Genomic DNA, 72089 nt, shown 5'->3' with positions numbered 1-72089 from the left:
TCAATAAATATTTCATGATTCAACACTATAATTCTTATGAGACATTTTACAGAAATACGATGGATAGGGAACTTAAAAATTGCTGTTGAATTAATATCTCAGTGTTTAAATATTCAGCCAGAGCTTATTAAAATAGGATTGTTTCTCTATATATTTGTTAACCAAATAGTAAATTTACAAAAGACAGATCATACCCCTATCTTCTCCCTTCCCCATCAAATAAATGTGTAATAAGCATTCATGACTCTTCTTCTAAAACTGGGCGAGTCAGTATAGCTGCCTATGTCATAGCATGAGAGCAAAGTTTGGATGACAGTACATGTCTGTGAACGAAAGTAATCTAACAAATTCTAATCTTTAATCTAAGATATGAAAAAAATGATCTATTTTAATCTCACAGAAAGTTTCACGAAACTTTTTATTTCTGTGGTACAAAGAAGTGGTTTCACTTCTAGAGAAGTGGAAATTCAGGCACAGAGAGACAGTGTGCGTTTGATGATAGCCCATAACTCTGAGCTCCTGCATTTCAGTCTCTTCACTCACGGGCTCAAGTTTGAATGACAAGGTATGTTGAAGATTTCCAAGTTTCACAGGTAGTCAAATGGAAAGCCCAGAAAAACTCCAATAGTTTTGATATTTCTGTGACTTGTGATCCATAACTAACAAACCAACTAGTAGAGGATGTAACTCAGTCAATTAGACATGTTATAGCTTGGTGTCATTCTTTGACAGGTTCTAGGATGCACACCTAAAATGTACATTAACTCCTGCCTTTGTTTCAACACCGTAACATTTGTACGTGTGCCAAAGATACAGCTTTTGGTTGAACACGTGACAATATTTTTAGAGGATCAGGCTCTTACCTCATACCTACATATGTATTTCCCACAGTGACCAGGTTAATGGGATTCCCAACCTCCAATTATAATGATAACCATAAGAAAATGTTTCTATACTTTGAGACTCGTAATGGAAGGAGGCAACTTTTAAACTTCACTGTTTAATGTACTAAAGAGTGGTGGGTCCAGTCCAAAACCAAGTAATTCAGCAGAAAGACTCCCACTGAGTTCAATAGTCTTTGAACCAGGGAAAGGTCTCTAAAATGTTCCGTGCCTCCTGCTCAAATATGAGAAGCACAAAATGAAGGGAGAGAGTTTTCATTCCTCTATTGCCTAGTGTTTGTGATGACTCAGATACAGCAGACTGCTAGGAAATTGTACTTATACCACAAGGACAACACTTATTGCAACTCCTTAGTCATCAGAGAGAGAAGCTAAATTCAGTTGTAAAGTTTGGTACAGGGTCACAGTCTGTAGCTTTTGGATTATTAATTTACTTGTTTAACCTACTGCTTTTTAAGATTAAGCTTACCTAGGATTTGAAAATTAAGGTGTTTCTAAGATTTATTTAGTCCAGAATTTTGTGGAATAGCAGGTTATTTCAGGAGCACCCATTGTTTCCAAAAGCTGATGAAACGAATCATACGAATGAATCTGGCATCACACTGTTACCAAATATCACCACATCAAATACTTAGCAAGCATCAGGGATAAGAAACTGCCTCCTTCCTACAATTGCCTAACACAGGAACTATCCTCCTTTTTAATCTTGATTTTCAATCTGTTTGGGTCCAGTTACTCAGAAAGAAAAGCTGCTACATTTTCGTCTGTCTTCAGCACTTTTACTGCTGCCCATCACTTTGGTACCCACATTCACATCTCCCCAGATGGATGCACTACAAATCTTTGCACATTCAAACCCTTTAATTTAGTGGAGTGAGCTCAGCTTTTGGGCTGTGTGCAGCCTCTGGGATTTCTTAAAAAAAGAATTATCCAAACTTTAATACCTATTTGATATTCACAAAGAGCATTTTGACTGTGTCATGCTGTGCTAGTAGGCTGAAGGATTTCTTGGTCGATTTGACATTCTGCTGCCCCTAGGTAGCAAAATGCTGCGGTCTCCAAGGACAACCCTCAAAACTCAAAAGAGCTGGGTACCGACTCCCAGTGGGGCTTCCTTTATGTGAACTCAGCCAACCAACAACTCCATGACTCCAGCAGATGTTTTTGGCCATCAGACCAATGGATGAATTTATCCATCTTCCCTCATTCTCTCAGTCATCCCTCTGGCTGAAGCCAGCATGGTTAAACCTGGATCCCTGCCTAGGACAATCAGGAACGAAGCACTGGCCCAGTGAGGTTTTCCAGCATGTACCAAGCAGATTGTATTCGGGGGCAAAGGGTCCATGCTATATAAATGCTGTAGAGCCTGTACCAGTGTTCTTGGCTCCTTGTTGTGCTCTCTTTGATTGCAGGTTTTAAACATGTCATATATTTCCAGATGCATTATTTATGTTTGCTTGTGTTGTTGTGCAATTTGTGGCAGATTGAGGGGTCTACTGGAAAGCAGCCCTTGGTTTAGTGGCCAGCCTTGTAGTGAAATATTAGTAATATAGAAATCTGCTGCTCTAAGTGAAATTTGATTTAAACGTAAATGACAGAAAGCATTCAAAAGTGATTAACTAAAACTGTAGCTATTTTTAATTTTTCTCTTTTCTTTCTTGTCTTGCCTCATCTTTTCTCTTCTTTCTTGCTTTTTCCTCTTCCCCTTCCCTTTTCCCTTTCCCTTCTTCTTCCCCTTCCTCTTCTCCTTCCCTTTCATTATGCTTCATGGTAGAAGTGAGGATACAAGCTCTGGCTTGATCTGGTGATGCCCGAGCACGATCAGATGGGTGGAAGCTGGTGGTGACTGGTCACCCCTGTAGCAGTGGTTCAAATGACTTTTTTTTCAACCAGTGTGGGTAGGAGGCTGTGTCTGCTTCAGAGTCTAGACTTAAATACCATGAGCTATGCACACATCAGCTGGACTTTAGGCAGTACTCCTGCCGTAAAACCATACCTTCACCCCTTCCAGAAACTGAAGCTAGCACAGTTGACACGTGGTGTAATTCAGTGCCAACTTCTGACACTGGTGTTTCACAGTCAGTCAACCCAGAGCTTATGGTTTCCAACACAATTTAGCTCTATTTGCTTTCCGGTTTGATTTACTTGGTTAAAAGAAACGGACTCTTGCTTCATGTCCATACTGCCTTGCAATCAGTGGAAGCATTCAACCAGGACTGTGCCGACTTTAAACAAATGTAGCTTCCAGAAGTACATCTTTCATTATGTATTCTAAAAGAGAGCTTTTTCTTTCCCATCCAAATAATTTTAGGGTAAATATGTATTTATATATATGTGTATAAATCCCAGGAGTTTGGAAGCAAATGTGTACTTGAGGCCAGATAATATGTGGTAGTACATGGTAGCTAGCCTTAATTTTACTATTTCCTTGGCTATTCCAAGCACAATTTCATTCCTGGTGCAATTTAATTTCTGGTGTTCCCTAAAATGATTTGTTTCCTCCCCCCTTGTGTATTGTCACTATAAACAAAAATTAGGAGGCAAAAACAAGTTACAGGAGTGATAAGTGATCATTGCATGATTGTGACAATCTTTTTTTTACTTGGATGACCATTAATCTGTGTAAACTACCAACTTTGTGATCATCCTGCTGTGAACGTTACGTATTGTATATTGACATTTAGCCTACTCCTCTATGTGACCACAAAAGGAATCCCCAGGGTCATATTTAATTTCACAGTCAAATGCACTACTTGACTAGCAGCCTTGAAAACAGAGTGTGTCCTATAGTTTGGATCTCCTCTGGGAACAGTACTGTGCAGTTAATGTAGCTATTTTGCTTTGTACACAAATCCCAGCAGGAAGATTCGGGGGGCAGGGATTGGGGAAAAATATATGTGCAAGTTAAAAAAAAAGTAAAAGAAGAAGACACAGCAGAACCCTTAATGTTTTTCTGAACAAGATGTAATCAGTTGCCATAATACTGTACTGTTTGTTTGACTTTTTTTTTTCATTGTGGTTACTGTTACTTCATCCCTGAAATGTTTCCAAGAGAAACGAGGGATTATCCACAAGATAATCACCACTGTGTCTGACTCTTCTGCATGTAGTATGGTGTGTCACTAAGATGGAGATATTATCTATATGCAGCTTGTGGACAAAAATCAAGACTACTAACTGGGTAATGTAATTTTGAGTACACATCGTTCTGCGAATGGATGGTTTCTCCAAGAAAAGCTTCTTGCTGCTAGGTAAAAGTAGTACTCTGTCTTTTTCAGTGTCAATATTTCAGTGTCCGATCTGTTTGAATGTGATGGCACCTTTAATACCTTCAAAGATAATTTAAAAGAAGGCCAATTAATGATTCCTGAATTGACTTGCCTGCACATAAGGTACCAAGTCCACTCATGAGCTGGAGCTGACGTCAGCTCAATCCAAGGGACATGGATGATTATATGTGCCCACGATCCTATGCTCTCAGAGGCTGCTAGCTATAGCTGTGGTCCCTGCTGTGAGCTGGATTGTCCCCACGGCTGATTTAATCCTTGCCCTGCCTGCAGTAACCCGCATGGGTAAATTCCCCGTCCCACAAAAAGAGTTCACCAACACATTGTTCTTGTTCCGACATTTACCATCTTCTCATCCCACGTAAATCCACGTTATGAAAGTGGCTGTTATGAAACTGTCAGTTTTGAGATGGGCCTGTCCCTTGGCTCAGGGGTGTCATCTGGCAGGGGCTTCTCTCGCTAAAAGATACTGAGCATCTCGCCCAAGCTACGAGGGCCACCAGGGCCAGCTTTCAGGTGGGCATGCTTAGGCCTCAGCACTGCACCCAGAGAATAAATTTACATGAGTAAACAGCTTTTTAATGCCCATTTTGCATATTTACAGTGGGATCTATCCTGCCTAGCTTGGCAGGCACCTCAATTTGACATGCTTGATAAAGTATTCCTTCCTAAGAGAGTTTTAAAATTCCCTCTATAGTCACCAAGGAGAGGAAAATGCCTCTCAGGGCATTCAGGAGAAAAAAGCTATCACCCAATGTGGTTTCAAAAGGGCAGGCAGGGTCCCAACCTGAATCAGTACATAAGCATTAGTTCAGGGGATTTTTTTTTTATTGCAGTTCTCATTAACTAAATAAAACTGAATCATTCTAGGCACTTTGTGCTTAAAAGTCCTTCCCTTCACATCAACAGAGTTTACTTCACTGTCAAATAAATTATACTTCCAGAATTGGTCCATTAGAAATCTCGTGTATTCTGTTATCATTTTGCCATGATTTATTTATGTTTCAACATCATAGAGGAGCTTGCTTTTATAACCATAATAGAAATCAGTGTAATGAGAGATGAGTGGCTGATGGGTCTTCTAGTAAAATCTACAGCTATTCAATTTTAGAGTGATAATTTTTCAAAAGCTGAAATGTTGGTATTAGAAAAACAGTACGGTTTTGATATTTTTAATGCTTACTGGTTGGACAGTGTTTGAGGTCTAGCAAATAACAGGATAACATTTATGCCCAGTGCCAGGTCTTTATACCTTTACTAGCTTGAGTAGGTTTTCCCTTTGCAGATGAGCCCATCAAAGCAAATTTCTGCTTGTTGTGCATCAGCTGGCAAGGTCTGAAGAGTGATGGCTGTTGGCCACTAATGTAAAATCTGACATGAATTAGTTGTAATCAGTTCATAGGTAATCAACTAGCTGTGATCAATCCATATGAATGATGAAATCCAGTCTTCTGATGTTAGAACACCTTGCTAAAAAGTTTTCCATGCCACTTGGTTTTATTAGATTTTCTATGGACCAGTGAAGAATGTAATATGTTTGATGCATTTTATGTATGTCAGCACTTTTTGGCTAAAGTTGCAGCATTAAATACCCTGTTAGAAAAAAATTTCTTCTATGTTTTGAAAATGTCCTCACAAATTGTTAAGCCTGTGCAAAAATTGAGTGATGATAATTAGCAAAATTGATTAAAAAATAGCAAAAAGCAATTATGCAAATTAGCAAAAATGCTTATAAAAATGCTGCGTAGGTGCAGTTTGGAAAGAAAGCCTTGACTTTGTTATTTCTTTTCTGTCTCATGACTTAAAATACAAGCCATCGCTCCTACGTTGATGGGAAAAGTCAAAACATATGCTTTTCAGCTAACAAAAAAATAACATGCAAAGCATAATGTTATTGCAAGTGTAAAACTAAATGGAACTTTTCCATAAGCCATATTCAGAGCAGCATCGATGGCCACAAGGCCAGCTTCAGCTTGCTTCTGGGGGTGTTGGAGCCCACATGGGCTATAATCCAAACACAGTAGAAATACAATATAACAATGTTTTCCTCTCCCAATGCTTTTCACGAAACCACCAAAAGTCATGCATTGGGATCACAATATATCAGTTTAGCTCAGAAATTCAGACTTGGGAAAACAGCTGGTAAAACTGCATCATGCATCATGCCTTACAAAACTTAACTGCTTTACATTTGAAGAGGCATAATTATCTGTACTAAATATCGGTGGTTAGAAGCCACACTGAAAAAGAAGTGATGTTTTGATGGGTTGTTAGGGCAGGGAGAAGACGAATAGTTTTTGGTACTTTGACAAATAATAATTGTGTAATTAAATACCTTAAATGACATTCTTTAGAGTCACTATGTGAAAATGGCACTTCATACCCGATCTACCTATTCTCGTTGTGAATTTAGCCATTGCTGCCTTTATTAATCAAAATAACTGTTTAACAGTTTTAACATGTAGTAACTCTGCTAAAACAGCAGCGAATGGGGAAGGAGAGATGGAGGCTTTTGGATTCAGTGGTTATCAATAGCACTGTTAAAAAAGCAATGACTGACAGTGTCTCAGCCCTTCATCTGCATGCAGACTATGCACATCTTCACGTGAAATCCTGTGGAATAGGATGGAAAGCAATGGCAAGGAGCATTTGGCCTGTAACATGCAACATTTGCCGCTGCTGGTGTTAATCCAGGCAAAACATGGCTTGGCTTTTGACTCCTCAGATGTGTTGACAGAGCTGAAAGTTAGAAATACTCTCTTTTTTTAACTTGTGAAATGAATGCGTTTTACCTGGAATCACTGAGTCACAATAAATATGGAAAAACCACTCCCATGCCATTTCCCAGAGTAGAGCGGTCATTTAATAATAGCATGTTTATACAATATTTCTTTCCACTGTCCATGTTAGGGCCTCAAAGTGCTTTGCAAATGTTAATAAGACTACTCGTAATCCTTCCTAGCTAAGAAACTTATTTTCACTTTGTTGAACAAAGCCATGAAGAGACTGTTAATAGTTTTTAGCTGTTACATGCAGCACTTCTAAGCTGTGGTTTTCAATGTTCTCTGAAAAAACCCCACATTATTATTAAGTCCATTTTACAGATGGAGAAATAAGGCTTTAAAGAGCACCAAGACTAACTAATGACTGTATAACCAATCTGTTGCCATACTAAATACCATCCCCCTCTACATGTCCTGATACCTATACACTAGCATGCGCATCATGTAAATTGTTCTCACCAGTCATGAGGGGTTTCTGGGGCAATGGGAAGAACTGAAGGGTCAAAGGAGAAGAAGCAGCCATCCTGTGGTCATGTCGGTGTGCTTTTTTAGGTTGCTTCCAAGAACGTGTTCAACAAGCACATCCCAAACTGGGAATTCCTGTGTATGTCCACATGGCGGGCTGTTGCCACCATTCACTTTGCACTGGAAGCCCACAGGCACTGCACAATTATGCTATAGGCCCTGTGGTACTGATGAAGCCCTGTAGCAATTTCTTTGGGGCTGATTTACTTGCAATATATATTTTTAAAAAATACATGTACATATAACTCAACCATATGAATCTTCTCTTTTTCCAGAGACTTTGGGAGCAGGATTTCTTGATGGACATGGTGAGGTCTCTCAACCTTCCTACTTTTTGGCTAAAGGCTGAATGTCTTGTCCTTGGAGATGGCCCATAGAGCTGGTTTGGGGTCTGTAATATTCACCACAAGCCTAAGCACAGCCCTACAAATGGTGGAGGGCAGGCGCAAGGGCACAATTCTTGGATTGAGGGATTGTAAGCAGGGGACTTTGATCACTGAAGCTTTTACCTCAGGCATTGAGTCAGAGAAAAAGTCCCTTGTCACCAAGTGACACGCACATAATTCCTGGCAAGAGGCAAGAAATGTTGATGTCTTGGACAATACCATTACTATTCCAGGCTGTGGGCAATGAGCAGGTTTTTGAGCCAATGGCCTTGTGATGGTCTAGACATCACCTGAAGCATCAGTCAGAGATGGCTCTGTCTCCCCATTTTGAATTGCTCTCAGCCCACGTCTCGCTGCTATGGAAATGTGTGCTGTACTGCAGCTTCTTGGCTTCCAGTGATTTGGGCTGAAGCTGTCCCTTGAGCCACTGGAGAGGAGTGGCTGGGGGCTGCAAGGTGCTGGGTGGCACTCTGCTTCTTGCCAGCCCTTACCCAGGGCTCACCCAGGCAGCTTCAGGAAGTGGCTGCAGTTGGCTGTGGAAGCTCTTAAACTTCCTTCCATGGTATTCCAGCTGGGTTACTCTCATGGTGGCCCTTAATATACTGCAAAGCCAAAAAAATGTGGTAGATAAGGAATTTGCCCTTGATGGCTTTGCTAAGTTGGCACTGCTAATGATGCCAAACCGAAGCCATTTAGGGCAGCTTAAGTTCCCAGTTGTTCTGTATTTTTTCAGTTTAAAGGGCATTTCTGTGATACATTACTGAATTACCCAGCATTTCTTTATGTTACGCTGAAGTGGGCTCTCACCAATACTCTTTGTTGACATACTTTTACCTACATCACTGTAGATATACTTACATTGTCAATTCCTCCTGGAGAAAAGAAACTCCAATGCATGTGTATGGTTGGTTTTCTTGATAGCCTATAATGTACTTTGACTTCTCTAACAGCATTGATGTGTAGGTATGCCTTGATCCTCTTACATTGACAATTCTCCTTAAGTGTTTCCCTAAATTCATTAGAGAACAGGAGCCTGCAAAGCAGACAGGTCTTCTTCTTTCTCTCTTTGTAAGTTTATATTTTACTGAAATTATTTTCATAAAGAGAGGCTGTATTAGCATCTCTCCCTTTACTGGAGAACCATGCTAAGCAGTCCCGAGAGTGAAGTATTTTGGGCTCCTGGATTCACCTTGCAGTGTTTCAAATGATGCTTTCTTATAGTCATTGCCTAAAACAGAATTCAAAGACCAGTCCTTTGATTAATACCTGTCAGAAAGAGCTGTTAGGTTTGGGTCCAGGATATCTTCACAGAATCACCTTTTCACTACCTAGTCACAAATAATAAAATAATTACTAGATTTTGAGCTCAGGGTCTATGAAAGTGGTCTCAGAATTGTGCAGCGAAATGTAGAGGCCCCAGCTCGTGAAGTTCATGATACTGTTAAGTCTCCATCTGAAAAAAATGTAGGAAGAACAGTTAAAATCTGAATATATATCAAAGCTATACAGATTAGCTTTTACAATTATATTACACTTTTAATTTAGCTTCACTCATTGCATTTTTAGGTTCATACACCCAAAGATCCCAGATATAAACAGAGGCATTGTAATGGAGGTGACAAGTAATCCTCTGGCAAGTTCTTCACGGATACCTTTTATTCCTGCCCTTCGAAGTATTTTAAAAAATAATTGTGCTTGCTAAAAAATCCCACAAGATGGCAGTGCTCAGTTCATTAACAAACTAAAACAGAGCAACTATTTTGCTGTACAGTGAAAATGAAATAGAGAAAAAATATTATCAGACACAACAGCAGTGGGTTCTTAACCCTTTCTGTCCATCCCACGCTAAGACAGTTTCCCCCTAAAGCGTACAGGGATGTGTCAGTAAAAGCCAGAGCGAACACCCACAGCCCTGAAGAACAGCCAAATTCTGCTTTGTTACCTGGACATACAGAAGTGTTTTGCTTAGCCAGCTAATCTTCAGACCAGCAACAGAAAGTGAAAATGACACCTGAATTTTTCCCAGATTGTAATTTTTATATATATATCTTGTCTATGCTTGAGGCTTAGAGCTTCTGAGATTACACGTACCCAAACTGCAACTTTGTTTTCTTTTTCCCCAAAAATATGTAAGATAACAAATAGATGGGGTTTAGCCTCCTCTACACTTGTCTTTCCACTTGTTGGGTAATACAGTAAATGTAAGGATTTCCTGCATCATTGCAGTGCAGCATTGTATTATGGTATTTTTAAAGAGACTGTTTTTTTCTTAATGAATTTTCCCTCTGAGTGCACAACATCTCTATTAAGACACCTTCATTATTTAGCTTGGGAGCAGTTCAGAGCACGCCAAGTTAAATACCTAAAAATAGATAGCATGAATTCTCCCTGTTTAGAGCATCATTTCATAGGTGCAGCTAACTGCTGAGAAAACAAAACCCAATCAAGGCACTTAGGCGTCCAGGTCTCAGTACCCAAAGATCAACCCTTGGCTTTGAACCCAGTTCCCCACTTCTTCGGTTATACTCTGTGGCAGGTAAAGGAGTGGGGAAGACAACAACCCTTCATCCTGCCTTTGTGCTGAAGGGACGCAGGTTCCCCCCTGCCTGGCTGAAATTACGCTGTCCTATAAAGTCATGTCTTTCACCATACCCCATCCCCTGCCTATGGTACACTCAGTAGGATGGGCCAGCCCTTACTTGTAGGGACACCTGCAAGGTTAGTCAGGCAGTTGGAATATCTGAAGCCTTTGGTCAGGGCCAGTGTGAAGCCACCAAGGCACCACAGCAGCCTCTCCTGAAGAGAATGGGACAAAGTTTTTGGAAAAAAAAAAAAAAGAAAGGAAAAAGAAAAAAAGGCAGTGTATAATGGTTATAGATAGTCAGAGATTTCTGCCTGGTGTAGGGGGAAAAAGGTGGCAAAAACATATGACAAGGTCCCAAAAGGGATCTGAGTCCTCTGAGTGAGCATGCCCAAGTGTGTGGGCATCCTCACCCTCTAGAAGGGAGAGGGCAAGATATTCGTGGGCCCCCAGGATACTTCCAGAGACATTAAACATCTAGCTACTGAATGACGACTTCCCTTAACTGGAAACACAGTACTGGGAAGTGGGAAAATGCACATCTCCAGTATCATCCCTCCCCTCATAGCTGTCCCCACCTGGCAATGGGCGGCAGACGGCAGGGCATTTTAGTGGTACTCTTCACCTGGCAATGAGCTACCGCTCCCAAAGCCATCAGCTTTTTCCGGCCTTTTCTTCCTGGTAGCAAGCCATGGCTTTCAATCTTCAGGGGGACATGACAGCCAGACCTCCTCGCAGGCAGAGCTTCCTGGTCTCAGCCCCATCCCTGCAAGGTGAAAATGTCCCCTCTGTCTTTGACAGCCTCTGCTCAGTGCCAGAGCAGAGTTGGGGCATGTGTTGAGCCAGCATCCCGGTGGACGCTCTCTCCAAATGATTTAACTTCTGTGCTACCTGGCTTTGCAGCAAATCCCAACTTTTCACAGGTGCAGAAAGAGGCCTGAAACGTGCTGTTCCTCTTTGCTGCACAATAGTTTGGAGCCAGGAGTAGACAGGCACCCATCTAATACCCTGGAAGTGGGATTGAGAACAAAAACCTTGCATCTTTGGGTAAATAAAATAATCCTTTTTTACGCTGGAGCAGGGCGAATGGTGCATCCGGAATAACAGGAAAATATTTGTTTGTCCTTTTTGTTTTGCTGTGCTAACTAAAATGGTTAAAATAAAAATAGCTCCTATAACAAAAATATATTGTTTAAAAACCTGCCAGGCCTTTAACTTGTTTCTAAGTTTTATCAAATAAATTTTCCTCACTTTATATATAGATATTTCTTGTTCTATTCATCTGCACTCAGAATTATCATGTTATTTCACTTTACTAAAAAGAGAAAGGAAAAAGAATAAATAAGGAGAATCCAGTCACCTGGCATACCTGAGAACACTGGCAAAGTGGTAACATATTCTAAAACTGAAAAGACAATGGTTCCAAAGTCAGCACCTGCTGCTTTGAGTTTGGTGTTATTGGTTTTGCTAGTACCCCCATTTCTCATGGTTTGTAGAAGCAGATGTTGCCATTTGAAAATGGCTCTATTTAACAAGACCACTTGAAATCAATCACAACATTTTTCCAACAGATTTATTCCTTATGGTAAAATACGCACTTTGCACAGAAAACCAGAAAATTTACTATGCCCAGGATCTGAGCTGAATGAGTGTAACACAGTTGCCCAACCCTTCAAGCAATAATAACAAATGACACAGTTAATGCAGTTCCTCGTTAAGGGAATGCAGAGACTGATTAGCACTTCGCTCCTTCACATCTGAGACCAAGACATCCTCATTCCCACAGGACATCAGAATGTTTTCCTTTATCCTTGTCAAAACTGTACAGTCAGAGGGTAATATGGCAGTGTCCCACAGGCTATTCAGCTACACTGGTAATGTTTTTACAAGAGAAGCCGTGCTACGATGACTCAGTCTGCAGTACTTGTCTGTTCGTATTGTGGGATTATGCTGCTCGTTTTTGCATGGGCAAAGCAAGCTGGAGTACTCGCTTACTGTTTACAAACAACACACCAAATAGATGCTGGTACAAATGGAAGCTGAATTTGGGGGAGCTCACAATGTCAATCACTGCTGTGGGATTTTAGGACTGCTTGAATGGGCTGCAGACAAAGGTGCTGAGCTTGTCTGGAAAATCCATGACCACACGGAGGAAATGAAAACCAGAGAGTTATTTGTGGTTCTTACCACTGTAGCTAAGCGTGACATGAAATTAATTGCTTAAAAATTGTGTCTTGCCCTAATAATTGCTATTCAGGCATGACATTCATCAGACTAGATTCAGGGCCAGATAAAGTACTTGGAGATGGTGATGCAGGTGTGTGCCTTGCTCTAAGCCTTCTCCCACAGCCACAGATCTTACACTGTGGTTTTGTAATAGCTGAAGCTCACATAAGTTGAAGATGACGTGGTCCAGCTCTTCTTCCCTGCCCCTGAATGTCTGTTCCCATCCATTTCCAGTGCTGGTATTAGTGAGTGTGAACATGTGGCAAGTCAGTTCAGGAAGCTGATATAGCTAAAATCTGAGCCGTCAAAAAAAAAAAAAAACAAAACAAAAACTCAAACCAAACTTATTTGTCTCAGCTGGATTCATTTCATGAACCAGCACACACTGTGATCACAGAGATCACAGCTTGGGACACAGCAGGGAAAGCTGGTGGGGAGTCAGTCCCAGAATGTAATCCCCAAAACGAGATGGAGAGGGAATTGCCCATGAGTGTATTCAATGGGAACTGTTGGGATACACTGATTTACTCTAGTTGTGATTCCAGCTATTTCCAGTATAGCAGGATGGGCCTGATTTTCAATGTAGGCAGAGAAGGCAACTGCCTGGGGCAGTTTTCTCCCTACTTTTGTCTCTGATAGAGTCCTGGAAAGGTAGACATGCTGCTGAGGCATGTTGTGTGGCAACTTCTGCTGGTGCTGAACCCCTTACAAGTTGCTACTTTATGGATTGTTTCTCCTAAGCAGTAGCACAAGCCACAAACATAGCTATGCAAGACTTTGCCCACCTCTGCCCCTTTCGTACCAGTGCTCTTTGCCCTTGGGGTGACCAGACTCTCACGACACTGACCTGGTGCTAGTTTTAGCCTTACTATCAGCTCACAACCCCCAAAACTTGATTCTCCCTACTGTACTGAAAGACACAGAAGTAAATCTGTGGTTATCCTGAAAAGGAGCATAAAAAGAAGAAAACAAAAATGATCTTAATGAATGCAAGGACATGTGAGACACTAGTAAGTTGTCTGTCTGAGGATGCGCTAACTTTTAATATCAGATTAATTTCTTCTTACTGAACCCATCCATTTCAGATTATTCTTCTCTGTATGGTGGTAGGAAATCCCCACTTTTCCCATTGATCCTAACTTTTCACAGCCACTCTTTGTTCTTTTTTTTAATGTCATTTTTTTCACGACAACACTTATCATTCTAAAGCTAACGTTAAATTCAAATGTTCCAAAACAGCTTCTTACCTTTGGCCATGCTTCAGCAGAAATTAATATGGCCTATTTGTAGAACAAGGAATAACTCTTCACTGAGAGGGTGGTCAGTTACTGGAACAGGCTGCCCAGGGAAGTGGTCGTGGCACCAAGCCTGTCACAGTTCAAGGAGCATCTGGATGACACTTAGTCATATGGTTTAGTTTTAGGTGGGGCTCGATGATCCTTACGGGTCCTTTCCAACTAGATATATTCTATGATTCTATGAACACTGGTTCAGGCTTTTGTGGACAAAGTTGGAAAGGAGAAAAAAACAGACAATCAAATCCAGTTTTAAATAACTAAGCGATAGCCAGATATTATGCTGATAGGGAACAAATTGCCCCCGTGGCCAGAGAAAATCACTCTGCCACCTTGTATTGACAGGACCGCTGGGCTGGATCAACATTTTTTTCTGTTGAAAGGATGCATTCTCCGCCCCTCCCCACATTTTGTTACCTGAAAACTTTGCAACCTCAGCCCTGGATAAAAAAAGTCAGACTGTCCTTTTCTAGCTTATGCATTCCCATCAAGACTGAAGATTGCATGCCTGGGACTTGGCAATAACAGCATCCAGCAAGAGGAGAAGCAATAAACTTATTACATGTGTCAATAAAGTCAGCAAGTAAGACTTGGAACACACACATGGAGCAAAACTGCAGAGTAAGGGAGAGTGACTTTTCCAATTATAAAAACACATTAACATGCAGGTCAGAGGTTGAAATATTAAAAAGCAGTTAACAGGTCTCTTGAGAAGCACTGGTAATGCACAGCAGCTCTGCATACTTGCAGACAATGTAAAAAGCCACAACATTATCCCTTAAAACCAAACACTTATGTGCAGAGCTCAACCAGTAAAAGCTGTTCAGGAACTGAAATGTTAGTTCTGCTGGGAGACGCCCTGCCTGGCAGCAGAAGTAACAGCACTGTGATACCCTCCAGGACCCAAAGTTGTACTGCAAGGCAAGGAGCCTGCTGAAGGCTGAAGTAAAAGCTGACAGAAAGCCATCAGCTGGAGAAAAAATTAATGTTGATGGTGCTTTTTAACATAAACAAATGACCTTTCTCATGAATGGCCTTGGGTTTTTTATTGCCACAACTGCCTGAAGTAGTGGCACTTTGGTCTTGGTAATCTTGAACTCAATTTCAAACACATTGTGCATCTCCAATTTGAGCTAGATTTTTTTATAGAGAGCTCCACTCCCATTTAGTTATTAAAACGGAGTATCTTTTATGACTGTTATGCAATTAATCACTCTCTTCCAACATACAGACAGTTGGACTGAGTGTCATTGGGGAACACAGTATGTTCTTCACAACCTCTATCTGAAGGGTTCCTATCAAATATATTTTCCAACGTGGATGGTTTGGTGTAATGGGGTGCAGGAGCTGTCAAGAATCCCATGCATGATCAGCCTGAGCTCAAGTGTCCCACCTATCTCACAGCTCCATGCTGTGGATGAGCCCATAACTACCTTCTCAGCCCTATATTGTTTTATGATACTGACATCTGCCCTATGGGACATATGCTGATGCACTAAAGTCAGTATGGAAGTCCATGGTTGTTACCAGTTTATCTGAACTGCTGTACATACAGAGGAAGAGAGAGTTCAAATGTTGTGTGGTGCTCTGAAGTTGTGTGAGCAGGAGCTTAATTTCAGTCAGTTTGAACATATACTGAATTTGAGATCACTGTTGGACTGCATCCATGCTTGGCCTGCAGTTAGGCAGACATGAGAAGTGAGAGTCTTCCTAGATATTCCCTGGTTTAGGGGAGAATCTAAGTCCCTGATAAACCATATTTGCTTTCTTGGTACTATACTGTAACTGCATCTAAGCCACTGAAGGAAAGGCTTTAGTTTGTCTGTAAACTCCATGGCTTTTGTGGTTTTGTTACAATGATTTCATGCCCTGAATTTAAATAAATAGCAAAATAAGGGACTGTTCCAGAGCCCACCCAAAAGATTGGTGGTCTTCCCAGTGCACTGATCGGGCAATATGATAGGAATGCAAAACCTACATCTGACCAAAACAATATGTAACCAAAATTTCTGCATGCTCTGTGCCAAACAAACAAATGCTGAGCCTAGCAACTTTTACAGTCAATATGCTCCATCATCTATATGGTAACTTGGTAGATGAACTTAGATCAAAGGTTTCCTTTCAGTTCCAAAGCAGAGGATGTTCTATGGTGAAATTTTGACAGTCGTTTCTGCTAAGCAAAGTACCGCCTGGCTCTATCTGAGATAAAGCTCTGTCTGTTGGGAGGAAAATCTCAGTCACTTCGTGGCTGTGTCGTCCTTGCTCTGGGTGGAAGCTGTTTTGATGAGTAACATCTGCTATTTTCATTGAAATCTGAAAGATACATGTACATGTTTTGGTGGTTTTTTCTTTCTTGGTATAGTATGTGAGGGAGGGAAAAATAACTAAATTGACCTTTCAGTTAACTGAGATGCAGTGTAAAAAGACTCAAAGAAATGAATATCCTTACAATTATGCATCGTAAGGCATTCTTACTCAGTTTTTCTCATGTAAAGAAAACCAAGAAAAACAGAGCTATTATGACTTTACCCACCTACAGACAAAGCCTGAGAAGATCCTATTTCTCAAAATTTCAGTCTATCTAGTGGGAATTCTTTTTCCTCCCTTAAAAGATAAATACGTTAAGTAGTCTCAAAGGGCAATAGCTTTTCATCTGAGAAAACAAATCTCATCAATCTCTCTCATTCTCCAATCTTGTCTTCCTTCCCCTTCTCCATGATTTATCCTTATCCATCTGGCCACAGGAATATATATTCTCCTTTGCCATTAATCTCTCTTTTTCTTGGATCTTATAACATTTGGGGACAATATATACTGAGACAAAAACTGCCCTTTAGGAAAATTGGTAAGACTATAACCTATCTTTCTATTTTAAGTAAAATGTACTAGAAAAGATAAAGAGAATGAGAGACTCACAGCCATTTAAATAAAGAAGTAAGCCACTGATAATGAAAAAATATTTGACCTTGTCATTGTCTGAATCTGCCAACAAATTCACATTTGACCCTGAACTGGGAAGGGAAGGGAAAGGAAAGGAAAGGAAAGGAAAGGAAAGGAAAGGAAAGGAAAGGAAAGGAAAGGAAAGGAAAGGAAAGGAAAGGAAAGGAAAGGAAAGGGAAAAGTGATGTTGAAAATTATGAAAATTCATATTACAAAACCATATTTCTGCTCATGGAAATTGTACAGCAGGTAGTAAATTCAGCCCCTGGCATGGGAGCTAGTTCTGCCTTTATGATTCTGCTATTAGTACCAGAAACAATCTTACAGTCCTTTAGACATAAGCATTCCCATTTACTGGATCACTGCCTCCTGCTTTTGATGACCCATGGCAGGGCTGGGTCATGAGTCTTGTGCTGGAGCCTTAGGCCATGAGATCAGCATGTGCTGTTATGTTGGCTGCTGGTAATCCAAACCTCCACCTTTGGGGAAAAATCAAGCTGGCAGGGGCTGGTATTGGTGGATGGTCATCTTGTTTCAAGGGTGCAGCCCTAGCCATTTGCAATTCATACTTTGTGGCTCTTGTGCATATGGAGATGTTGGTGCACGGCAGATAAAGTCAGACACATTGGCCAGTTTGCTTGGTTCTGTGCACCATATGAATAGCTCCTCCAGCTCATTTGCAAGCTGATGAGCTTGCCATCTACACAAGCAAATGCTGGGGCAGCAGCATAAAAGTGTGAAAGTTTCTACTGTAACCAGCTGTGTTGCAAAAACGTGGCAGTGGGCTGTCCTTGACTGCTCTGCTGCTGTAGCCACACAAGCATTATGGCAAGAATTGCTAATGCTCTTGACCCTATGCAGAGCCACACAGCAAATATTCATCAGGTTGATAGCCACGGAAGGTTCACCACAGACCTTGGAGCAATAGATAGGACAGCACCTCTAGGAGTTCACAGCCAGGAGGTATTCAGGGATCTCCCATCTCACTATGAAATGGGCTGGGTGCACAGCTGATCCCTAGCACACCCCACTGGTTTTGGGCTAAAAAAATGTGTGGAAGCACATTTCTGCCCACTTCCATGGGGTCACAAAACATACTTTCATTGTGGGAGCCAGTCTTGTATTGCTTGAGAGAAAGGCTGGCCAGTTCTGCACAATGCTCTATCATTTGATGCCTTCCCCAAAAGATTTATATCTCCAAATAAGGCTTGCCAAAAAATAAGCAATAAAAAATACTCTAATGATGAAAATTGTATATGATTCTGATATATACAGAAAGTGCTATAATCTATAGGCATTTTGCATGCTTCCAAATTTCCTTAACAATCTTTTTTATGCCCTTACCAGGTTTGTGTGTCTCCCTCCCTGATTTTTAAAAAAAGAAACAGAAAGGATAGAAATCCCAGTGCTCAGCAGCATTATGCAATGTGAATTTGAGGGACTGGAACATTTCGATCCAGTATTCGGGCTTCTGCCATTTGAACTAAGGGAGAAACTGAGTTTGTCAGTAATTTAACATAATTGCAGGGAAAATCCCTCTAAACCAGATACCAAAACATCTGTAGTGCAAAAAGACTTCTTGTCTACCAGCTGCTAATATTTCACTAGCCATGTCCAAAATACGTGATTTTGACGAGAGTTTTTTTTTTTAAAGTTACCCTTAAGTTGGTGTATCCAACATCAACAATTTAAACCTGGAGAATGAAAGATCTACTGACTGATAAGAAGCTAAATCAGAACGTTGTAATAAAAAATGTTGAGCAAGACTACAGACAGGCAGAACTGCCTTTGGCATCCACCTAGGTGAGAAAAGAAACCCAAATACACTTCCAATTTGGGATTAAGTCACAAGGATTTTGCTTTATGCAAAATCTCAGTGAGCCTGTTTATTTTTTCTCTCTTGACTTTTCTCAATTCTCTTCCCTTGGATTCACTAATATTCATTGCAACACACCTAAAGCTGGATTTGAAAGCTGGTGCTGGTGAGGCCTGATTGTATTCAGATCTCTTGATATAGCTGCTTTACTTTGGTGTTGCAACTACCATAGTTTATGACTTTGAGAGAATGAGATTTGATTAGGGCTACCTGTTACCTAAGAAAGCCAAACTATGACATCATATTCAAGAAACACAGAGAAGGTGTTAATGGTGCACAGACTCCTAGTGCAGGTACCTAACTTGGCATTGACTCCACACTGAGAGCCAGAAAACTGCAGCCTAGACTTCATGTATTACTCTTTGGATCTTTGCCTGTGATTGCACGGTCTACTTTAGACAAAGTTGATTTCTCCTTGCTGCCTTATGAACGTGCAAGCACAAGGTGTGATCTAGAAGAAAAGCTATGTATGAGCATTTTAGGTAATCAGCTGTCTTCCCACCAGCCCTGCTTTGCCCTCTGGCTTGTGCTCGGAAAATGGGAGCTTTCCACCACACAACTCCTCCCTGCCGACAGCTATCTTTAAACTGACTCCTGCAGCTGTATTGCGAGATATGCTGGGTTGTAGGCTCATCGATACTATGCAAATTTACCCTGTAAGTAGATTACCTGTTACTGTGGGAACAGACTAACCTGCATCTGCCACATTGCTTTCACTTTTACTGGACAAGGTTAATGATGAAAATAAGGTTAATCTAGTAAAAGGTTAAGCAATTGATTACAGAACAGGAAATGGAGTTACAAAGATCTAAAGCAATAAAACATGACACTAATACCTTAATTTGTGTGGTTCCTTCAGGTTTTTCTTTCAGCATTTTGAATTTGGCTACAACCTGGGGTTTGGGAAAGTAATTTTTTTCTCAAATTTAAGTAATACTTCCTTATATTGGCAGGTCGATCTTTGATACTAGTAAAAAGGTCTGGGTTCATTTTTATGACAAATGCTTTTATTTTTAACATGCAAAAATACATATTTTCTAAAAGCAGACATTTAGTATCTAACCCCACGTATTCTTGGCCAGACTCATTGACTTTTTCTTTTTTAAATTGGAACTGAATTGGACCTTTAGCTGTACCAGTATTTTCAAGACTAACAAAAGGGTGGCAAGCACACATTCGACACTGTAAACTAGCTGTACATATGAAATTACAAATATCAGAAGGCAAATCCTGCATCAAAGGTATTTTCCTTTTTAGCTTTCAAGCTTGGCTGGCCTGAAGAGTTCTAAAATGTCTGCTGGGGACTACCAATATTCTGATGATTAAAAATGTATCAGAGACTGTGAATTGCCCACTCTTTCTTTGGTTTTTGGTTTTTTTTGTTGTTGTTGTTGTTTTTTTGGTTTTTTTATGCAATGACTGACTCTTGCAGAAACTACTTTCAGGTTAATTTTAGGCTTCATTCACCTATTCTCTACCCAAAATTCAACCAATAGTGACACCCCTACAGACCATATAATGCAATTTCTAAAAACCATACCTGAAATGTAAATTTTAACACGGTTTTAGAGTGAACAACACTTGACCTTTGGGAAACTCTTACCAGAATGGAGAGCTACACTTGTTTTGTGATAACTACCTCCCCAGGTATTGAGGTCTAATACTGAAAAAAGTGTATTGCAAGTAAGCGAAAAGAGCAAATGGAAACTGCACAAACCAATTTGCTGTTTTCACTTATGCTTCAGAGCTCTGAATGTCATCTTGGGTGGAAAATGTCTTAGCAGTTCTCTCTAGCCGTCTGAAACCATTCTAATATATTGAAAAATGGCAGTGACATTTCCCCAAGATATTTTTATGCGCCGTACTTGGTCAATCCTAAGTGATAAGAGGAGAAAGGGCTCCGATTATAAACAACTGAAGCAGTGTCCTCGGTAGAACTGCTCTTTTTCCCCCCATGACATATAGTATTTTTCCTAGAAGAATCTTAATTTTCATAAAAATGCTGTACTTTTAATCCAGATATATAAATCTGAAGAAATATAGCCTCTCCTCTGCTCTCTACTTTTTTTCATCTCCTCTTTTTTCTTATGAAAGATAGACAAAACAGCAGCCGAGTTATAATCCATTCAATTGCCATTCTCTGGTCAGGCTGAGCAAAGCCTCCAAGTACAAGTTCTTCAATATCAGCAAAGGCATTTGGTCTGGCAGGTAAAGAGTCTAATGACTTTTAAATGGATATTTTCTCTCTCCCCACATGGTAGTGACTGGGCTGCAAACAAGCTAGTGCACTTCAGGTGAATTATAAATTTTAGTTGCACATAGAAACTAGGAAATAGAAGCCAGCTCTGAAGTAGCAGTTTCCACATATGCCAGGTTTTATAATATCTTAGGTGTGTTGCCTTGTGGGAAGTGTGGAAGAATCTTTTACCCAGAACCAGATTGACTAAGAAAACCTCCTTTAACAGGTTTTGGCTTCTCCTGGAGTAGCCGGAGCAATGCTGGATATATCAGGATATGCTGCTCGTGTTGTCACAGTTAAAGAGGCAACAGGTAGTGACACAAGGTGCTGTAAATATTTTTCAAGCTATAAAGATCCACCCACATCCCCTAAAATCAAGGTGGCTTTAGAGTAAAACACGTCCTGGAGGAGCTGGAGTCATACATGCACATCTTCTGGGAAAGCAAGATGACTCCACAGTCCCACTGTCATCAGGTGCCAAGTCCCTTACTTCTGAAGACAGAAATGATTTAGGATGCAACCTCAACCACCTCTGTAAGAATTATTGTCACGACTTCTCAGGTGATGTAAGCTAATACATTTCTTGCTGAAATAAACTACAACCCTTGTGCCTTTTTCTGTGCATATATTCTAAGACAATAAAGGAATAATTTCTACTGTTAAAAAGAGTCTTAAAGAATTATCTTCCAAGTGATATTTTATTTTGGACTGGGACCAAGTAGGAGTTACTATTATTTGTGCATTTCTCACATAAAATCAGAGACAGGCTTGGACCTTTACTGAACAACCCAGAGGATTTATTATACAGCCAGGAAAGCCTGTGATCTAAAACCAGCGGTGCTGCTCATGGATGTACAATTTTTCATGTGTTTATGAATTCTACTCTGTAAAGGGCAGAAAAGCAGGTGTGAGAGGAGTGGGATGAGGACAAAGCTTCAGAGGGCAAATTAATTAATATTTGTATAAATATTCTTGACGCGTTGTATTGAGGTAGCATTGGCTTTGCTCTCAAACAATTACACGGGCTGAGGGCAGACAGCACTGCCAAATGGGATGTCTATGGGATTTGGCAGTGGAAACCTCTTTTTGTTTCTTTTCCCAGCTTCTTGAAAGAGTTGAACTGGTCTCCAGACCACCCCCAAGTGATCATGCCTCAATTTCCCTGTCTGTTAGATGAGCACAATGATACTGATGTTGGAGATTTGTGGAAGAGATAGGAGCACCAGCTGAGAAACAGGCACCAACATCTTCAGTGTTGCTATTACCTCTATTACCTTATATACATAATGTCTTGGCACCTTAACGTCTGTAGTGTGATGTGATCATGGATACAAAGTGAGGAGGGAGAATGCATCTACACCTGTAAAAAAAACCAGTTCAGGCACAGAAGTGCCCAAATGTAAGTAATGTGCAGTCTTGTCTGAAGGTAGCAGCGAGAGCTGTGAGGCCAAGTAGCCCACTTGGAAAATCTCAGGTGAGAGGTTGCTGCTTTTTTGTTGTTTGTTTGTTTTTTTCCTTCAGAGATGTGCATGATGATGGGTGTTTATTCAGATAATCAATTTCACAAACAATATTGGGTGTGTGAGGTAGAGTTTAGCCCGGCCAGCACGTTTTCAAGAGCATCACTAAAGTGATTGGAAGAAAGCACTGAAAACACGGTTCCTGGAAGTAATTCCCAGCTGTCATGTTGAATTATAGAGAGACTTAGAGCTGCTAAGTTTTCCATGTCTCTGTTTAATCCTCTGTAAAGTGGGTAAAGTAAAACATATCTCAGAAGGATGTAGTGAGTTACCAAAATGATATTGTGAAAGATTTCCTGTCTCTTTGGAGGAGGTGAGCTGTCCAGTTCAAGGTATTAGTGTTCTGCTGTGATGAAGCAATTCTCTCTCCTAGATAAAACAAGGCAAAATCCTGGAACTTGGTGCTTCACTACTGATGACTGACAGCTCACTTTGAATTCATAATTATAGTCAAAACCCACATCCATTTCTTCATAATAAGTGTTTGGATTTGTGTAATTGTGATGTAAGAAGAAAATGTTTAGACCGCTTCTTTAATTTCTGTAAAGAGGAATAAGGGAACAGCATGAGATAATGCTCTGGTTTCAAATAAACACCATAAAAAAAGAAATATTGTATTTTGCTTTCCTATATGTTACACATTTTCCAGGTTATGTTAGAAATACATATTCACTTCATATGTAATGTATTTGTTATTTTCTGGTTTTCCTCCAAGACATTTTGCCATTATCCTGCCAGGACTGTATGTTGTCTGACCACTTCCCCATTGCAATTAAGGATTGAAACCACTTGCTTACGCACAACGGAGACCATCATACCTAACCCCAAAGGAGGCCAGAAACTCCTAGCACACTGCATTTCCCAGACCAACCAGGAGGCCCAGGGCACAGAAGGACAGCACGCTATTTGCAACAAGGGCTGGCACACTGACAATCCGCATGAGTGGAGCACTTCAAAATAAAGGGAAAAAAAAATTCATAACAAAATTAGATAAACTACTTGAAAATCAGTTGTTAAGATCACGCTACCGAAGAACCAGCCTGAAGGAGTGATGTTTAACCAGAAGCCTTTCTTCAAATCATGCAGTATATATTTGGCAGTTAGTGTGCAGAATCACAGGCTGGATCTGAACAGACATCAGAACATGAAGCCTGCACAAGTGACACAGCCTTCCCCAGGAATTTCACTGTGTCCCTCCTCCCCCTTCCCCACTTTTCCTCCCTTCTTTCTCCAGTGCCAAAGCCAAAAAGGAGGAGGAGAGACAATGCTTGGGGGTGCTGGAGGTAGGGTGTAAAAGAGATGGAGGCAGACTCTGACTCTAAATAGAAATATTTCATCTACCTCACTGTGTTTTGAATCAGGCCTCAACAAACTCAACAAACTTAAAAGTAACCAGCATGCAATAAAGTAAGATTCAGAATCATACCGCTGGGAACATGAAAGTGATTGCTGAGTCCAGACTACAATTTTCATATGTGTGTGTGTGTGTGCGCGCGCATGTGTTTGGGGGCTGGGGGAAGTACTAATCAATTCTGTTTATCAAGCCACTGAATTTATCTTTAGTTTCTCATAAAGCAAATCTTGTCATACTACAGAGCTGCAGTGATGTGTATGTGAATCTGGTAATCTGCACTGAAAATAATCTTTGCAGCCATTTGTTCCACCTCTTCCTCAAGGCTGATGTTCAAGGACTTTAAAATGAAAATTGGTTTGGATCGCCAGAGAATACAAAAAAACCGAGCAGATCAAATTGTGTTGGATATTTAAGTCCACGTGGCAACATTTCTGAAACGTTCTTACACAGTTATAGTATGAGGACATTATGTTTTCTTAGGATAAGGAAAAACTGGGAGAGGAAGAAGCCTCTCAGATGACATACTGGCACAGACGTGCATACATAGATACAGGGACCTTAGGTGTGGGGAGTGCTCTGTCTATGTGCATATTTAGAGTGAAAGTGGTTCTGTCAGAAAGATCCAGTTCAATGGTTACGAGGAAAGAAATGTCTAGGTTACCTTTTTTCCCCTCTAAACTTTCATATTAATCTGAAGTGAGACACAGTTTGAAAATAAGCAGCTGTTCGGATTTATTGTGTTCTGGAGCCATTAATTACAGTGTGTTCCATTTCTGTTTATTTGTCTTAGTTCTTCTTGGTGTTGAAAGACTGACCCTCATGGACATAAAAAAGATTATCTAGCTTCATCTGTCTCACCATCCTCTGTGGCTCAAGTCCTTGTGGTAGGGCACTTCCCCAGACTACATGACACAGCCAGATGTAGCAATTGGATACTGGGCTATGAAATAGCACTAATTTCAGATGTCAGCCTTCACATTTCATAAAACAGGGAACATATTACAGTGTATGTTAAATTCTAGAGCAAATAATACCAAACATCTATGTGGATGTAGTGTAGATTTTAATAATCTGGCAGACTGTATTTGGAAATATTCTTTAAATTTCCTCTGTCCCTGCCCTGAGACTGCGGTAAGTAGCACAGAGACCAGCTGTCCAGGCTTGTTTTTCTAAGCCATTGACTAAACAGTGAGTTCATGTTCAAGATAACTGTGGGGAACCGGTTCATGAACTTCTTGAACTCTGCTGTCCATAAGTGCAGCGATAGGATTGAAAAACTGCCATTTAATTAATGGTGAGTCTTGTAACGAGAAATGAACTTTGGACCTTAAAAGATGTCTGGAGAGCAAAAATAAGTAAAAGTGTTAAGCTGGCTAAGTGTTGACTTTTTGCCAGGCAAAGACATTGTTCGTAAAAGGGAGATAAATATGTTCAAAACTCACCTGGATACGTTCCTGTGCCCCCTGCTCTGGGTGTCCCTGCTCAAGCAGGGGGGTTGGACAACATGATCTCCAGAGGTCCCTTCCAACTCCTGCCATTCTGTGATTCTGTGACTTGTGGTGCATGTTGGCTCCAATGCCAGAGCATTTGCACGAAGCAGAATTCTCCCTGTGCTCCTTTCCAGATTCACTTCCTAATTTGCAAAATGATTAACCTGGAGGTTTTTCCGCCACTGGTGTCTCTTTTACTGCAAGAGTTTGAAACTTCCACTTTTCTTTGTGGGATTCAGTTCTGTGCCAATTACAGGCAGAATAGGGATTGGTCTCTGAGGGAAGAAAGCTGCATAGAGCTTAAAGCTGAAATCTTATATTGCAGTTTCAGCCTTTAAACCTCTCCATTCATGTTGATAATAATGCCTAGATGTTGAGCATTTGTCCAGTACAAACTCTTTCCTATTATGCTTTTTAAAATTGCATGTACCACAGCTGTGTTGTATAGATCTACATACTCTGCTCCCCTAAGCTAGAAGCCACATAATTCCACTGTGCTTCTAGGTATATGCACCTTGCACAATCAGAGCAGCATCTTCCCTTTAGGATTAGAAAGTGCTTGATATCCATAGGCAGAAGCCAACACAGAAGAAGGGCTGGAAAAGACCTTCTGAGATAGACCCCTGCTATTGCAAGACTTATAAAATACTTAAATAATCCCTTTCACAGATAGAGTAAAGCCTATCTAGTGAGGTTTCTAGGGAGGTTCCCTGCCCCCTCTAACTGGTGTGCTATTCCAGAACATCACTCCTTAAATGGGTAAAAAAAGAGCAATGAAGCTGGTGAAGGGTCTAGAGAACAAAGTCTTATGAGGCTGAGGGAACTGGGGTTCTAAGGAGGCTGAGGGGAGACCTTATTGGTCTCCACAACTACCTGAAAGGAGATTGTAATGAGGTGGGTGTTGGTCTCTTCTCCCAAGTAACAAGTGATAGGACAAGAGGAAATGGCCTCAAGTTGTGCAAGGGGAGGTTTAGATTGGATATTAGAAAAAATGTCTTCACCAAAAGGGTTGTCAGCAATTGGCACAGGCTGCCCAGGGAGGTTGAGTCACCATCCTTGGACATATTTAAAAGACATGTAGATGTGGTGCTTAGGGACATGGTTTAGTGATGGACTTGGCAGTGCTGGGTCAACGGTTAGACTCAATGATCTTAAGGGTCTTTTCCAACCTAAACGATTCTATGATTCTATGAAAGCTGCCTTCTGATTTCCTGCTTAAATATATTCCTTGCCAGTTTATATTAATTTTTTGTCAGTAGGCCTTCATTTTAAATAAGCTTTTTTTCTTCTCCCCTATCCCTAATTTATTTATGGATAGCAATTATACACCTTCAGCCTTGGCTTTGAAAGCTCTCCACTCCTCTGATATTCTGGTAGAATTTCTCTTTTCTGCTTCCAGTTTGAAATCATCTTTCTTGAATGTAGGTACCAGATTGGGACAGATTGTGGGATCTCACTGGGGCCTTAACCCTGCCCACCATGGAAACAGAACTGGAACAAGAGCATTGTATTTGCAGTTTCACCCAACTTCACCAGCTTGGTGATAATTGCTTTTGAGTAAATAAAGCAAATGTAAACTTTTCAAACTATATACATATGTAAGAGAAACGTGCTCATCTTTAAAAAGGGTAGAAAGGAAGACCCAGGGAACTACAATCCTGTCAGCCTCACCTCTGTTCCCAGGAAGATCGTGGAACAGATCCTCCTAGAAGCTATGCTAAGGTACATGGAGGACAGGGACAGGGAGGTGATTCGAGGCAGCCAGCATGGCTTCACTAAGGGCAAGTCCTGCCTGACCAACCTAGTGGCCTTCTATGACGGAGTGACTACATCAGTGGACAAGCGAAGAGCTATGGACGTCATCTGTCTCGACTCCTGTAAGGCCTTTGACACGGTCCCCCACAGCACCCTTCTCTAAACCGAGGTGATATGGATTTGATGGGTGGACTGTTTGGTGGATACAGAATTGGTTGGATGGTTGCATCCAGAGGGTAGTGGTCCATGGCTCGATGTCCAGACAGAGACTGGTGACCAGTGGTGTCCGTCAAGGGTCCATACTGGGACCAGTACTGTTTAATATCTTCATCAATGACATAGACAGTGGTATTGAGTGCATCCTCAGCAAGTTTGCAGATGACACCAAGCTGAGAGGTGCAGTTGACATGCCAGAAGGATGGGATGTCTTCCAAAGAGACCTGGACAAGCTGGAGAGGTGGGCTTGTGAGAACCTCATGAGGTTCAACAAGGCCAAGTGCAAGGTCCTGCACACGGGTCAGGGCAACCCCCAGTATCAATACAGGCTGGGGGATGAAGGGACTGAGAGCATCCCTGCGGAGAAGGACTTGGGGGTACTGGTGAACAAAAAGCTGGACATGAGCCAACAATGTGGTCTTGCAGCCCAGAAGGCCAACCGTATCCTGGGCTGCATCAAAAGCAGCGTGGCCAGCAGGTCGAGGGGGATGATTCTGCCCCTCTACTCCACTTTGGTGAGACCCCACCTGGAGTCCTGTGTCCAGCTCTGGAGCCCTCAAGAAGGACATGGAACTGTTGGAGCGGGTCCAGAGGAGGGCTACAAAAATGATCCAAGGGCTGGAGCACCTCTCTTATGGGGACAGGCTGAGAGAGTGGGATTGTTCAGCCTGGAGAACAGAAGACTTTTGGGAGACCTTATTGCAGCCTTTCAGTTCTTAAAGGGGGACTATAGGAAAGATGGGGGCAATTTCTTTAGCAAGGCCTGTTGTGACAGGACAAGGGATAACGGTTTTAAACTACAGGAGGGTAGATTTAGACTGGATATAAGGAAAAAATTTTTTACAATGAGGGTGGTGAAACACTGGCACAGGTTTCCCAGAGAGGCAGTGGAGGCCCCATCCCTAGAAACATTCAAGGTCAGGTGGGATGGGGCTCTGAGCAACTTGATCTGGTTGAAGATGTCTCTGTTCACTGCAAGGGGTTGGACTAGATGACCTCTAAAGGTCCCTTCCAACCTAAACCATTTTATGATTCTGTGATTGGTAGGAAGTTCTCAACTAGCAAAGTATTATTTTTACACTTTGCCTTTATATGAGGCATCAAAGTATTGTTTTGATTTTTTTTTAGGATCCAGATCTTCAAAAGCATGGTAGAACAAACAGCAAGTGTTGCCTGTTTCAGTTCGTTCTTTTATTGTGCTTTTGTATGATGAAGCAGAATAGGGTGTAATCATCTGCAAGTAGTTATTCATGAAGAAACTGATTCCTCAGGCTTTGTGCTGGTTTTGGCTGGGATAGAGTTAATTTTCTTCATAGTAGCTAGTATGGGGCTAGTGTTTTGCATTAGTGCTGGACACAGTGTTGATAATACAGGGATGTTTTCTTTATTGCTGAGCAATAATGAATTGACTCTGATTTTATACAGTCAAGGCCTTTTCTGCTTCTCACCCCACCCAACCAGCGAGTGGGCTGAGGGTGCACAAGAAGTCAGGAAGGGACACAGCCAGGACAGCTGACCCCAACTGACCAAAGGGATATTCATACCATATGTCATACTCAGCATATAAAACTGGGGGAAGAAGAAGAAATGGGGGGACATTCAAAGTGATGGTGTTTGTCTTCCCGAGTAACCGTTATGCGTGATGGAGCCCTGCTTTCCTGGAGGTGGCTGAACACCTACCTGATGATGGGAAGCAGTGAATCAATTCCTTGTTTTGTTTTGCTTGCGCGCGTGGTTTTTGCTTTACCCATTGGACTGTCTTTATGTCAACCCACAAGTTTTATCACTTTTACGCTTCTGATTCTCTCCTCCATCCCACTGGGGTAGGGGGGAGTGAGCGAGTGCCTGTGTGGTGTTTAGTTGCCGGCTGGGGTTAAACCACAAAAGGCCCCAAGCTAAATGATGCTGAGGGAGTTGGTTTCTACTTGCATTGTACCTGAAACCACTGCTGATTCTGTGCACTCTTGGTGCACCTGTTGAAGAGGTTATACAAGTTTTAGTGCTACTGACCTACCGATAACTGATTATTACAAATAAAGGGTAACAAGTACAAATGCCTTTCTTTGCTATTGACTATGCTACAGTGTTGGGTGGCCTGATTCTGTAAACCCTGCTTCTGCTTTGTAATGCTCCTGAGCAGCTGTTATCACGGTCTTTATTTGAACTATTAAGTGGCAGTGGCTGCAGGGTCAAATGAGGTGATAAAGGAGGAAGGAAATAGTGGATGTGTGCTTCAGCAGGTTACTCTGGCTGCTGCGTAGGCTTTGATCATCTGCAGTGCACTGTGGCTGCCATGTTGAGCACTGTGACACCAAACTTCATGTGATCCTTACCAAAGCACTGGCCTATACTGTCCTGAACCAGGTCTGTAGTCCATGCTCTCCATAGCTGGTACTGGGAATGAAACTCTCAGGGACCAGTGCTGAGCAGTGAGTTCCCTTGTGTTGTGGGGGAAAAGCAGAAAAAGAGAGAGAGAGGCTGATAATTAGGGCAGGCATCTGCAAAGAGAGACATCTCAGCCCTGCATCCTTGCTTTCAGGATATACATTCAACATCACATAATAATTTACATTAAACCCTTCTCCAAATCATGCTGTCTCCTTTTTGCACTGAGCATTCTACTAAGTCAGAAAACCTCAATTTTCTTTCCTTCTAATTATTCCAAACAAAGTGGAACAGCTCTAAAAGGTGGGCTTACGCAAATGCCTTTGCTCCCACGTCAGAAGAGCAGATGATTGTACCACTTTCCAGGGAAGTGGGACATGCTGCTCTGCCTTCCTTCATGGAGGCAGAATTGAATCCAGATGCTCTTGTCCCATGCTTTAACCACTGAAATACGTGGAGAAAAGAGGAAGTGAGAGATGAAGACAGATGTTACAGATAGATATTATCTCCAAGGAAGATTGTGCTTTTCATGGGAATACACCCATGCACACACATGGACACATATTCCCCTTCTTCCTGTGCCCTTCCTCTTCCAAATCCATAAAACTGTCATGCAAACTGGGAGAGCCCATCCTTCAGCCAGCATGCAGATATGTGGTTAGGATTTCTTTCTGGGGATCCTGGAATATGTGTGGGCTTGAATGCCACTGGCAAAAGAGGAATGTGAAGGCAAGTCTCCCACATCCTGTGGAGTGCTCTAATCCATGACCTAGTATATGAAACTGTGCGCCTGTGGGAGAGCCCAGCATCTCCTCCCCAAGGGCTGTTCTGTGCCAAGCCCAGTCTAGTGCTCTGAGAGCACCTACTGACATGACTGGTGCCAGTGAGATGAATGGAAGTAGTAGTCTGTGAAATTTGACGGGATTAGATGACAGCACTGTCAAAACTTAAATGGGAAGAGTAGAAGCATACAGCCTTTCTCTTCCAAGAGGAGATCCTCTTTCCTTGTCCCGTATGCCCTGGGAATGCATTGTCCCCTTTGTAAGATAAAGATTTGTCTACATCAAGTGAACAGTTAATTTATCTCAATCAGCTTCCTTACTTCCTTTCAAATATCACTTTGTACTTAGCACTAACAATGGCAGTCATATTTAGGGGCATTACTGTTCAAGAAGAAGCTTCTCTATTGTGTTGACCTCCAGTGTTTTAGTCTTGCTCTGTTCCCATGGGTCTTCATCCACTACTGAATGTTTCCAGGTCTTCCCTGTTTAGTATCCTCTCTAACAGATCTTTACTGCATCATCTGGTACTTTGTGTCCCCTCTTGTGAGCCACAGGCACTGCTGGGTATGTCTGACAGCTTCTGACTCATATTCTCTGTTGTAATCGCTGTTGTGTTGTGCCTTTCCTTTTTGTGTCACATCCACTTGTCTGTGCCCCATCCAAGACTCAGCTCCCACTGAGGCTCCATCACATGTACACACACCATCAGAATCCTCAGGCATCTTCAGGCACAGTCTTAAACACAAAAAATACCACCGCTGGCTTAGGACAGCTCTGAGCCACAAGTTACTGGAGTGTACTGGGAAGTCTAATTACATGCTTGCCCTGTTCTTTTATTTTTTTCCTGGGCATAGACTATTTGCCACTGCTACTTCTGAAATCAGAAAGCTATCCTCTTGTCTTAGTTGGGTTTACTCACTATTGATTTTGCGGCTATTGGTTTCTTGGGCAGCAAGAGAGCCTGGATATAGAATGAGCATGCAACTGTTCTACTCCCTGTCACTGTGGATGGTGAACTGCAGGTGCTAGTGCATGATCCTGGGTTTGGGTTTTTTTTTCAGCTGAACCACTTTTCCAGCCAGTTTGAGAGGCTCAGACCCAGAAATTCCAGAGTGGTGGCTGGAGTTCCAGGCTCCACTTGATCAACAAAGCCGTCCCTGTGAAGGACAGACACCAGGGAACTCCAGTCTGGTTTCCAAAGAGCCGGGCTTGGGCTAGCCACACTGCTTTCCACAGCTTGACATGGCTAGTCCTATTCTGCAGCAGCTGCCACCCACACAGGCAAATGTGAGCTAGATGGATCCCTGTCTGACTCAGTAGTGGTCATCTTATCCTTCTGTGGGAGAAAACTGTCCTTCAGCACAAATGCTATTAAAAATTATTTGTTTTCAGTTGTATGTATCTTAACTAAATCTGATTAGCAATAGCAGCAACAGATTCTTCCTTGGCATCACAGCAATTCCACCACTTCTAGGCAGTGCTGAAAGCAGAAGATGTGTAGTAGCAGCTCAGAAGATGGCCACAAGAGGTAAAGTTATACAGCTATCAACTGCATTGTAAACTGGAATCTTAAATTTTAGGCAGATGGTCTTAGTAAGAACTTAGGGTTGCATGAATTTCATCATAAAGTCATGGAGAAGGAAACGCTGCTCAGTGAAACTAGATAGGAAATGTTCAACTAATTCTGAGAACACCGTTTAATGAAAAATACTATTTCTGCAATGCTTTTAATCAATTTATTGTATTGTACGCTGTTTGTTTTGTTTTGAAAAACAGAATTGAAACACTTTGAATTTACAGTTTGACCAGAGTGACTTTACCCAAACTCTTCTGACCAAAGTGTTTCACTGCCTGTGCTCCTGGGACGGATTGTAATCCCTGGGATGGACTCCCATCTGTCTTTTGACTCCATCTCATGAGGTGTCACAGGAGTCTCATAGCTCGGCAAGTCACCTGTAACTCCGTCATGGACCTTGTCTAGCTGAGGATACTTGAAACTTCGGCACTATAAAGAGATACGCTGCGACAGCCGAGTGACACTACAAGAATCTTCTCTGTTCAGAAATGTTTCAGCATATCTAGCTTAAAGAAACATCCAGAAAGTCCCTCTTCTGCAAAAGAGGCCTTGAGGTGACATAATCCCAATGTGTGAAGCCTATACAATGCAGAAATAAATTGTGCAAATTGATATAAAGTGACTTTGAGCCTCCTGACTGAAGAAACCTGATCCAAAACCTGAAAAATATATTCACCAGTTTCTTTGAGTTTTTTAACAGGCTCTGAGGACTCTAACTACTGACAGGCAATGTGAGTTTTTTTTAGTTTTACCACATGCAGACAGACATGAACTGTTCTCTTATTTATTGCCTAGTATTTTCCCCAGCACCCTGCTGTTGACTTCAGTTCTATAACAATGTAAGAACATTCCTACAATTTCAATAATTTTTCTCCTGAACAGGGGAAAAAAGCTATTTCTACTACCTTAATTTAAGAGTTTTTACATATTATAAAAGACTTTAATATACTACTTATTTCTGTTGAGATTTCAAAATCAGCTTCATTGTTTTGACCTTTGTCATACCCACTAGACAAGAAAGAGGCAGAATGGCAATTCACTTGGAAATTTAAATGACATTTTAATACATTTTTCCACTGTTTTCAAAAATAGCAATTATTTCCTGGTATATCAATTGCTGTTTCCCAGCCTTTTCTAGAACACTATTTTAGATAAAAGCAGAATTTTTCAGTGAGGCATTCTGTGTTGTTGGCCATATTTTGTCACCCTGCTTTTTACATGTACACATGTACTTACATTAATCGATGTACAGCATGTAGAGAAGTGAAAAAATGTCCATTAAGTCCATTTCATGACAATTTTGGAGGTTGTAGAATTTCATTTCCTCCTAACATGCATGGAAAACACCTCTCTGCATATTTTCACTACTTGCACCAGACTGTCCCTATTCACACTCAGTAGATCAGAGTTTCAGTAGAGGATTCTTTTTACATCTGCTAAAGAGTCTGTTTTGTTCCTTGGAAACCTCACTGTCCAAAACACGCTCAAACCTGATACACCTCAATTAAACATTTGTGCTAGGTCCAAAACAACCTTTTGCTGATGAAATAATTCTGCAACAATATTCCAACCAACAGTAATAGCAGAGAATTTAGTTGTGAATATCTCTCCAAAGAATAAAATCTCACCGGTGTAAGAATATAATGTAACCCTTGTTTAACAATGCTTGTTAAAAAAATTACACAGTTGGATGGATGCACCTATGCTTTATGAAATGGAATATTTTATCTGTATAATCTCTCTTGAGTTCATAAATGATCCCTCATTTGAAGTGTATACTGGGAGAACTTTTAGTGAGTCTCCCTATTTTGAAGGAGAACAAACTAAAATAAGAAAAAAAAAAAGACTTTTTTTCCTAGTGTTTTACTTTGACCTGCAGGCTTGCTGCTCTTCAACATTTTCAGATTTTTCAAGACTTTCAACTCTGCAGCGAGAATCGACTTTGCAATGAGAACCTACTTTCAACACAGCCTTTCATGTAAACACTATGCTTCCTGTTTTGCTTCAAAGCAAAATGATGAAAAAATCCTAGCAGTTATGCAACCTTATCGCAACAGGTAGTATATTCATGATCAACTCCTGCCACACAAGTATTTTGTAGACAATAGCAATGAGCTGTATTCTGCTCAGGGGCCAAGAGTTTGCATTACAGAGCCAGGACTTTGTTCACAGGAACTGTTATCCATGTCATTAGTCCTCACACAATCCAAAGAAAGCCACATTTTTTAGGAAGAGAATATCTTTTATTAGACCAACAGATACAGTTGGGAAAGGTAAATATTAGATAAAGCAGATTCATTTTCAGGTAGATGAGTTACTCTTTGGGTCCAAAACATAAGGAGAATATGAAAGTAACTGTAGTTAATTTCCTCTGAATTGCACTTAATTGCTTTAATCAGTCAGACATATGAGAGAAAAGTGTTTGTGATTTTGGGAGCAAAGGGTGATCTTGACCCTGCTAAGAGTATAAGAGGTGACAGAAACTAAATGATCAGAGGAAGTGGTAATTCCCATTGGAGACCTGCAAGACTCGAAATGTAGGGAAACTCAGAGGTCCATCTCGAATCCGTCTGATATGGTGTTTGGTATCTGATAGAGTCATACATTTTAGTTTTCTGGCCCATCCTTGGTCTTGCAGTGTCAGGATTGCAAGGTTAGAGATGGAGTAGTCGTTTTTGGGAATATAATTTTCTAACTGGTAACTGGGTGTCGCTGTTCTTTACTAATTAGGCAGCACATGGTGGTTGTTTGATTTCACCCACAGAGTTCCCAAAGAGCAGTGAATGCGTGTTGTGATGCCTATGACATTCAGGATGTGCATGTGTCGGGTCTGTGGATTTTGGTGGTTTTGGTGGAGCAAGCATTTATCATGAGGACTGTGGCAAGATTTGGATCTGATTTTCTCGAACTATCTGGTTCTAGCCAGTGTACGCTACTCTGCCGGAAATTTGCTTTCAATGGTGGAGCTAATGATGATGAGTGTTGTTTGAAGGGAAGGAGGGGTACTACTACGAAAAATCACTTCAAGGTATGATTTTCTTCCAACAGAAGTTGCAACTTGTTAACATTTTCCAGTATACATTTCTTGCATATTGTGGTACGTGATAACCAGGGGGTTTTCTCTCTGCATTGTAGTAAGTTTGTACAAGGTTTAGATGGCTTCTTCAAATATGCAATCCTAGAGGAGTGTCACTGTTGGATGAATACCATCTTTAGCTTTGTGAGGGTGTGTTATGAATGTCCTCCTTAGAGCAAATGAGGTGATGTCTGTGGGCTGGTTGTATATCAGTTTTTCTAGTGTGTTTTGGATAGCTGATGGTTTGTGGAAAGAGGTGTGTTGGTCTGTGGATTTTCTGCATATGGTAGTTTGAAGGTTGCTATTTTTTATGTTGTCCTTGGTGTCTAGAAAGTTGATGATGATGTAAGTTTTCCAGAGATAGTTTGATGGACAATTCTGGTTGCTGATTTTGTGGTAGAAATCAATGAGGGAATCCAAGTTTTCAGTCCAGATGTCATCTATGTATCTTAGTGTATCCTGGGAATGCATGCTGGTTTGGTGGGAAGGTTAAAGGCTTTTTCTTGAGGTGACTTCTGAAAAGCCTGTTACCCTGGTGCTTGGATACAAGTACCTGGGTTCTTGTAGTTGCATCTGTGATTTGGTGAGGATGAAACTGTTGTGGATGAAGATGAAATAGATGGGTTTGATATATATAAGATGCCAGTTAGAAGGCTGGTATCACTTAGACATGCAGGTCAGGCATAATGTTTCCCTGGTGTGGCATAGTGATAATAATACAAAAGAAGGTGCCAGTAAGAAGATGGTTTATGAAGCAGTGATCCTGGAGGAAGCATGTTTTTTTCTGGAGAAAGCTGCTTTCATGTACAACAAAGTGTTCAAAAATGGTGTCTGCAGATCCTCACAGCTCTTCAGTGAAAGTGACCTTGGGTTTTCTTCTGTAAGAATCTAAAAGAACACATTGAAGTCTTAAGGTAGCAAAAGAAGAGTTTACACAATTCTTTCTTCTTCATTAGGAAGAGATTTGAGCTCCAAGGTGAAAAGAGACATGGTCTTTCTTGAGTTCCTTCTCATATGAAAGCATCAAAAATCAACTGCTAGCATCACTGATATTATCCTAACTTCTCCTTTATCAATTGTTTAATTGCTAATTGGTGACAGGATTTTAAAAACTGCATAGACTCTTTAAAAGAACAGTTATATCTTTCAAAAAATTATTTAACTGTTATTCCTCTCCTGAAAAAAATGTTATTGAAGACCAATGTAAAATTCACTCGGGGGTGTCCAAATCAGTACCACGTGAGATTATTTTCACGGTTATTTTACAGGGGATGGTGGCTAGTTTACCTTCATTTTGTTTCCAGAAAAGTTGAGGCACCCTTGGAGAAACAATTCCTCAAATTCTCTACAGACCACAATGCTACTAATGTTTCCGAGCATAAATGTAAGCATTTGGAAAGAAGAGACAAAGGTAGCCATTCAAGGTTGGGGTATTGCTCCATGACTTCCTGGTGGGTGATGTTGGGAAGCAGGTGCTCTCACCATCATTTCTCAGATGTGTCTCATTGTTGGTGAAGTAATTGTTATTGCACTATTTGGGTCCAGTGTTAAATGATATCTGCTTATTTTGATAGTAATTTGTTGCATGGTGGTTTGGTGTATTTCAGACAGTTTCCTTTAATTTGTTGGAGCACGTAATCATGTCTGGTTCAGTCAACCTCTTTGGGAGGTAAAGTTTCTCAGTTTCTTAGCTTAGGCAGACCTAAACAGGATATTCTGTCATGTATCAGGAGTTGAAAATTAGACTGTTTTTCTACAGTCAAAATGACCTACATGGATCTGTGTCATTCTCCCATGTTCTTCAAAGCCTGAGCTGGACTTCAACTCACTTGCTTTTTTGTCTGGACCATTTCCCCAAAGCATTTTACAGGGCTGCAGATCTCATATACCTGCATTGCCTTTGCAACAAGCAGTTTCATAGATTTAGGAGAATGCTTTCCACAAAGTGGGCTAGTCAGGCACATAAGATGGATCTACTGAAGAGATAGTTGCATCTCCAGAAGTTTAGATAAACTGATTAGCGGAAGTCCAGAGAAAGGAAAGACTACATGGAGGCAGGAAAGTCTGTAAATAGACACACTCTAAATGAGCAAGTATATAAAGGGGAGACTTGACCTAAATGGGACCCCCAGAGGACCATGAGAAAGAGTCCCTACAAACTGTAGCATGACTTTACAAGGAAGAGGTTTCGGTATTGAATGCAAGCCGAGGAGTGGCAAGCACAGGAAGATGTTGTTCCTAACCAAGCATTTGGAAAAGCCTCTGTAGCAGACCTGCTGTGCGAGGGGAGGTGAGGAGGCTCTGGTCTGGTTTCAGCATCAGCCAGTTGCCAGCACAGCTTTCTGCCATTTCTTTACCCCAGTCCTTTGAAAGGACTCTGAACTGTGTTGCCTGTTTTGGACAGCGCAAGTCAACGCTGTTTGTGCTTATTTTAGCCTGGCCTGAGTGAGGAGTGAGTTAAGACAGGGAGGGGCTCACAGAATCACGGAATGGCAGGGGTTGGAAGGGACTTCTGGAGATCACCTTGTCCAGCTCCCCTGCTTGAGCAGGGACACCCAGAGCAGGGGGCACAGGAATGCTTCCAGGCAGGTTTTCAATATCTCCAGGGAAGGAGACATTGGCAAGGGTTGGCAAACCTTTGGTCCCCTGAGGACCTGGACCCACAAAAGGGGCCAGGGGATGACCAAGGGCTCACCCGGGGTGTGCACTGGTTCCTGGTACGAGGGGATTTTTGGGGAAAAGGCCCCTCCAGACACTACCACGGGCTAAGAGAGGCCTCGGCTGCCGGGTGCACCACAAACCTGAGCGGGGACACGGGTGAGGAGGCGACCCGGGGACGGCGGCCCGGCCGAGGCAGGGCTGACTGTACTTCGTTCAGTCATGGTGGAGGGGAGGCGGAAAGTTTCGCTCCGCGAGGAGGAGCAGCACTGACCGCGATCGCTGGGCGACCGGCCCAGCAGTGGAGGGAGGCCGGGGCTCCGGGGGCAGGGGCGGGCCGGGACGGGCCCGACCCGACCCGACCCACCTCTCCCTCCCTCCCGCCGCGGGCCGGCGGGGGCAGGTCCCTGCTCGGGGAGGGGAGGCGAGGAGGGGGCGGTGGTGATGTGTGTGGCAGCGGCAGCGGCGGGGAGGAGGGGGGCAGAGGCACGCCGCCTGGGGCTGATTGGCCGCCCAGTTTATAAGAAGTGCCCGGCCGGGGCGGTGGGGTTGTTTGCCGAGGCTGGGGAGCTCAGGCGAGCCGCCGGCCGCCTGTGGAGCCGTTCGAGGGGAGCGGTGCGCAGCTGCCCGCGGCGCGATGCGGCGCGCCAGCCGAGACTACACCAAGTACTTGCGCGGCTCGGAGGAGCTGGGCAGCGGCGCCGCCCACGAGAGCGCCCCGCCGCCGGCGGCGCCGCCGCAGCCGCTGCCGGCCCACCCGCACCCGCCGCCCGCCTCCCGCTCCCTCCTCGCCGCCCTCGCCCTCCTGGGGCTCGGGCAGGTGGTCTGCAGCGTCGCCCTCTTCCTCTACTTCCGAGCTCAGGTAAGCGGCGCCCCTGCCGGCGCCCGGAGACGGCGGCGGGGTGAGGAGGGTGAAGGGGTCGGCGTGGCCCCTTCCCGCCTTTGGCGCCGGCAGCCGCCCTGTGAGGGAGCGGCAGGGCAGGGCGGGAGCGGCCGCCGCGCACCCCCACCCCTTTCGGAAGGGGCGATGGTGCTCGCGTCGGTGGGATTGAGGAGAATAATTTAATAAAAAGGACCGAGAACAACTTCATCAGGCTCTGAAGCTGGCCCAGCTTTGAGAGGGGGTCAGGCCGGAGGGCTCCCGGGACCTTGCCCGGCCTGCGCCACTCCGGAGTGGCTGGAGCTGCTGAGCCCGAGGTGTTCTGGGTGGTGCCGTGGCCTGACGGTGCGTGTTGAGGTGCACGGTTTCTCAGCCAGGTCGGATGCGAGGGGTCCCCGACTCGGGAAGCAGCTTAAAGATCCTTCACCTGAAGCCTTGTGGGGTTTTGGTTTTTAACGGTCAGCTTTCAGTTACTCATGGAGAGTGGTTTGATGCGGCTGATGTCTTTGGGCGCCATAAATGTGTCACCAGCCGGAGAAATGTGTTTAGGTAAAAAAAAACAAACCAAAACAAAGCCACCACACAACACCACTTGGGATCGTTTGTCCTTCAGGCTGCGCAGGGGCACCGCGGAGCGGGGTCTGCGTTATGCCGGCGGTGCGGGCTGTTGCTCAGGGGCTGGTTTCTGAGAGAGAGCCACCGCTCGCCCGCCAGGCCGCACGCCTGCCAGGGATGCTTCTGAAGAGGCAGTGGTGAACGCAGCAAGGAGCAGAGGGGAGGTATCGCTGTGGGGGAGATGAGGTGATGAGCAGTTAGGCTTTCAGAGAGAAGAGGAGCCAGCTTCTTGGAAACGGCTTGGCTGGCTGGATTCGCTTGCCGCTGTGTCTCTTAATCCATGTAGCTGAGCCGTCTCAGAGGAAGTGGGGGGCTGCCGGCTGGTTGCTTCTCTCAGGGCTAGTGTTAAGCTTTCTGCTCGGCTTCTTTGTCAGATGCTAGTTCTGTTAATACAGGTCTCGCTGCCTTCATGGAAGTGGTGCTTTGTTGTGTGTACTTTTCATTTGAAGTCAGTGGGGAGTGGAAACCTGTTTCTTTCGGTTTACTTTCTAGGTAGATGTGCTTGATCTTCATGTAGCAGGCTGCATTTCTTACCAAAGTGCACTCCGAAACCAGATGTTGGACAAACGTATACCCACCTAAACAGATGAATGACTATCAAATATACAGTAATGCTGCTGATCACTTATCGTGCAGACCAATTCACATTTTCTTACTGACAATGGCTTTGTGTTTGCCATTTTTACAAAAATAAAATGGAACAGAAATACAATCTTAGTTAATCGTATCGCGTACATTTCAGAAGAGTGACATTTTATTTCTGGGGCTCATTGTAAAGTAGCTTAAAGCTACTTGTTTGCTTGACAGTGAAATAAATTAATGCCTCCTTCAGCTGTGGCAGAGAAGTGTTTTCCACTCTGGATCTGCATGAACTTGAAAAGACATGTTTGTCAAAACATGGCTCATAGAAATGCACAGCTATACATTGATTAGTAGGCTAGACAGTCATTGCAGTCAAAACAACTCATCCAAGTATACTTTTTGAAAATGCTATTTTTCCGTTATCTTTGTGTCCTGTCCCTTCCCGTCCCAACCCCCGCCTTATTAAGGACTGTTTCTGGTAGCTTCATGTGGGTGCTTCACACATGCCTAACAAACGGTAAAAAGAGCTTTCTTACCATAATGACTATTTTTCTTCTGCTTCCTTGATTTAAAAAAATTACATAGTCCGAGTGTAATTATGCATTCGGCAGCTTAATTCTCTTGCTAGTTTCTTGTTCCTGTAGATTTGGAATAATGCTGTTGGATGGAGTCCTTTGCGAACTTGAACTTCTGAAACATCTAAAAGAGACGATGTAGCTAGATGTAGACTTGACTGAAGTAATTGCCTGAAAAAATTCTGATGGAGAAAATGTCTTCTTTGCCATCACTGACAAATAGAATAATAAGTGTACTTTTGAAGTAAGTACATAATTCACAAAAATAAGACACAGTAATCCATATTTGTTCACCAATTTCCTATTGTGAAATAAGAGAGATGGAAAAAAATATAGTAGGACCTGCAGAAGTTAAGTCTTATTTAACTGTCTTGCAGATTGTTTTGTTTATATGGGACAAGATCCAACCTCTTTCTTTTGAAAAGATTGCTGTCAAATTTAGTTGTATTAAGCTATCTCAATCTGTACTTTTCAGTACAAATTTCCACTATCTAAATTTGTACTTTAATAACAGAATTTAAGTACTGTGATGTATTTTGTTAAAATAATGAGAAGTTAACAGTACAAGTTGTGTCAAAAGAATTGGTTGGTGAATTAACTGCATGTGAGTTAGCAAGATTTGACTCTGTAGGCTAATATTAAGAAATCATATGTTTTACAACCACTTTTAAAGTCTACCTAAGAGGCTGAGTAAACTCTGACTCAGTTTTACCATACACATTTTGTCTGTATTTGCATAATACTGGGCTAGATCATGACACAATATGAGCTGAGACAATAGTTGAGGTTTTGGTTTTTCCTTGGTTTCGTTTATTTTGTGGCTTGAGCATTTGGAATTTCACAAGACGCATAACTAAGACTGACACTAGATTTTCACGGGTAAACACATGTTTGTGGCCAAGAAGTAATGCAGCGCAATGCAAATGAGACAATGAGCTGGTATATCTAAAAAGAAGGAAAAAGCTAGGAACTGAATTTTCCCAGTATTCTGGTATGAGTGTTCTGAAATATAAAAACATTAAGATGTTCTGGCGTTTTTTTGGACCATCTTGTGCAATGTACTGAATCCAGGAAATTAAACACTAAAATGTATCGGTCTTAAGTGTTTATTTTGCTTCTACTTCATGAGGAATATTTGCTTATGATCAATGAAAATGCCATGAAAATTTAGTTAGATGCTTGGAGTAGCTGGAGATTGTCACATAATAGACTCACGCACAGCGCAAGGTGAGAGCGCGAAGGGTTTTATTTAACTTTCACTGGTAAATGCTAAAGTATAGTCTCCAAAAGCTTTTCTTTTAAACTTTTCTTTCTAGCTCATTTCCTTAATGAACTTAAATGATAAAAGAGTAGGAATTTGGTCTAACAGTGAGTGAACTGGAGGGCAGTGGAACAAGCTGGAAGTGCTCAAATCCAGCTGTGGGGGCTGGATGTCGAATTCCTATAGTTTAACCTGGAACTCCAAGCTTATCTGTTTTTCCCATTTAAAAAAAGTCTGTATAGATGTTAAGTATTCCACCACACTGAAGAATTCACACATGGATAAATGGGGACCCGGAAGAGAGATTTTTATTATCATTCCACGCATCTGTGGTACTCTGACTTTAATGAAAATATGTCTTTAAAAGATCACTTTTCACACTTCATCTAAAGCTTTGTAAGCATGATAGAGCAGTGGCTAACATCAGCTTGCTGGGGGGGCATTCACACTTTTTGGAAGCCTGGAAGAAGCCCTTCTTGGTAGGTGAGAAAGATCGTGGAGTGCAAAGTGGTATTTGATGATCTGGAAGTTGGCTTAAGTTTGAAAGTTAGCACAAGTATAAATGATAAACATTTGTTATAAGGAGGAAGTACAGAATATGATACTGTAACATTGCATAATTGAGACATTTAATAGGTGAAGTTGGCTGGAATGTATCTTTTGAAATCAAAATGAATCTTTTTAACACAAGAAAATTGGTTCTTAATTCTGAAAATTCATCTGGTCTCACCCACAATGCCAGAGTTCATTTTGGCTGCCCTGATTTAGGTGAAAGGAGTCCAGAGATGTGACTAAATGATTAGAGATGCTGAAAATCAAGGGGCACCATAAGATTTGATCTGACTCCAAGCTCAGACACAATGGATGTATACACAACAGTAACGTAGGAGAAATAAGCTAGATGCCTCTCTATGTAAATAGTTTAATTTCGCTAGGGCATTTAGCTTACTTAACATGTTATAAAGCTTTCTCTGATATTTTTGGTTGCATTTTGATTTTTCTTCTAGGTATTTAATATTTAGGACTTCATGCTGAAGGTCTCTGTTTATTCAGAGGCTCACCTTCTGTGCCTTGTAAGTTAGCAAGCTGATTCCTGTAGATCATTCTGGTATTTCATCTGGCTTTTTAGAAGTTGTTCTTGAAACACTCGAACTTGAAAGTTTTTCTGTGTGTTTTGGTCTCAGTGCTTGGTAATATTGGTTTTACGGCCGTGGCAGTTCAGTACCTGCTCTTTACAAACACGTAAGATGCAGGATTTCTGAGAATGCCTTTTCAGACAAGCGAGCTAATTTCCACAGTTAAATACGGTGAAGAGTAGGATTCTTCGAAAAAGGTAAGGGCAATCGGGTAGGTTAGCCAGTCCCTAGATCAGAGTTTCCCCTTGTCAAACGCTAAACCTCTAGGGACTTGCAGTTTGTCAGGATGGGCTGCACAGGTTGAAGTCGCTGAAGCTACTGGTTAGTGTTTCCATTAAGTCTTCAATCTTCTAACTGTAGGTGCAGAGATGCTGGTGTTCTGTTTTAAGCCTTCAGCAGATAAACTATAATCCCCATAAGTGCTTCTGTACAATCTGCTGTTACTGTTTCAGCACAGTGTTGTGTGACACATTTAACTGGTTGCTGATGGGTAATAGGTGTAAGTCTATGCTACGCGTAATTTGTCATGCTGGACACTCAGACTTTTACAAATTTCATGATCTTTTTTTTTTGTGTTGTAAAACCTAATTTTCTTGTCTACTTTTCAGAAGCTGTGTTTAAATAAATCCAAAACTGGGGTAATAGTCTCTCACTAGGAGAGTTAATGATAAAAATTCATATCTATGGGCAGTTATTTGCTGTGGCTTTCTATCTTCTATCCCATGGTGTGTGTGGAGGGGGGAAGAGACATCCAGATCCTGCTGAAGACCCTAATTCCCTCAGGTCTCTAACAATGCCAGCATAAGAGGCTACATCTGGAATAATGGGTCTTGTTTTGGGTCCCTCAGTACCAGAGGTGTATCAACAAACTGGAGACAGTCCAGCAGAAGTTCACTGTGATGGGTAGGGACTGTAGTGTATCAGAAATGGAGAACTGGAGTATTTGAACCTAAAGGGTGGGCTAAGGTGGCAGAAGCTAATCACCATTTTTAGCTACCTAAAGATGGAGCCAGGCCCTTCAGAAGTGCTCAGCAAAAACAAGAGGCACAGTCATAAATTGCAGCAAGAACTGTAGCTGGACATCAAAACTAGTGCTTTTGCACAATAAAAGTGGTTAAATTGTAGAACAGTTTGTCCAGAGAGGTTGAAAGCCTCCATCCATGGAAATTCTACAGAGCTTGCCTTGACAAGGCCTTGACCAACCTGACCTAAGTTACAAGTTGGCCCTGCTTCAAGCAGGGGGCTGGACTAGAGACCCGCAGAGGTACCTTCCAACCCAGGTCATTCTGTATTAACTGCCTTTTAGCAGTTGTTGATAAACATTTTGCATTTCGTTTTTTTTCTTTCAGTTTACAGTTGATTTTTCTGAGTTCTGGATGCTAGTGGAGCATGCTGGGAGAGACACTTTTTGGGTGCAGCTTTAGTCGTTAAAGCTAGTGCTGCCTTCCTGCTCTTTCATTCATATGCCTGTCTCTATACTGGCTCTGATGCTTGTCTGATACCTGAAGTGAGTTGCTTTCAGGATGTTAATCTTCCAGGAAATTAGATCAGCAAAAATTCCATACAGGTTATTGATTTAAAAGAGGAGATTGAGAACCAAGAATGAACTTCTGTGATGAAGAAGGTGAGAGTGAAGTGATGTTGGTTTAGGTCAGCTTGAACAGTTAATGGGGCAGCGCTGCACTAGCTGCCTTCAGAAGTCATTAGCATAGTTTTTAGTGCTTAACTCATAGAGCTGTAATGGCTATACACAGATTTTCTTTTGGATTCAGCTGTGAGAGGCCACACCAGGAAGATGTTACTGCCTCCAAGCCATTCTATAGCTCATCTCTACCCCTCTGCTCAAAAGTTGTGGCATCTTCTGATCTTCAGAAGATGTGGCATCTTCTGATTTTCTGACCTGTTTCATTCCAAATCTGCAGGGAAAACTGAGACAGCTAAACCAGGTCACAGAGATGATGTTGGTCTGAAAGAATCAGGCAAACAGCTTTCACCTGGAGACATTAGCAGAAGGATGGTGATAGATGAGGCAGCATTTGGTGTTGCCATCTGTGCAACAAATGTTTCTCTGCAGTGTGTGCCTGTTGGATGGCTGCCTGGCTGGCATAGACTTAAATTCACCTTTAATCTTAACCTTATGCTTTTAAGCTCACTCGGTCCTTTTTTGGGGTTAGGGAGTCGAATTCATGTTTGTGTGAACAAATGATATAACATGTTTGATTCACTCTTAACTTTTGTATTCTGCAAAACTTCCTTTTGATTATTTGTTTTGTTCAGTGCTGTGTTAAAGGAAACTGTATGCTGCTTCAGGTGCTATCCATAATGTCTTGGCATTCCCTCACGTGGTTACAAATAATGTATTACCTTTTGTAATTGTCAGGTAAAAGTGTTCCTTCCGCCTTATGCAGAAAGAGAGAAGTAAATGTTGCTTATTAGACCAGCTGATGCAGTTAGAGAACTTAGACAAGGTTTTGAGTGCACAAATCCTTCTTCAAGCCTGAAGTAAAAGCGAAATAAATACCGGTTGAGAACAACTGCTGAGAGTCTTAGATCACCATCTCTGAAAGACAGTGGTTAATATCCCTCGAGTGTAAAATATATGGAGTGTGGGGAGAGAGGGTGAAGTGCCTTAAATAATGTTTATGCAATTAAAATCTGCCAAGGCACACTGCTAATCCTTGGAGTATCCTTCCAATTTATCTGATAGAATTCAGGAGAACTCTAGATTTACAGTTTAGAAGTATAATTGATTTAATCACAGAGACTGATTGCTAAAAATATCTTGCAGATATTCTAGATTTACCAGTCTTTGTCCCATGAAACAGAGGTATTTTGTGGTAGAGTTTTATAATCTTTTGGTCGTTCTGAATTTGTGCTGCCTTACTTGTTGACTGTTTCACGCAGCAATATCTCTTGCCCACAAAATGATTTCAGTGATAACTGGCTTCTGTTCTTGTGTTTCTGCTCTTGAAAATGATGTACTAGATGTTATACATACTTCCCCCATGTTCCTCTACTTGGCATTTGTGTGTTGTCTTGCAAACTATAGTGTTTACAGATAGGAGGGCTGTGCATGTTGCCTGCTAAAATAATTTTGATACTGCACTAGGTGGTAAAAAATGGAATTCAGGATTATTGATTTTACTGTAAGAGTGGGATTTATCTTTAACTTTTGAAAGTCAGATACCCAGTCTGAGCTAATGAATTATGCAGCTTCAGAAGATGATTCATTCTTCTATCTCTCACACTTTTTGGGTGAAATAAAACTCCACGTGGGGAACTTTTCTCTCTTAATTGTTTACAATGAAAATGTAGGTAATAAACTTAGCTAGGTGCCAAACTTCTAGACAGTTGAAGGTTCTCCCAGACTTGAATGCTCTTAATGTCTCTTGGACAGAAAAAACTTAAACTATGGTTGTGCTTATATATTTGTTTCAGATGGACCCTACTAGAATTTCAAAAGAACATGCACACTGTGTCAGAACACTTCTTGGACATCAAGAAAATACAGATTTGCATGATACATCCTTTGAAAATCAAGATGCGAAGTTAATGCCAGAATCATGTAGAAGCATGAAACAGGCTCTCCAAAGAACTGTGCAGAAGGTAAGTGGTGGACAGACTGTGTGTTCCTTTGTTTCCTGCTCCTGTTGAACTTAAAATAGTTTTTCTAATGTCTGTATTTGGAGGTAAGTTCTAGAAAGTATTTTCTGGTATTTGAACAATAATTGAAGCTGCATCCAAGATCATATTGTTTTTGCCCATGGACCGGTTAGTGGTTAACCAATTCTGTATTCAAACACATTTTTTTAAAGAAGGGAAGACTTGAAGTTGCACTGAGAAAACTATGATTGCAGTTAGTTGATTGGCCATTCTGACATTGGGATGGGCCTGAATGGTAGCCATTTATCCTAATAGTTGTATAGGTTTGCCAACACTTTGGATGTTCATAAGAAGGGACAGTTCCACATTGTTTTTCAAAGCAATCTTCCTGACTCTGACAAGATTCTCCCAAGTCAACATCAACAAGCAAAATATTGCCTGAAAGACAGAGGAGGTAACATTTTCTGGTTTCCTACTTTTTCTGCAACCCAAAATGAGGGATAGTATCTGCTTTTTGGTTTTTTGCTCATGTTGCCAGTTCTCTGTTCCGGGCAGATCATTCCCACACTGGCAGAAGAGCTACTTTGCCATAGCGCGATAATTGGGCAGTCTTTGCCTAGCAGTTGAGAATGACAGCTTGTTCCCAAACACAAATACCAAAAGTAGCCACCTAAAGAAGTCAGCCCTAATAAAGAAGCCTAGGCAAGCTGGATATATGTAACAATCACCTCTTAGTGCAGTTACTGCCTTTGATCTCTTTGCGTGTTCATGATAGTTATGGGCTATTTAAAAGCTGAGTGTCTGCTACGGTATTTGGGTTTCCTGGCTTACCAGGTCCATTTCTACTTCTTCACATCTGCATATGACTGTCAGCTTTTCATAAAGGATGCTACATGAGATTTGAGCTGAACTCACGTATGCTTTACAGAGTGAATTGTACTTGAGTTAATTATATGGTGCTTTAATTCTGCTAATGCTTGCTTTTAATGGAGTACCCTGAGTTTACAGATCTTTTTGTGAACAAAACTTAAAAAAACTTAGCAGTACATGGCTTGTCCTATTTGCTAGCCACCTCCTTGAAAATCTTAAGGGAAAAAAAGGTTAACTCTGTAGGATTAGTTCTATCCTCCAGCATCTTAGACTGTCTCACACTATACCTACTTGTGTTCTGTGTGCTGGTACTAGACTGCTCATTCATGCAGCTCCCATGCCAGAGTAAGGAGCCTGTTACAGTAAGTGAATGGGAAGCCCTGTATTCTGGTCATTCACTGCTGGTTACTCAACAAAGGCATTGGCTTTAGTTGAGGCTGCATATCCTGCCATTCTGGATGGAGGTTAAATGCTGCAATGCCCGTGGCCAAGATAAGTAGTGAGTAGGGATAACTTTTTGGCTGATGATCATTAGTTTGAGAACAATAAAATTTCCCTTGCCAAAGTAATCAGACTCTGAATTCCCTTTGAATGCAATAGAATGTATTAAGCAGCTGGGTCAGTGTTCTGGATACTTTGTCATCATATATTGATGATGCAGAGAAAAATAGGAAAACGCCTGGGGCTACATTTGCATCTTTTCGGTATATCAGAGGAGTGAAAGAAACAGTGTTAAGGCAAAATTATACTTTATCACATTCTGTAAGCTCTGCCTTTCATTGCTCTGCTACAATGAAGGGCAGAGATGCAGCTGAATCTTTCTTCTATTTGTGCTAGTCCTTTGTGTGGGGAATGCAGCTAATGTGACTTGAAAAAGGTTTCCCATGGTCTGCTTCCTTCACTTTCCTGAAGAATGTAGCCTCTGTGTGTCTTAAGAACCAGTACCCTTATTTGAATTGGCAGTGTGCTAAGTGACTGAAATGGAACACTTCAAAATACCGTTTAAGTTTTGTGATTTTTTTGATATTTAGTTATTCATAATTCAAGCTGTTCAGGAAATGAAAATAGACAACGTGCTTTTGCTCAGGTTTATGGTCTGGTTACAGCTTTTTAGCTTACTGCACTGCTTCTCATCTCTCTTTGCACACCTGTAGACCTAGTGCTTAAATCTAAAGCAGGGATTGATGGTAAAAATGAAAGTGCTCTTATGAAAACCAGTGTAGTAGGGCTGCAAGGTCTGGTATAGAAACATTTGTCTCCTGAAAAAATAGTAATTAAAGATATTTTTAAAATAAAAATCTAGTGGTGAATGCCTTAACATATTCCGGGATAAAAATACTGCTTAGGGAGCAGCTTACTCAGTAGAAAGCATGTTTTTAATATTGCATATGAACTTTCAAGCAGGCCGATAATATACTTTCCTAGCCTCTTTGCTGAATTCTTTTTTGCATATAACCCTAAAAACCTTTTGGCAGTCCAGATGCACTAACCACAGTTCTTATGAAGTCTGTTATGAGCCTGAAGTAGAAAGGACTACAAACATATCTTGGGTCAATTCATAAGTAACTTTTCTTGGCAATACTCGCAGCTTCTAGTAGCTTGGGGAGTTCAGGCGTAAGCTAGACTCCCACATCGCAACAGAGTACTTTGCTAGACCTCCAGGGCAGCACTTGTAAAGAGATCTGTATACTTAGCAGACATTTAAAGTGCACATAGTTATGGACAAAGTGAAGGTTTCACAAGTGATTGCTGTAAGCTGTTAAAATTTCAGTTTCTATCCTACAACCTTACATGCTTTTTTCTGCAGGCAGTAGACTACTCATTTGGATAGAGGTTGTAGTGCTGATCTCTATCTTCTGATGAATATTGGTTCATGTACTTTCTATTTCACTTCCTTCCTGATTAGCATTCTTCAAATTGCTGAATTTCCGGCAAGATAATCAGGTGCTTCTTCCTGGTATTAGCTGGACTTAAAGCCCTAAGGTAGTAAAGAAACAGCTGCATAAAGAAGCTTTAAGATCACAGCTGAAGCAATACATGAATGTCCAGAGGGGTAGTCTTTGGATTGGTCTCAAAAGGCTACTTATAGCTGCTCAGAGTAGATAATGAGATATTGTAAAAGCCAAAGGAGAGGAAAAACCATTCACAAATGTTACGTGTTGAAATGTAGCCTTGTCTCTTCGTCCTCAACGTTGGACATAACTTGAAGAGTAAGAGTTGTTTTTGTTTTGAAGATGCTGAAATGCTGAAGGTTAAACCCTGCAGCCTGCTGTGGATGAGGAAAAAGCAGTTCCCAACATTCGAGGCACTTTAAAGCATGATTTTAGCTTTTAAAATGTGAAAGTTTTCTAGCTTCCCAATGGCCTTTTAAATTTGTTGGGTGAAAGAAGATACACTTTTCATTTCTGTGACTGGCTGCTTCTCTGTTGTTTAAACAGTGACTATATGAAGGAGGCTGGAATGTGGGAAGCAGGCCAGCAGAGTTGACTTGGTGGGCAGTGAGCAAATGACGCAAAGGTGTACAAGTGCAGCTTATTGTAAGGCTAAGAGTGGTGTGATTTTTTTTGTGTATAGTGTTTCTAAAAATAACTCAACAGCTTGGAGCGCACATGGTTCTGTGGGTGGCAGTCTTAAAAGAAGTCACTGGTAATATTTTGTCAGCAGTTCTCATGCCATTCTTAGTGACAGGTTCTGTTGAGCTGTTTCTGCTTTCTTAATGGTAGTGAATATTGTGATTAGGTATGAGATGCTGAAAGACATTCAGGTGCTAAAGAATGCAGCTGATACTTTAAAGATTTGGAAAATCCTAGCTCTTAATTCCTTGCACTAAGGATACCAGGGGATTTTTATAATGCCACTAAGAGGCCATCTTAGACATCAGTATATATTCAGACATCCACTGAAAAATGTGGTCCTTGAGTCCTTCAGGGTCAGAAGCAAACATGCTAAAATGCTTTTCTAAGGTAGGCTGTGTATCAGCACCTTGGAACTGTAGAAACATGACGTGAAAAATCAAGACGTGTTGAACTACTTATTCTTCAGGAGGAAAGCCACAGCTCTATCTGTTATCTAGAGACTAGTCTATGTATTTCAGTTTCCTTTTGGAAGCCTGGGCAACAGAACAGAAAGGAATATCAAAATTTTGTGGGGCTGTTCAGAATTAAGCAAAGCAGTTGACACTAGTCCAGTGTTTGGAGAACTTGGCTGATGGAGGATATCTGTTTTCTGGCCACAGGCTAGCCACTCCTAATCCGATGAAAAGCACACAAAAGAGTCAATGAACATGAGCCACTCCAGCTCTTCTCACTGCATTAGTGTTGGGCTTGTGCTTATAATCTTCCCTTTTATTGTAATGCCACTTGCATAACAGTAACATAGCTTCAGGAGGAGTACAGGAGAGTGTTCCTGTCAGAGACAGATGCTCCTAGGATACAGGGAAGTAGGCTCAAGACCATTGGGACAAGGAGAATTGTGGACCCAAGACTTCCTGGGTAGCTGTTCAGCTTACCAAGTTGTGATGTTGCAGATGAACAGCACCACCAACAGTTAGAAAGTAGCTCAGACTGCATTTGATGAGGACCACAGCGTGTCCGCATGGCAGATGAGCTGAGTCAGACTGCTAGATCTCAGAAGGTGAGGTATGCAGCTGCTCAAGCTAGAGCATCTTTGGAAACGTGCAGAAGCAGAACTCTATACTCCTAGGAAAAATGTAGGTTAAGAGGAGGGTACCAACTGGCCAGTTCAGGGACTCCAAGGGCTGTGCAGTTACCAACCATGGGGGTTTTTTTTGAGTACCAGTTTAGATAATAGGAGATTAAAATGTACATAGCCCTTTTTGGATCTGCCCAGTAGGCTGTCCAGGCAAGGACATCATCACATCCCCCAGAAGGAAAGGATGCAAAAGCAGACTCCACATCTGAGAAATTTCCATTAAGAAAGCAAGAAAACGAAGGAGTCTCCTCTTTCTAAGGAAAGGGTTGGGAGTAGGTGTGGTGCAGTAATCTGAGCGTGGTCCATGTCCCAGTCTCTTCTACCTTAAGTCCTGCTCTCTTCAGAGGCTTTTGCTACTTTTTGCAGTATCTAGTACTTGCAATTTTTTGTTGTCTTCCTACTTCTGATGAAGTTGAAGAGCTCAAGTGTGGCTAGAGGCTGATGCTGGTGAGCAGCTCCTAGAATTGAGCTTTGTTTTCATGCTCCTAGAACTGACATTGAAGTAGGAAGATCAGAGAGGGGAAGTGAATGTAAATGGGGGAGGTGGACATGAGTTTTGCTTCTTTTGAAGTTGTTTCTTCTGCTTTTCTCGTTTCTACAGCAGAAAGCATCTTAATGATTCTTATCTACAAAATCAGCATATCTCTGCTGAAGTATTATGCTTTGATAGTCAAACTACAACTTCCATTACTGCTGTGGCTTTTCATTTTGGTTTAACATTTAAACACCTACTGAAAGGGGAAAGTGAGAGTAATAAATGTACCAGCTAAGGCATTAAAATTTCACTGTGGCTGCAAAATTGCATAGAAGCAGGACTTTAGGTGCTTTCAAAGTAGGATTTCAAATTCTAAAACACTGCAGTGATTGAAATCACAGTGGAACATTGCTTATCTGGCCAAATCTGAGGCGTATTGCGTATACGTGGTATTGAATCAGATGAACAGCAATATGTGTGACATAAAGACAAAACAAAGGACCACGCTTAGGTTTTGCAGATGAGATATGATTTGCTATCTTCAGCAACATGTTTCCTTTTACTAAACATCATCTTGATGGATCCATGGTATGAGGTATTCTGAATAGCAAGTAGAATATTACCCCTCTTTTTCAGAAAACAGAGGTGAGGACTCATGGGGAAACAGGGGACAGAACTGAGGACTGAATTTAATATTACCAAGATTCAGTCCAGGCTTGTAACAAGAACAGGCTGCTTAGATTTTTAAAAACTGCTGTTTGTATGTTTTCTCAAGAGGAAAACAGGTGTGGATTATTAAAAGCAAGACTTTTTGTGGTGCCTGATGTCTGTTACTTGTGCTGTTCTTGGTTTTGGGTAACATGGTTTTCATTCATGTTAAAATTCATCTGCAGTTTTGAAGAAGGCATACTTCCAAACTCTGGCACCCAGTCCATTTGTCCCAGTACAGATACAGAAGATGCTTAATCCTTTGGTTCTTGCATACCTTGTTGGAAGTGAGCTTTCACTGTAAAGCTTTGCAGTCTTACAACCTTCCCTGTTAGTGGTCAAGTGTGAGAGGTGGAGGTTTTAATTTACCACATAATTTACCTCATCACAAATGAAATTCAGAGCTTAGCTTTCCTTAGTTGTGTGATTACACATTAGTCCGTATGTAGAACTGCCTCTTCCATTACCTTTCGACCCCAAGTAATTAAGTCAGTTCATAAACTACATTGTTTTATGTGATGCATTCTTAGCAGTTGTTGTTTCATTATACTTAGAGAAATATTCCAAGTCCAATAAGCAAGAAAGGTTGTAAATTTCCTGTCACTGCTACTTCAATAAATAGTGCAGTGATCACACACACCACCATTCCTATCCACCTTTTTCAGATGTATTGGACAGAGGAAGTAATTTGATTGTGGCAGCTAAACTGTGCGTTCATATTATACATTATGTAAATATGAGAATATGTATCACAGGCATCTGAATATACTGTAGGTATAACAACCCCCACATGTACGTACACACAGTGTGTTGTACAAACTACCTGCGATACACAATATTATAAAACCAAGACAACATCAAAGCAATGGCTCTTTCTCATTTTAGGAAGTCCAGCGTGTCATGGGAAGAGCACCACCAAGACCAGAAAAAGGTAGGTGCTGGTTTATGAATAAGAAGTATTTTAGTTCTACTAAACTTGTCTTTCTAAGGTGATGCAATTCTTTTGTCTCTAGCTGCAATGGAGGCCTTGGGAATGGATCTGTACAAGAGAAGCAAACCTGAGAAGCAGCCTTTTGCCCATCTCATTATTGATGATAAGAATATTCCATCTGGTAAGTTCAGTTTTAAGTGAATACTTCCAATGCTACTATAAATGTATTAAACATTGAAGTATATGAAAATAGTTCAGCAATACCAGCAACAGACTGGGATTTCAGAAATGGCTTTTGATAATGAGAATAAATTGGATGTGTTAAAGGATTTCAGAGGCAGCAGGGGTAGTGTTAACAGGAGGATAGGTCCCTTTTTGCCTCGGATATCTTACATCAGTCTGTTTTATGTACTGAATGGCCTCTACTTCAAATGACCAGTTTTCATGATCAAGCTCTGAGGGCTTGGCCTGCCTCTTTGTGCTGTTTTCAGGTGAGGAATGAAGATATGCATTGAATGCTCTTCTCTGAAGTTTCTTATTTTCTTTGGCTAGTAGGGCCTATCTGGAGTTCTTCACTCACACTGGACATCAGCTATCGTTATATATACACACAGATGTGTGCATACATACACGCAGGTTATACCAGCAAAAAGATTGGCCAGAATCCAGATCTTGCGGGTTGGGAAGATGTTTCCTTTCCATTAAGTCTAAGATTTTTTTTTCTTTGGCCTGTTGTCAGATGAAGAAATGTGGTGTTTTCTGTTGTAAAAATTCAAGAATGTCCTCTCTACCTGTTCAACCCTTTAAAGCCAAACTCCTTTTGTGTGGTCTCCTTTTGGGTCTCTACTGGGTGACACAGCATTTGTCTTCAGGATTAATCTGGAAGCAGAGAATCTTACAGGAATACACAACACACATGCATGTTGGGCCCCCATCAGTGTAAGAACTTGCCATAAAGGAAGTACATCTTTCATTTTGAGGTGTTGAAAACCTAGAACTGCAGTCCAAATGACATTATTGTAACTTGCCTGGTAGTTCCCTGCCCTCTGCGGGTACATTGCACTCTCGTAGCATAGGGCTGAATTTATAGCAAGTGTTTCCTTTTGCTAATGGCATGTTGAAAAGGTTTTGTTGTGTTCCATTCATTATTATATTGCATGTATGTTTCTGAGCTATTGAGAAGGGGGAAAAAATGTTCCTGTGGTTTTTATCTGCCCCTATGGTACGAGGAGAGCACTTTTTTATCTTGCCAGTGCTCTTATTCTCTACCCACAAGTATCTTTAGATGACTTTGGAAACATTCTTGCTAGTACAATATGAGGGAACAAGACGTGAATCTGCCTTGGAACACTCTCCAGAGGAAAAGATTCATTCCTGCAATTTTAATATGTCTCAGTACTGTTTCCTTTTTTGCCCTGGGCACTGTCAGCTGAGATTTTTTTGCTCTGTATTCTCAGCACAACAGTTGTCATTGGTGTGGTAGAAGTAAACCAGAGTTTATTCTGAAGCTATCATACAGAGGGTCTCAAGATAGGAGCGGGCATTGCTCACCACTGTCGTCGTCTTCTGACGATGTATACATTCTGCAGTGCTGAACTACTTGTTAATTAACTGTGTGCATTGCTTTTGTATTTTATATAACCAAACCAAAGGGGAATGATGTGTTGAGACTTGAAACCTGAGATTTCAGGAGTCTGCATAGTAATACCTTGATCTTGCTCTATTTAAAGACAAAGCACTTCTCTACCCATGGGCTTAATTTCTTGCCTGGAGGGAGAGAGTTCTTTCTTACTTCAAGTGCATTGGCATTGCCAAGAGCCACAACTTTATGAGCAGAGAGCTTAAGCAGCTTGTCAGACGGCAGTCAGAACTTCTACAAGCTTTCTTATTAGATCAGATGCCTCCTGACAAGCTTCTGTTTCAGTCAGATTTTGGCTTTTGACATTGGTCAGTAGCAGAAGATGCAGTATCAGTAAACCTGTCTTAGCTTTTTGTCTTTGGAAGGATTCGGTTAATTTGCTAAGCATAGAGACAGATCACGTATATCTACAGAAGTGGAGTGTGTCAGTGTCACATTTTGTGAAATCCACCTTTTCCTGTGGGGAATTTATTTACTGTCTACCTGGATGTTGCTGTTAACTGTATTTTTGTCAGGGCTAGCTGCTGGTAATTTTTACTGCTGTGCGTCACTGGATTAACCATGTAAGGAGTGATGTAGCACATCTGTGTGTAATGGCAAGGAGGCATTGCTCTTGCTCTCAACTTTTTTCTTAATAGCCCAGGCTGCAGGAACTCTCAGAAATACAGTGCCTGTGACAACAAGCTGCTTTGTTACCCCTTGGAGCAGATCAACTCCCTCCTGAAATGGCACATATGGCTTCTGCCTGTTTTTGGAAGAGCATTGTCAGGATGTTAATCATGAGCACAGCTTCTGCGGCCCTTGTGGGCATTGCAGCAGTGAGGGGCTGCATCCTTATGGGGAGCTGAAACCCTGAACCTACTGCTTGTGAGGCATTTTAGTATCATGCTCACTGGTATGAGGCAGTACCCACTTGGCTGGGTGGCAGAGAGGTTAATGAGAGGCATAAAGGATGAAGACTTTGCCTGAGGGTCATGAGGAGATTTTCCTCTCCCTTCCTGGTTGCTCTGACTACAAATGGCAACTTCTGTTTTCTTCCCCTGATTCCTTACCCTACATGTCTGAAATCCTTTTAAAAGGTTTTATGCCATCCCTGAGTCTGGACAGATCTGTTCTTAGTATTTTAAGGTTCTCTACTGTCATCACTCTGATGCAAAATAAACAATGTCAGAAAAAAAAAAACCAGTCTTCATCACTGTCAATCAGGATTTTAAGTAGTTTGCCACTGAACACCCTTCATGAAGGGGCACTGAGCAGTGTCTGTGAGGGAATGTTTTCGTTTTACCTGGTTCATGATAATATCAAGCCCCAAATGGACTTTTGCAGCTGGGGGGAGTGTGAGGGAGGGGGCAAAATAACCCTTCCCCAGGTCTTGGTGTCCCCACCCATCATTTGGGTGCAGAAGCCATAGTGGTTTGGCTTGCTGTGTGTATTTTTTAGGTTTGCTGCCTTAGGTTAAAGATGGACGCTTGCTGGTTGCTTTTAACCAGAGCACGCTATAAATGCTACACAGGTTTTAAATCAAAACAGTGAATTTTGGTTTATACATTGATTACAGAAATTAGTCACAGTTAAAGGAGAAAATCATAGACAGAAATAAATGTAAATGTTAAATATATAATTTGGGATGTGAATTGATACCTTTAGCTGTCTAAGGAAACACTAGTATTCTGAGCTATTTATAGCTAAAGGTTCGGCTTAGCTGCCCTTTGCCCCCAGAACAGTGTTTCAGAGCAAATAGTGCTTTGGTCATTCTCTCAGGCGTTATTTATACCTGAAAACTACCAGGATGCAAACAAATCATCAAGACAGGGCTACTTTCTCCTCTGTTCCCCTCCCATCATCTTTCTTCTTACAAATTAATTTTATGGAAAATCATTTCTATTAGTCTTAGTTCATGGTCACAAATAGCTAAGACATTGTTTTCTTTTGTCTTCAGTTACCAGAAAAAATGTGTATTATATTGACTTTTTAAAAATTATTTTTACATGCCTGGAAGGTTATCTTATTATCTCTCTGACCTCTTCCTTCTCTGTCAACATGACCTACCTTGTGATATTTTTTTTCATCGCTCCACAGTAAATTTTATCACAGAAGATACTGTATTGCAGCATTTCTGAATGTCCCATGTCTTGGGTTATGTTTCAGAGTTTCCGATATATGGAGAGCTGATTAGGCATTTGTATGCTCCATTTTTCTCCTCTGCCTATGTTTTGGGGGTACTGATGGTTTTAGTGTCTTCAAATTTGGATGTATTTCTACCACAAGTGCTGAGAGCCTGGCCTGCTTGCTCCTTCCATTAAAGGTTGCATATAAGAGCTCCTACCTATGCATCTTTACGCTGTGCTGCTGGCTGTGACATGCCTTTCTGGAGCTCTGAATTGTGTCAAAATGCCCCATCTGCCTCAGCTGGTACAATCATAGCTTTGCAATTTTGGTTGGAAGGGACTTCCAGAAGTTACCTGGGCTAATCCCCTGCTCAAAACAGATAGGGTTATCTTCCATCATCTCTTGGCCTCTTCCCTCCACCTGACTGGATGAATGATGCATATTCCCCTCAACACCAAAGCAGCATGAATAAACTTCACCCACAGATGCTCTGAGCATCTCAATTACAAGTGACTGTGGCACCTGTTTTCTCTCTTTCCCCTTCATCAGCAGAGAATAATGCATTCCCACTAAAGATTTCTTCAAAATTAATACTTCATTAAGACTGACAACTAAAATATTTACTTGCCAGGTAAATAAAATCTGCCTAGCAACTACCCAGCGTGCCACAAGTCAGTCACAGCATGACAACTTGCCTTTCTATTCCATAATATGCATACGTTCCCATCCCAGATCTGTGGTATGCCTCTCCTCCAATCCAAGCAGTGATTTCTTGCCTATCCTCCTCATCTTGAAGGTAGCCCAACCCCCTTGGGGCGGTATTTCTGGCAGACTTAACACTGTGCACAAGAACTTCTACAACTTCCTTGGCTATGCCCAGTGCTTCAGGGGTGTACTCTGGTACACCTGTCTCAGCATCTCTTGCAGGTGAATAATTCCAGGCTAAAAGACTCAAGGTCTTAGTGTTGCTTCCAATTAATTGGCTGTTTTCAGAAGTTTTTTTGAGGCACTACACAAGACAGCTTCTCTGTACGATTTTGCTTGTATAGTTCCTACCTGGCTGCACTGGTGCCATAGGGGAGTGACTGTTTGTGATCTGCCTTTGACGGCCTCTGCTTTGCTCAAGTCTTTGTGGAAGAATGCCAGAAGCCTTTTGTTCTGGTCTACTATTAGAGTATTCCTCTCATGTGCAGAAGCTGCTTGCGCTTGGTGGTTAGGGAAGACTCATAGCTCTCAAATTCCCCTGTCCCTACTTCCCCTCATCCCTTTCTGCACAAACAAATCCAGGAGGTATATTCTTAACTAATGAAATATACCTGGAGCTTTTCCCCAGCATGCTTATGAACACTGGTGGTTCTAGGGTGTGCCTTGGTACATGCTTGGAGGAGAGGGGCCCTGCTGTGTGCCATGGAAATTTTGGTGGGAATAGATTGTTTTGATTTGATCTTGGGAGAATAATGTAGTGAATATTCCAAGCAGGCATTTAGATGGACTGGGAGCCTAAGGTGTAAGGTCTTCTGGTGCCGGTGTGGACTCACTGCTGTGGGTGCCTCAGAGGGAGCAAATGGAGTTGGTCTTGTGTGCTGAAAATTGCTAGTGGTTAGGAGGATGAGCTGGCCAACTCTCATCTGCTGTGTTATGCCCTGTGTATTACACTGAATAAATGGTAGAGCATTAGTGGCTTGTGTGTATCAGGAAGGGTCAGGACCTGTGTGGCTTTCTTAGGGCAGTGCTGTTTCCTCTGTGGGCGTGCCCATGGGCCTTGGCTGGATCTTCTCCCGCTTCTGCCCATTCCTCTGGTTTTGCAGGCAGAAGCTGTGAGATGGCAGGTGGATGCTATAATGGGATGGTGGTGAAACTGGAGAGGTGGAAGGGAGTGTGGGATGTGTGCTGCAAGGCATACTTCTCAAATGAAAACGCTGTGATAAACCCCTATGTAATACACCTGCTGCAGTAGCAATACTTGTCTGGGCTGGTGTTGCGGGCTGCTTCTTAACACTGTGTCACCAAAACCTGAAGTGTCAAATGTGACCAGGTTTGCAAGAAAGACTCAAATGCTGTGTCTCAGTGCCTGTCCGACCTCCCACCAGGCCACATCTTAGCACAGCCTCAGTAGTAGAACCACAGAATATCTCAAGTTGGAAAGGACCCATAAGGATCAATAAGTCCAATTCCCTGCTCCTTGCAGGACTACCTAGAACTGAACCATATGACTAAGAGTATTGTCCAGATGCTCCTTGAACTCTGACAGCCTTGGTCCCACGACCACTTTCCTGGGCAGCCTGTTCCAGTGACCGACAACGCTCTCAGTGAAGAACCTTTTCCTAATGGCCAAAGGACCATTTCCTAATGGCCAGGATCTACATGAAATAACATCTGAGATTTGACTAGCTTGAAACCTCTAAGATGATAGCACCCGGGAGGTGCCTTTCGGGCCAGAGTTCCTGGGGGACATTTGTACCTGTATATGTAAAGTTAGCTTTCAGTGACAGTGCTGAGCTGACAAACTAAAGAAAACATCTCCAGTCTGTCAGCTCCTTTTCATTCTCTTCACAGAGCACTCAGTCACCTCAACAGATAAGGGACAGCTTCCTGTTTACTAGGCCGCCATCATGCAGGCAGAACTGAAAAGGCTTATGTGTACCTGTTAGAAGGAATTCAGTAATGCTTGTTTACATATATTAATTCTATTAATCTGTCCTTTTTGATAGACAGACTTGGTAACTCTCACACATGTGCTTTGATTTCCACATGCATGATGTTCTATGGAGAGAGAGAGAAAAAAAAATATCACAAATATTTTCCTTCCTGATTTGTGGAGCTCTGGTGTAAGACAACTTGAAGGGGACTATTCTCGTCCAAGCATGGAATATCTGCTCTTTGTTTCTAGTTTGGAACTTCAGATACTTTAAAATAAATATAATTAAGAAAAGAAATGAAAAAAAAGAGCAAGGCATCCAGAATCACATCTGTCTTCCTAAAGCTCTTTTTCCAAGACCTTCTACTAGATATTAGATGAAGAATCTGAGTTCACCTTCCCAATAGTTATAATTGCCCAGCTATATGTATGTGCACAATTATCAAAGAATTAGGATTGTGCTGTGTCACTATCCTAGATATCTAGGATATGACTCAACCAGATTGTGGAGCCTTATTCTGGTATATGCAAGCGCTGGGTTAAGTCTAAATACTGTTTTTGCATAAAAACGTTTGTTACATCTTAAATACTTGCAGTGCTAGCTAAAGTCTAGGCAACTTATTGTGTAGTACTAAAGATGCACAATTTTAATGTTTTTTATTTTGTATTGTTATTCCTTGCAAACATTTACAGGTTAAAGGCTGTTAACGAGACTTGTTGTTTTCTTATCAGTAACTTTTCAAATTCCTCTCACGTATTTGTTAGTTGACTAGAGTTTTAGGTGGAATGCAGTTTCTATACAGAGCTTGTTGCATGATGGCGTAGCATAATCAACTATTGGCCAAGTAAATGTTTTATACCATGGTCCAGCAGCTGTTCTGGTGGGAGGGCAGACAGTTTGAAATAGCAAGCCAAATATGGCAGTACACGATGAAAAAAGGAAATTTCCTAGGAATTTCTCTCATAATTGTCTACTATTCACTTTAGCCTATATAACTGTAGTTGCTGTTGATTCTGAAAACCTGGGGAATGCTTTCTAAATGTCGTTTTGTTAAATGTTTATAAAGAATTATTTTTCTTCTCCCCTCTCTTCAGGAACTCGGAAAGTGAACCTCACATCCTGGCATCACAACAAAGGCCAGGCAAACTTATCGAATATGACATTCAGTGACGGAAAGCTGATAGTTAATCAAGATGGATTTTACTACCTTTATGCCAACATTTGTTTTAGACATCATGAAACTTCAGGAAACCTGACTAAAAGAGGGCTTCAGTTGATGGTATATATGACTAAGACAAACCTTAAAATAAGGCGCTCTGATGTGTTGATGAAGGGAGGAAGCACCAAATACTGGTCAGGGAATTCAGAATTTCATTTTTATTCTGTCAATATCGGAGGTTTTTTTAAATTGAAATCTGGTGAAATGATAAGTATCCAGGTATCAAACCCATTGCTACTGGATTCGTCGCAAGAAGCGACTTATTTTGGGGCGTTTAAAGTAAGGGATTTAGACTGAATCTTTCTTTAGTGTCCTGAAAATTGTTTGGGGTTTTAGTGGTCCAGAAACAACTTGAAGGCAGAACTGAAAATCTTTTGCAACCCAATTGCATCTGTATAAGCCATGTATCTCTAAAGACACGTTTTTGCCCAGTGCTGACTCCAGTGGGAGTCCCACAAATGCACAGAAGGGCAAAATTACATAGTTCTCCTGATTCAGTCTTATAGCAGTTTTGCTTCGTGTGTCTCCACTGGCTTCAGTAAGGTCATTATGACTTTTACATCAGTGTAGTTGAAATCAGAGCAATTAATATTATTGAACTTCTCTTTCCAAGTTCTGCCCTGACTTTTTAACCTGTGCTACTCCTTACTAGTTTTGGCGCAAACGTAAGTCAGGACAGAACTTGGCTCCCAACTTGCATTTAGGGCTCAATTTTGCTTGGGGTTGAGTGTTTTGACCCTGAGACAGCAAAGATTGTGAAAGTATGACTAATCCCATTGCATTTGATGTGGCTTTTCACATGCTTAGTTAAGCCTGTTCTTGCTTTGCTGGATTAGTGTTGGAGAGCTTAGGCCATAGAAGAAATGAGTTGCAGAACACCTAAACGGTTCAATTTAGGTTTTTAACCTGCTTAAAAGGGCGATTCCAGGAAGAAGGGAGTTCATCTGGCCTTGCAGTTCCAAAAGGTCAATTACAGGTCATTTTTATTATCGTTGCACAGTTAATTGCAAATATAGACTGCCAAAATCGGTGTGCCTTTAAAGTATTACATTGTGCCAGAACCTGCAAAGACTTTTTTTTAGACAAAAAGTATGTATTTTTATATTCTGTGATATCTAAAGTTATATTTCAGGTGTAATGTTTTGTGTAAAAAAAAAAATAATGTAAATTATATTGTCCTATAGTATTTGATACAAAATATTTAAAATCTCTTGCTGTTTGTATATTTAATGTTTTAAACTGTTCTTAATGTACAGACATGTTAAACTGGTGCACTTTTTAATCCCAATGGGAAAAATCGCAGCTAAAAGAGGTTGTTTGCAATTAGCAAATGTAATATATATTGTTCTTTTTAACTTAATAGATTTCTGTTAAACTTGTCAGTATTATTGGGAGGGGAGGAATCACACCAATGTCACGAATAATTACACCAGAATGCTGGTCACTGGGTGCCTTTCAAACCTGGAGGGTAATTGGCGTTATAAAGCTGGCATTACCTAAAAAGTAAATACATTTTTTTTAAAAAAATGAATGCATAATACACCACAGAAATGTATTAGGGGTATTTATAATTACTGAACAGGCATATTTTCCCCACAACGAAACCTGCAAGTTGTAAATTCTGCAATTGAGTAACAACTTTTTTAGCTTAGTTTCCTGAAAAAGTGAAGCTTATGTCGTTGCATCGCCTGTCCTTGTCTCCCCTTTTAGCTTTTAAAACTCTGCACCCTTCTGCCAGATTTGGCAGGTGAATGGCAGCGTTAAGAGATATTCTTACAGGTTTTATGAGAACAGACAGCCGAGAACAACTCAGCTGTTACATGTTATTTGTCAGTGGCTGGCCACTGTTCATATTAGCCAACAAAATAATACAGGGAGGCGCCTAGCTAGCTGCAACATGGGTTGTCGCTTGCGTAGTTGCTTGGCCAAAAGAGGGGAGTGGATGGAACCCGAGGGTGGGGGCGGAATCCGACATAGGAGGGAGCTGCAAATAGGATGGGTGATGTTTAGAGTACATCTGGGCAGGGATGAGGGAGGATTTAGGGGTGTCTGGGTGCTGTAAGGATGGTGAGGGGAAAACCTGCTCTACTGCGTTGAAGGAATCATAGAAGGCAAAAGACTCAAATCTGTAGGAATTGAGGCTTCGTACAAATCCTCAGGCTTTTTTTTATATAAGGAACTGAGTTGAATTAAAGCAATTATACTGTATAATAAACATTTCTTCCTATTGTTAATATTGGTTTCTTACAAAATATATTTCTAGAAAAAAATCAATATTGTGATTTCTTTGTTTTCCTGTGTTCCTCCGTTTCTTGTGCAGCTTTGGTCATATTGTTCAGATTTCAGAACACGCAGGTTGGGTGTGCTCTAACTCAAGAAAACTGAGGCACAAATTGACTATTTTGAGAGAAATACAATGAATTTTATGGAGTTTTGATTTGGCTCCAAACATGCATCCACCACTTTCAAGTAGGGTTACATCATCGGGTTGGAAATTTAGCTGGAAATGAGGCCTTCCCGTTTGGTGTAAAACATAAGCAGTTGTCAGGTCAAAATCAGGAATGACTGAAGAATCTGGGTTTTCTCTTTCAAATTTTCAAGAGCTACAGGTCACAGTCAAAGAATCACATTTTTGTCCCCACTATAGAGATGCCCATTAGCAGGCTGGGAGAAAAATGCCGGCTCTTTGTGCCTGCTCTGGGGCTGAAGTCGCCCTCTGGAGAAGTCAGGACGGGGATTTGAAAGTTGAGCTGTTAACCTCTGCAAATGCTCTGCCTATGTATGGCATTATAAGAGGGAGGGGAACCACCAGCACTAAATGTCATCTGACAGTGGCTGCGGGCTATGAGTGTGTGCTAGAGAAGCTGGCAGCACCTGTGGTGTGCACTGAGCCCCTGGGAAGGCACTTGTTGGTTACCAGAGGTTAGAAGAAGGTTTCTGCGGCTTAGTTTAGTGCTGCATCTGTGCTCATGAGGAGCACTGTAGGCATCTGAATGCAATGCAATATAGGGCTTGAAATTTCCCTTGTGAGATGACTTCAGCCCTAATTGATTTTGTTTTGGGTTTGTTTTTTTTTTTTTCCTGTTGCCTTACTGTCCTCTGGGTGTAAATTGTCCAGCTCTGTGATGAACTAGATGGGAGGAATGCGATAAAATAGTCCTCATGGGGCTCTGTAAGGCTACCCTGGGGGTTATAATTAGGAGCCAAGGTCTGGTTATTCCCTCTGCAAAAAAGAAAGCAAACAGGAGATCCTATTCTGCCTGTCTTGCCCTTACATGCATCTAAAGGGAAGCGGGAAACTACACAGAGCTGTCAGTATGGTTTGGTTTTGCTCTTTATATCAGAGCAGCCACAGATCGGAAAGCTTCAGTGGTGTCATTTGAGGCAGCCTGGGCATGCATGCCAAGACGATAAAGTAAAACCACCTGCTCCAGCATTGACCTTCCTAAAACCAAGTCTTTCCCTGGAAGTGTCCGTTCTTTTCTGTCTCCTTCATTTATTTGATTGCTTCATCAGGGGGCAATTAATGAAGAGAATAGACTAATCAATTAATGGAGAAGCAGGTAGTGCTTTCTTGGCTGAGAAAGATACATGTGGCTCTTATTTTCTAATCTTCAAAAGGTAACTTCAGTCTGTGGGTTCAGCAAATGATTATTTGCTGAAATTTGAAGTTTAAAAAAAATCTTCCTTGGAAATAGTTTATTTGGAATTCAGTGTATTTGTGTGCATGTAAACATTCATATAATCTTACTGTGTTCTTGCTAAAAAACTAAATTTTCATACATGGGGTTACGATTGCATATTTTGGCACCTGGGTACTCCTCCCCCCGCCTTCCCAAGCTCTTTCCAGCCAGTGAGTGTTTCTTTTTCTGTCTATCCCACTTCCTTTTCTCTGGCTCCTTCCAGCTGCCAGTGCCTCCTGCTCACCCAGCTCTCACTGACTTACAGCTCTTTTTCCTGGTGGTAGCAACAGCCTTGGGTCAGTTCTAGGCATACTTCCCCTTATCTGGCCCACTTTCAGGGGACTTTGCCTTGTCTTTGGATAGAAAACAAGAATCACGTTAGTCAAAAAGATTTTTGAAGTGTTGGTGCACGAGCTGAGCTGGATAGGAATGAAGAAAAGGAGTTGGGGAATAAGGAATCAGGAGATGGGACACGAAGCAGTCCATGCTGATGCACCAGCTTTGGAGGGCTCCAAACAATTATCGCATGCTTATACATTTGCTGTTATGAAATTGGTCTCGTTAGACTTCACAAACATGACCATCGGCAGCATTTCGCTACGATGATTTGAGAAAACTCACGTCTAAAGCAGAAAGTATTCTTACATGTATATGCAGGCAATTTCTTGTTCTTTCTCCCTCTCTCTATTGGTTTCTTGTCCAGTATTTCCTGGTTGCTGGTATCTGGGATCACAACCTTCGCCAACTGCTGTGGTTGGTTTTTTTTAACTCACTGGGGTCTGACCCTGTAGATCCTGCACCTTTGCGTAATGTTATGAGATGTGACTCGCTCCAAAGAAAAGCTTGGTTATGAAAAACTGAGAAACCTGTGTCAGCTTGAAGTTGTTTAAATCAGATTTCACAAACTTCTGGGCAACTTCATCTGTTTCGGTTTTCGGCTTCTTTTAACCTTAAGTCTGACTGTGCTGGGGTTTCTAGCGGTGTTTCCAAGGAAGTGTTTGTGCTGGGGTGGAGATGAGGGGTTGTCTATCTTTGATTTACTGCTATCTGGTCACAATCCATTTTATGAAGTTTAGCAAGGGCATATTTTCCTGCCATTCGTTCAGTGCTTGAGCCATGTGCTCTCTCCCGCCTGCCCTCTTGCGTGAGACACGTTGCTTTTCCCGCAGACTGCACATCAAATTCACATCAATTTACGTTTGGCTATGACAGAAGACAAGCAGGAACTCCAGTTGCTTTCAGCTCCTTACGTGCTGCAAGTCACAAAATGATAGATTCATTTTTCCAACCTTCTGGTTCTTGATTCATTCACTGCGTGAGATCCCTGGTTGTTCTTTTAGCAGAGGATGCCAGAATCCTTCTCTGACCACCAAGCTCACATTTTAGGTGCTATCATGTCTTCATAACCATGCTGTAGCTGCTACCTCATCCTGTAGGTCCCAAACTCCCTCAGCCCCTAAGTCTGTACTACCAGGTGTGAGTAAGGCTGCCTGGTGGGTGGTTTTGGGGACCCCGACTCCATAAGGGGAGGATTCACAAACAGGGTCTCCTCCCCCTGCCCCCTTCCCAGCAGGTCATGGATTTTGGAGCGCTGAAACACGACCACATGGAAAGTAACTGTTTGGGAAGTTCAGATACTCTCCTGTACACAATATTTTTAATGTTTTTACCTCATGTCCCACCGGCTTGAAGGATTTTAACTTACTCTTTGCTATTAATTGGACCGAGTGAGTGAGATTCTTGGAATGATTTTTTCCTCACTGTATCACAAAAAAAAAACCCAGATGCCAGAATCATGGCTTTCCACAGGCACAGATAAAATCAGTTCACCACAGATGTTGGCTATGAATGCCTAGAGTGGAGCAGATTTTCATTGCTGGTCTGTAGTTTATTGCTGGCCTAGTTCATGTGCTTGCTCTGACCCCAGCGTGGGTTCTCCAACCTGCTGACATCCCAGGGAACTGATGTACAGCAAATGGCCTAACCTGTGCACGCTTATTTTGCCCTCTGGGAGCTAATAACCAATGACACTGCTTTAGTTAGCCACCATTTGCAGAGTGTCTACTCTTTTTTTTTTTGTATAAACATCTCCCAGATATAATGCTTTCTGTGTCCCACAGAAGTTTGACCAGCTCCCTGGGTTACTTGCAGCATTTTGCAACGTGAGCTTCACCAATTATTTTTTCTGCAGTAAAATATCACACGCAGTAACACAGCTTAAACAAAACAAGGTCCGTCTGGTTTAATGGTTTATCACTCATCATGGCTCCAGATCTTTGCTCTGGAAAAACAACTGCAGTTCTGGAAACGGCTAGTTAGGTTATTTCTGTCCTGCTAACTGGAAGAGGGCTGGAGTTACGAGGCACTGAGTGGCATACAGCCTTGCAGCTTAAGCCAGCCTCCCTCTTAAGGAGAAGATACTACCAAGTTGCAACCCACTCAGTTGTGTTTTTATCGCATGAAACTGAGCATATGTGCTGCACGCCCTGGGGCTCGACAGAGGGACCTCCTCCAAGCAGGTCAAAACAGAGCCAGCAAGAGAGCTAAAATAAACCCGTGTGGGCAACAAAGGTCCGGGCCTGAGCTTCTGCCTTTTTCTTCTTTGATCTATCACTGTCAATAGAGAGTAATAAATTAGAGAATAATCTGGCAGCACAAAACGTTTTCAGTTTGTTTACTGTTCCCTGATAGCAGCTGTCTATTTTACCATCTATTGTCACCTGTAAATGTAGAGTTGAATTACTACTTACGTGAATCTGCATTTTCTCTCGAATTTAACAGTCCTATTGTACCACTATGAATAAGAAGAGACAATTGTATTTAAACCTCATTAGCCTTATTATAAATATAAAAAGCAGTATTACAAATTAGTATCAAGTGTGTTGGACTGCAGTGCAGCATTCTGCTGCCCGTGGATTAGTAGCCCTTTATTCTACTTCTGCCTTGTTATCTGGCTATTTTACTTTTTTTTCAATTTGTCTGAAAACTACATTTAAAAAACTATTTTTTTTTTGCAAAAATATGAGCCAAATAGAAAAGCTGCCATGATTTATTTGAAAACATCCAAACAAATTTCCTCAAGTTTGCTCTTGTTCTCTGGTATATGCCATCTGTACACTTGCAGAATTTTGCTGATGTGTGAGATTGTAAAACAAAGCAGCCCACATAAAAAAAGATAATTGAGAAGCCTATTGGCCCAGCTGTGCTGTGAGACTTGCTGAATGCGAAAAATTTCCCCCAAATACCTAAATTGCTTGTTACAATTTATTCAGTTTTATTCATCTTGGTTAATATTGTACTGGTAAGAAAGGGCTTAGCTTCTCACTTTGAAATCAGTAGATGTTTTCTTGCTGACATCCATAAGATTGGTATTATAAATAGTTTTATATGAGACAGTTTCTTTTTAAGCCTTTTTTAGGAAGTGGCTATTTTAGTGTACGCTGGTATTTGTCACTCTGTGCAGTATGAACTGCTTTAAAATGTAGCAACAATGCAAGTAATGTTTCTTCTACATAAGAGCCATTAGTTGTATCTATTTCAAATATAGCATATATAGTCTACATGTAACTGAGAGTAATACAGCCCTGGGAACAGTATTTGCTCATTAGTGACAAGTCTTTGTACCACTTGTGAGATCTGCCATGAAGGAAGATTATAAGTTGTTTTGGCATTTCTGTGCCTGTATTAAAAAGGAACAGGCCAGGAACAGGAACATGGGCTCATTGTTGCTGCATCCTAACTCCTGAGGCCATAATCTAGGGTGGGAGAAGAGATATGACACACCTGACTTGCCAGAGACTTTCACATTGCCCTATCACACGTGCTTGTGCAATGTGTGTAAAACACAACCCAAGCAGAAGTTTTTAGTGGTAGGGAGGCTTTTTGGTTTGTTTTGTTTTATTTTTGTTGCTTTTGCCCAGGTATCAATGACATTCATGCAGCTGAGAGGCGGACAGCAGAGGAGGCTCCAGTCAGCATCCGCTGCCCTCCGCTTGCGAGCCAAACACCCGGGAGCACAGATGGCCTTTATGACCATTATGGGCTGGAGACACATTCAATGAAAAGTAATTTAAGTTCTTACAGAAAAAAAAAAAAGTATATGAATGTGGGTTTGCTCCCAACACGAGACAGTCTGAATCAACAATGGGAATGGGCCAGTTACCAAAGAGTCTGCTGGAGCAAGTTCCCGCTGCCAGGGCAGGATCTCCTCTCCCTCTTGGCCATTAGAGGGAGGAAAAAATAACAGACTATAAGAGCCACTAAAATAAGGACCAACACCAAGAATGTACCATGGGTTTAATACCAGCTCCTCCTCTCGAAGTAATTATAGCTGATGTTGCCCAATGGTTACCGATGAACTATCTTTCATCGCGGTCTTTTGTTTGGAGTCAGTAGTTTGGGTTGAACATCAAGGCCAGCACACGCCAGTCAGCTTCTCATGGAGAGTAAAATAGGAATGAAGGTGACAGTGAGCACCGTGCTGCTTCAGCCATGAAAACAGGCAGCCAAATTTGGGCTTCCTACATGTTTGTTTCACATTAAATAACCTTTACCCAAAAGTTCACCACAGCACTAATTTTAAAATGAGAAAAGGCCAGGCTAAACGAAATACTGGTATTTCTCATATTATCAACTCCTGCGTACTCGGAAATGTGGTACTTGCTAAAAATGTATCGGTAAACTCAGAAGTTTTCTTTGAATTTCTTGATGTGACCTAGATTCAGGTGGTGCAAATAACCCTTGCAATACCACGTTCACCTAACCCATTCCTATTTATATGCAAAGGAGATGACATGTAACCATCAGCAGGACCCCTCCATATTCATGTTTGTAGGGCAATTATTTTTTGTTAAGAGGAAAATTAACTCAGTGTATGCCTCTGAAGCCTCAAGTTCTGCATCGCTTCTCAATTTCAGCGCTGCACATTTTGGTGTTTCTTCTGCTATGGAAGCAAGCCGTTCGTTAGATGCCTGGCTCGTTACTCCAAAGCCACTGCTGTGTGAATGTGATCATGTACAGCTTTCCACATAGAGGAACTTCCATTTTAATTACAGCAGCGCTTCCTTGGTTAATCAATGCAAACTATTCTCTCTAATATTATTCCTCTTCTTCTTTATCTGTTTGGGTGTGACACTGAACAATGTCCTCAGTTATTCTCACTGTTTAAGGCAGAGCCTTATTTAATGCAGTGGAAAGTTTGGAAAAGTAGTAGGAGACCACATGGAGACATCTGCAAGTGGTAGTTAGCAGTTAGGACATACTCATTAAGGTTTTGATGCCTTTGCTAGAGCTGTGACATGCTCTGCTAGAATCAAAGCATTTAAGAGGAAAATTGCTTCCAGAAAACCCGCCAGACCATTTCTGTGTGGAAGGATTTACCATCACCATCTATCTTTGCTTTTAAGGATGCAAATTCTTCTGATTTTGCACATGGTCAGAACTTCCCCCATCTGAGCAACTCCTGCCTAATCCAAGTTGAGATGTAGAGAGAAAGCACGCCGGTGCTTTCTGCCCCAGAGGAAATAAGCCCACTGCTGTACTAAGATAACGCCAAAGCCATGAATACGTCCAGGCTCTTTAAAAAACATTACATGTGGTCAATGTTTTGAGGTGCTTGAACACTCAGCCATGATATAGGGAGACCAGACAAGTGAGGAGCATTTTCCTCAGTAATTGCATATTGTTTGTGTGAGAAGGAGAAAAATGGCAGCTGTATCCTCCCCATGCTCCTCCGTGTTTCTCCCAGGTTATTCCCTTGTCAGCAGTGCCAGCCATTCATTGTGCCTCAACTGCTGGGCAACCCAGCCGTGTCTTCAGCGCCAAAGTGCTCTTAAACTGTGCTCCTCAGATGACCATCCTTTGCAGGGATTTACAAAAGAGCCCCTAGGCCTTTTGTTTGATCACTGGGGCTGGGCAGCAAAGTATTTCTGAAGACCTGTACCTAGGAGACCAAGTACCTCTAAAAATATTTTGTCCAGATCTTTCTGAATTAGGCATTACTGTTAACTTTTCAGGGGCCAGGTAAAAAGGAGCAATGACTGGAAGTGACAGTCTAGCTCACTTTTTACAAAGTGGATTTCCAAATTTTACAACGCTGAGCTGAACACAATGGGTGCAGGCTACCTGTAAAACTAGGTCACATCTTCAAGCTGTAACTTAAACTAGGTCATACTTTCTGACTAGTGAAGAGGGGGAGTATAAGTTTCAAAAGCTTGTAAATTGTCATTTCCTGGAAAAGACCCAACATGATTAAGTGCTATCCAAAAAAAGAAAAAATCAACCAAGCCAGCTTGACACATAAGAGGAAGTTCATAAGACATCACTTTATCTTCCTCCGCTTCATGAAAATGGAAATCTATTTCCCTTTCAAAATAATTGATGGTGCAAACATTGATGCTGCCTGTGGTTTAAGCTGCTACTGAGTCATATAAAGCTTTGTGAGCAGGAACATTCAACACGGACTTTTCTGGGTCCATTCCTATAAATTGCACAGATAAGGGGGAGGTTTGCTCTGCCAAACTTGAAAGTCACTTGGGTTTGCAGGGGTCAAAGAAGAAATTTAGAACTTCACCTCCCAAAATTATCAACAAATCATTTTGATGTTAATAACCCTCACAGTACCATGCAACGTTAGTAGCTCTTGGAAATCATACATCAAAGACTAGAATACTCAATAGGTTCTTTAGACTCACGGAGTGGAAAAGCAGCCTCAGATGCCCAGCACGTTCGTGGAATCAACTGACCACAACTGTGTCTTCTGACATGTTCACATCTCTGTGCTGTTTCCTGCAAGCATTGATTTCTGTGCAAGAAAGGGTTGATATCTGCAGGTTGTTCTAAGCAATCCCATTGTGTCCTAACTCAGTGTGATAGCAAAGAATAACCGGGACATTGTTTAGGATCATAAATAATACGCCTGGCCAAAATTAGCTGAATACAGAATAACAACAGCAATGAATAACCTGGCTGAGATTTTTGAAGCTGAACTCAAGGATTTAGCTGCTAATTTTGCTGAGAGCTGAGCAGTGAAATTTTTTCACTGGCTCAGAAAAACACAGGCTAAGCTTTTCTCCTCTGAATACTCCTGCCCGCTGTGTGGAAAGAGAAGTGTCCAGAATAATTTCTGTAAGGGAGAACGAGCAATGCTGGGATGGCTGTTGGAGAGAGAGAAAACAGGGCCACATTTTCCTGAAGTAGTACCTTCCTTCCAGCCCCAGACTGGTGGTGAGGGCACGTCTCTTGACTTGAAATCCTCTCTGATTTGCATGGTAACACTGTCTTGCCTCCACTCATGGTCTTCGGGAAACCTGTGGCCAGCAGAGTTGAGAAAGCATGCCTGGGACTTTTGCTACCTTCATTTTTTCTCCCTGCTCTGACAGTCTGCTTGCTCATATCTTGCTCCTTGTGGCATCTCTGCCACCCCATTGCTTCACCTCTGCTCAGCTCGAGTCCTCCTCTATATGCTATCCTTATCTCTCACTCTTTCTTAGCTCGCCTGTCCCACAGCAACCCCTTTCCCACGCTGCTGAAGCTCTGCATCCATTTTGCACTGATACCACCTTTGCCACAATGACTTGTTTTGCATCTGCTGTGAGTCCTGC

The 72089-nt window shown here is 41.7% G+C and overlaps 1 protein-coding gene across 2 annotated transcripts; it reads left to right on the top strand.

The window, feature by feature from the left end:
* Positions 1-38365: 38365 nt before the first annotated feature.
* On the top strand, positions 38366-63069 carry TNFSF11 (TNF superfamily member 11). 2 transcript variants are annotated; one of them, XM_075087546.1, is made up of 5 exons: positions 38366-38714; positions 46340-46507; positions 53154-53199; positions 53282-53380; positions 60681-63069. In XM_075087546.1, the coding sequence occupies exons 1-5, from the start codon at positions 38490-38492 to the stop codon at positions 61100-61102; spliced, it is 960 nt and encodes a 319-aa protein (XP_074943647.1). In that variant the 5' UTR covers positions 38366-38489; the 3' UTR covers positions 61103-63069. The 2 variants fall into 2 exon arrangements, with proteins under 2 accessions (XP_074943647.1, XP_074943655.1); XM_075087554.1 differs by lacking the exon at positions 38366-38714 and adding an exon at positions 40692-40748.
* Positions 63070-72089: the final 9020 nt, after the last annotated feature.

This window comes from Phalacrocorax aristotelis, chromosome 1 (genome assembly GCF_949628215.1).
Source record: "Phalacrocorax aristotelis chromosome 1, bGulAri2.1, whole genome shotgun sequence".
NCBI classification, from domain to species: domain Eukaryota; kingdom Metazoa; phylum Chordata; class Aves; order Suliformes; family Phalacrocoracidae; genus Phalacrocorax; species Phalacrocorax aristotelis.
This window is presented reverse-complemented; position numbering and strand designations above follow the sequence as displayed.

What these genes read in the sequence shown, in the direction of transcription:
- TNFSF11 (XM_075087546.1), top strand. Translation starts at nt 38,490, where the DNA reads ATGCGGCGCGCCAGCCGAGACTACACCAAGTACTTGCGCGGCTCGGAG. An exon ending in TCCAAAGAACTGTGCAGAAG is followed by an intron (nt 46,508 to 53,153) that starts GTAAGTGGTGGA and finishes TTCTCATTTTAG; the next exon opens with GAAGTCCAGCGTGTCATGGG. An exon ending in TGATAAGAATATTCCATCTG is followed by an intron (nt 53,381 to 60,680) that starts GTAAGTTCAGTT and finishes CCCTCTCTTCAG; the next exon opens with GAACTCGGAAAGTGAACCTC.